General features: G+C 36.8%; 1 protein-coding gene across 1 annotated transcript; it reads left to right on the top strand.

Moving 5' to 3' along the window:
- The first annotated feature begins 31,948 nt into the window (after nt 1–31,948).
- Nucleotides 31,949–62,529, top strand: LOC145998547 (uncharacterized). The gene is made up of 3 exons (XM_083135007.1): nt 31,949–32,082; nt 34,176–35,448; nt 62,383–62,529. The coding sequence occupies exons 1-3, from the start codon at nt 31,949–31,951 to the stop codon at nt 62,527–62,529; spliced, it is 1,554 nt and encodes a 517-aa protein (XP_082991133.1).
- The last annotated feature ends 9,560 nt before the right edge of the window (nt 62,530–72,089 follow it).

The following is a 72,089-nucleotide window of genomic DNA, read 5'->3' as shown; positions in this document are numbered from 1 at the left end:
AATCAAAATAAAAACACTTTTTTTAATCTAAAGAAAGGTGTTCTTTAAAAAATACATTTGTATATATTCCTTTCATAAAAGTAACACTTGATATAGACACAATTCCATTTCTTTTGGATAAGATGGCATGGGGATCACCTGTTTCCAACGAGAGTATCCGTGATAGTTTCCGTCATGGATAAAAGTATGAATAATGTTAGCCACACCAAATGGATGGACGAAACTCCGCATATGTACACAAAACAATACGAAAATAAAATGTATTGTAATAACAGTTAATATACACTGTATAATGGGTATATAATGCAAGTGTCAGTGTGCATCAAGGTACACAGCAAAATGTTTCATAAGGAATTTTAAAATCAGAGCACATTTCTATATCAAACTATGTTTCACTTTCAACTACATCATTCTTATTTCAAAATATCTGCGATTTACATAATTTCATTATTACTCCTTGATCATTTCTAGCCATTTATTTATCTACGGTAGTGTACATCACAGTGCTTTACACAAAAAAAGTTGAGGACATTGTAGAGTGAAGCTGAGAAAAGTAACGAGGAAAGTACTTTATTTGGAAACATGTGAAGCTGAACCATTTCTCAAGGCAATACACAAAACATTGCTGAAAATCAAACATTTTACTCAACCCAAGTTAATAGAATTATACTTTACTTTCACGAAACTGGACCTTAGCAACAACACACAAGTAACCAGCCTTCCTAATCGTCACTTGTAATCAACAAATGATGTGCTTACCACTATGTTTACCCATTAACTCAAATCAATATATTCGAAATCTCTCATATCTTTACCATACACAATTTATAAGATTGGTTCTTGGTTAATACTTTTCACATAACTATTAATCTAATAATATTGCTCGTAAGTGGAACATTTTTACCTAGGTACAAGGAATGGATTTAACCATAGAAGATCAACTAATGAAGGACGTAAATGAACTTACGTCAAAATACTTTTCCAGCTAAACCTTCAACCAATTTTCGAGTAAAAAACTTCCTCCCTATCCGATTATCCACCAGTGAAGAAGCCCCATCCCATGTATGTTCAAACCACAGCGCGTCAACACATCACATCTTATTCGGTAAGTTAATGTGAACACATCTTCCAAACACTGTCTTGAGGATTGAGAAATTTCTGATCTGCGACAGATTTTTCGGTTATTTCTTGCATTTCACCGGTATACAGTTGGTTCTCTTCCTTTCTTACGTCGAGCTTATACTCAAACATATCAGCACCTACGTCTCCTGAAATAAACTGGATAGAAAAGATGGAATAGAGAGGAGCGTTACGTTGCTCGGAAAGGAATGTGTAGACACCGCTCTTCAAAATGTAGAAGAAGCTGACTTTCATTGGAGCACAACTACCTGCCATAGTATTGGATTCAAGAAGTTGTAATTCTATTGAAGGTACTGCATGCTTGTTTTGCATGTGGTCGGAAAACGCTTCTTTGAGAACAATAACTTTACATCCTTCGATCCAGCAGTTGATGGGTCTGCAGACACAACAGCTTTCGTGTTCAACCAGTTGATCCAGAAGCATGGCGCGAGTGCAGCCGAATGCCTTGTATGAACATGGTAGAGGGATAGTCTTCACAATTCGTGATTAAAATTAACCGATATGCCATCTGGTGGGATTTTCAGGAAGTACTCTAAGTAGGATACGTTGTGTTGAAGTCGTTCAAAGCATGGGGAATATGCGAGAGAGTAAGGTGTACTGTTCAGGTTGTTTTTTTTTGTTGTTTTTTTTGCTCTAAATAGTTTTATGGGTCAGAACAAATTAAAAGTTTTCATGTGTTTCCACCCCGTGGAATCAACAAAATTAAATTTGTTAATAAATCAGGGAAAACGTAATTGACAGAAGATTGGTATGGGGGATATAACACTGTAATTCGGCAAGGAAATTACGAAGAATGCACGAGTCGGCTTACTTTATTTTTCGAGAGATAAATATATATTACCATGAAAGTAAAGTTTTAAATTGTACTTAATAAATAAAGCTTTTTATTTTTCGAAAGATCATGAAGCGTCTTACCCAATGCGTCCATGTATTACCGATATTACGTATGTGTGAAATTTGGAACAGGTGCAAGTCGATTAGGAGAGTAGATGAAAATAGTTTGAGAATGAATTAATGTCAAATGTAACCAGAAAAAAAGTGGACATGCTAATGTTACTGTTTCATTCAGTACGATGTCGCTTGTCAGTGAGTATAGCCTGGTCATGAAATCGTGAATATTATTATTAAAGCAGCCTTTCTCTTTCGAGAAAGAACTGCAACGATATGTTCGCAATTTTCTCCTGTCCCAGCTTTTCAGTACAGGTCAATTGCAATTCCGTTATTTTCAAATAATTTCCGAGAACCCCAGTTACAACATGACGTGCAGATGATAGCCCTACAGCACTGCTTTGGACAACCAGTGCATTCTCCGTGTTATTTTTGCCTATCATAATTAAATGCTTCGTTCTCAGTACAGCTTCTCGTTTGTTAGAGTACCTGGAATTCACATCGCATTTGCAATATTTAAAAATAATGCGTAATTAAAATGTTTTCTACCATACCAATCATGACAACACGCTGCTATTTTGTACTACTGCTGAATATAAACAAAGATTTATCCTACTTAGAGCGGCCGTATTGGAAGCGACACTAGCGCTCAGGTGGTAATTTTAATCGCGAATACCTTCGAGAGCGATGTTCCTAGTGTTGGTCAACGTACCACGGCATAATGAACATTGTTGTAACCTCTCGTTGCATCCTTTGCAAAGATTGCGGCCTTTGTTGCACATAAAAAGTGGAGGTTTGACGATTTCCAGGCAGGCTGGGCATTCCAGATCCTTCCACAGTTTTTCTTCTCTCGAATCTGAATCTAAGTAGTCACATATGACCGATTTGTCAAGAAATTTCAATGGAGTTACAGACGATGTTTAAGGAAATGTAAAGTTTAATTTAGTATCCAAATGTTAAGGGTCTCATGATAATTTTGAGCCTTAGAGGGACGTGGATAAATGACTTGTTTCACTGCACGTTCATTTGGGTTGAAAAGCAATGTTGAAGGCAGCACGTATAGTGCCAAATTCTGAAATGTTGCAATGAAAGTTACAACTTGACCAGAGGAGAACTTTTACGATTGAATGGTATACTGTTGTATCTTAGCCTATAAATATTGGTGAATCAGAGCCGATACTTTCGTTGAAGTTAAAAGAAAAAAGTCATTGAAGGTCAAGAAAGTCTTCAATGAAAGCGTCTTGATGGCCTAATTAAAGCAGGTCACTGTAAAAATGAATTTTGCGTAGGATATATTCTGGCTAATGTACACATATGGAAATTATACCGTTATTATTATAAGCGACATTCGTCTGTCTGACCGAGAATAATGTGGTCTCCGAAGTATGTGCTGCGCATGCGCAAGAGAAAGAAAACGATCTCTATCCTGAGCATGGCTGCACCAAATGCGCATGAGTAGTAATGGCTAATAGACAAAGTGTTACAGACGTAGGCAAAAGATAAGGAGAACACATTGAAGTCCCCACCAGTGTTCTGTGAGACGGGACACCTCACACAGCAGCAACTACAAATGTCCTTCTTGAGAGATTTACTTGGAACATATGGACGATCCCTCTTTCACGCAACGAGTTCCACTTGTTCCAAACTTCAAAACAAAGCTGTCCGGACTCCGTTACACTAGCAATAATGATCTGGATCCGACATCCGAATCTCATAACAATGGCTTCCATGGCCATGTGTATACATACACAACACACACATAAAATCCAGTTTCTTATAAATAGGCTTGTTGAATTGCTTTTCTTCGTGATGAGGAAAGTTATAACGCTCTTTTCTTCAATTTCTTTAGGAATAAGTAGATAATTCCCCGCAACTTCAAATTTCTTTCCAGTAAGATTTATGTCGCCCATTTGACCGGAATAAGAATACAACTGTTTATTTTCAATTCTTACGTTGAGCTTATACTCAAACATATCAGCACCTACGTCTCCTGAAATAAACTCGATAGAAATAGTGGAGTACGGAGTGTCGCTGCTTTGATCGTAAAGGAAGGTGTAAACACCGCTTTTCAAAATGTAGAGTATATCGCTGTTTACTGAAGACCAACTACCTTCATTACTATTGGAGTCAAGATGTTTTAATTCCTTTGAAGATATCCCATGCTTGCTTTGCAGGTGTTCAGCATATGCGTCTCTGAGGACATATTCACACTCTTCAAACAAACATTTGATGGGCCTGCAGACACAAGAGGCTTCATGTTCATTCAGCTGATCCAAAAGCATGGTGCGGGCACAGCCGAATGCATTGTGTGAACAAGGCAGAGGGATAGTATTCACAACAGCTTCAAGAGTGATGTTCCTAGTGTTGGTCAACGTACCACAGCATAATGGACACTGCTGCAATCTCTCGTTGCAGCTTTTGTAAAGATTGTGGCCTCTGTTGCACAATAAAATTGGAGGTTTGACGATTTCCAAACAGGCTGGGCATTCTAGATCCTTCCACAGTTTCTCTTCTCTTGACGACATGATTATATCTGAAATCAAAAGACGAGCATCTAATTAGTCACCTTTGACCTATCGATCTACTTTTACGTAGAGATTTGTCCAGAAAGTTCAGTGGTTACAGAAGATAATGTAAGGAAATGTAAAGTTCAATTTAGCATCCAAATTTTAAAGTTCTCATGAAACGTTTGAGCATTAGAGAGATGTGGATAAATCACTTATTTCATTACACGTTCGTTTGGGTTGAAAAGCAATGTCAAAGGCAACATGTGTAGCGCCAAATTTTATCACTAGAAGCAGCAATGGTACGTAGAATGCGGGTACCACCAGAGAAGAACTTTTACGATGGAATGGTATTCTGTTGTAACTTAGACTATACATATTGGTGATGCAGAAGCGGTACTTTCGTTGAAAGTCAAGAAAAGCCATTGAAGGTCAAGAAAAGTCTTCAATGAAAGCTTCTTGATGGTCTAATTTACATGGGTCATTGTATGTGAGGAAATTATACCATCTGCATCTAAAGGACAGTCGTCTGAAAGAGAGTAATGTGGCCCCACACCCTGTGCTGAGCATGCGCAGGAGGAAGAAAGCGAGCATGGCTTCTCCAGAAGATCATGAGTCGTGATATCTAATAGAGTGTTACAGACATACGCGAAAGATGAAGAGAAACCAATGAAATCCCCAGTCGGCAAAGAGATCAATTGAGCTCACTTACAGTGTTCTGTGAGACCTCACACAACGGCAACTAAATCTGTCCCTCTGGTGAGATTTAGTTGGGAACGTACGGACGATCCCCCTAGCCCTGATCTTGCACTCAAATGGCATCCACTTGTTCCAAACTCTAAAATGGAGACGTCCGTACTCCGTTATACCAGCAACAATGATCTTGATTCAATATACGAATCCCGAATAGAGGCTGCAAGAGTTATGTGTATATACGTATACCCACGCAAATACACACAAAATCCATTTTCTTAGAAATAGGTTTGTTAAATTGTTTTATCTTTTTTCGTGATGATTAAAGTTATATCGCTGTTTTCTTCAATTTGTCCAGAAACAAGTAGATAATTCCCTGCAACTTCAAATTCAGTAAGATATATGTCGCCCATTTGACCGGAATAAGAATACAACTGTTTACTTCCTTTTCTTACGTCGAGCTTATACTCAAACATATCAGCACCTACATCTCCTGCAATAAACTCGATAGAAAAAGTGCTGTACAGAGGTTCGCTGATTTGACTGTAAATGAAGGTGCAGACACCGCATTTCAAAATGTAGAATATATTGCCGTTTACTGAAGACCAACTACCTTCCATACTATTGGAGTCAAGATGATTTAATTCCTTTGAAGATGTCCCATGCTTCTTTTGCATGTGGTCAACAAACGCGTCTCTGATGACAACATCTTCACACCCTTCATCCCAACAGTTGATGGGCTTGCAGAGACAAGAGGATTCATGTTCAGTTAGTTCATCTAGAAACATTGAGTGAGCGCAGCCTGATGCCTTGTGTGAACATGGTAGAGGGACGTTCTTCACAACAGCTTCAAGAGTGATGTTCCTGTTGTTGGTCAACGTACCACGGCATAATGGACACTGCTGCAACCTCTCGTTGCATCTTTTGCAAAGGTTGTGGCCTCCATTGCACATAAAAATTGGAGGTTTAATGATTTCCAAGCAGGCTGGACATTCGAGATCTCTCCACAGTTCTTCTTGTCTCGACGACATACCTGTAATTACATTTGAAATCAAAAGATGAGTATCAAGGTAGTTAACATGCGATCGATCCATCACTCATAGGGATTTACCCAGAATTTTCAATGAGAGTTTTAATGCTATTGTAAATCCATGTTTTACAAAGTGTTAAGGTAAATTTAGCATAAACATTTGAACAGTGTTAGGATAGTTTGAAGGTTTAGAGGTATTTGGATGAAACACAGATTTCACTACAACCCATTTGAAAAAAAATGTCGAAGCAAACATGTGTGTGCCAAACCCTATCACGAGAAGCAGGAATGGCAAAATGCAGGTTACATTCGAGAGAAGAGGAGAGGGCTCCCATAACAAATTTTGTTTCAACGATATCTAGGATTGCAGGATTGAATGGTGCATTATTTGAAAAAACTCAATATTCTGACCAAGGCAGACATTTATTTTATTATAAAACTTAAACTAAACGTAACGTTTCAACCTTGTAGCAAGGTCTTTTTCAGACTCTGCACCAAGTACAAATGTAACAAGGTACAAAAACAGGGCGATATATATACACACAAACATTACTCCCCTCCAGACTATTAGAAAGTTGTTCTGGAACATTCTAGCAGGTGGCTTTACCTTGTCAACTGTATGTACTTTCACCTAAAAGCTAAACATATTTACTTCCATCTTGAAAGTCGTTGGACTCTTTATCTTACGCTCGTATTCCTTAATTCTTCTTCTTTCTTCTCTCCTTTTTATCTCTTGTCCTTTCCACTCTTGCTAACACCTTCTTCTATTCTTTGTTTAACTTCAGTCCCCCATTCCAGTTCATTGTGTCTTCTTCACCTTTCTTCTCTATTCCTTGGCCTCCTTCCATTTTCTCACTAGTATCCTCTTCTCCCTTCCTATCTGCTTTGCCTCATCCCACTCTATGTTATGTCCTGTTTCTCTCGTGTGTTTAAATATCGCATTTCTCTCTCTCTTAAGACACATCATCCCTATGTTGTTTCAACCTGTCTCTCAGCCTCTTTTTCGTTTCTCCTATGTACACACTCTGACATTCTTTACATTTCACTTCGTAGATAATTCCTTCCTCTTCCTTTTCTCTGTTCTCCTTTTTCTTGTTTGCATTCTTCGCTATTCTTAAGATGCTTCTCCCTCCCTTCCTGTAAGTTTTAATGCCCGCTTTCCTAAGCACTTTGCATATCTTTTCTGTGGTCTTCCCCATACTTCTTATTCCAAACTTCCTCTCTTTTTCTTTCTCTTCCTCTTGTTCTTTCTCATTTGTTTATGTCCAGTCTATCCACCTTCTCATAGCCATTCTTTTCCAGCTGTTTCCATAGGCTATTTATTTTGCCTTCTTTTTCACATTCTTTCGTGCATATTTTCTTGATTCTGTTCTCCATATTCTTTATAAAATTTATTTTTTCACCTCACTTACATCACTTCTTTTGTGGCAGAATACCCCTGCTGCACACTTCTTCTGATGCCAAGCGGTTTCAATTTATTGTCCTCTCTTCCTTTTCATCAATATATCTAGGTAGTTTAACTTGTCTTCTTCTTCTATTCCGAGTTCCAATAATATCCCTCTTTCTTCATCTTGTATTTCTTTGGCAAAAATGTCGAGCTGCCTCTTCGTTCCCTTCCATATGCCAAAACAATTGTCCACATCTGCAAACAAGAAGTATTTTGTCACCTCCTTTTTCTATCACTTTCTTTTCCCATTCATTCATAACCAATTCAGCCAATGCTGGGCTTAGGCTAGATCCTATATTTAGTCCTTACACTCATTAACATTTTTTATCACCTATTATACTGTAACCGTTATTCCAAATGGTTTCCAGCGCCTTCACTACCCTTTCACGATCCAATTCTTCTATAATTTCTTGTCCCATTCTCTTTTTAACAATGTCCAAAACGTGTCCCCTCTTGATGCTCGGGAACATACTTTTCACGTCTAAGCTAAACATTGTCGTCTTCATCTCATTTAACTTAAGTCCTTTTATGAGGTCCACTACTTGTTCACTGTTCTTAACTGCTCTGCTATCTTACTGTGTTACTAACACTTCAATAACTTTCTATAATTTCTTTTCCAAGGGTTCCAAAATATTGTTTCTGCAGTTCATTACTGGTCTCAACTTCATCTCCTCTCTGTGCATCTATGGAAAGCCTTTCAAACTTGGTAGTTTTCCTGTCCCCTTTATGCACTTCTTGAATCCTCTCCTCCTACAGTCTTGTATGACCCTTTCTCTTATAGTTTGCTCTTCTTCTGTTCCTCCTACAAGACTTATGGGTTGATGGTTCAGGGTCTATAAAATTAAGAAAAAGTGAAGGGGATAGAGATATTTTTGTTCTCAAAACAATTGCAGATGTTGATAAGTTAGTATAATTTGGAATGGCTTCACAAAAGTATTTCACAATTTATTATCAAAATGTGAGGGGCCTGAACACAAAAACTCAGGAATTTTATCTAAACATTTCCATATGTAGCTATGACGTAATTGCCATTATAGAATCGTGGCTACATAGCGGTGTATATAGTACTGAATTGTTTACTGAGAACTATAAGGTATTTAGACATGATAAACAAAGTAATAATAGAGGTGGGGGAGTATTAATTGCCATTAAACAAAATATAAAAGCTGACAATGTTCTATTAAGCAATAATCAAGACATGATCTGTGTTAAAGTGACCTTAGATAATAGGATATACTATGTAATTACTGTGTATTTCACACCTTCTTCAGCAGTAGATGATTATATGTATTTCTCTAACTTATTCGAGATCAATGAAGAATTACAAGGTAACAATATTATTATTATTGGTGATTTCAATTTACCATATATTGTAGATTCAAGTTATAATTTGCAGACAGGAGGACCTTCATACAGAGCTTTAGATAATTTTTTGAGTCTCTATGACTTGCATTCTGTTAATAACTTAAAAAATAAAAACAATAGAACACTTGATCTGATTTAACTAATATGTGGGATTGCGTTACAGTCAATACGGCAAATTTCCGCCGAATGTATGAATTGTTTCGAGATACAAATTGGGAACCTATTAGTAGTATGAATAATGTAAATGACGCTGTAGAATATTTCAATGTTAAAGTTAACTTGGTTTTTAACTCTACTGTACCAACAAAGATAATCCACTCAAACAGTAAATACCCTCCTTGGTTTACACGAGATTATTAAGGATATGTTAAGACTTAAAGAATGTTACTGAAAACGAATGAATATGATAATGATAGCAGAATAAAATATAAAGATACTCGTAAAAGATACATCCAACGTGTATCTAATGGAAACTGAGGAGAGTATCAAAAATAACAGCAGACTGTTTAGGAATTATGTAAAAAAAATAAAAAGGGTAGAAATAAGATTTCAAACCAAGGTATGATGTACGGTAATGCAATATTACAAACGAATCAAGAAATAGTAAATAGCTTTGCTTCTTACTTTAAATCTGTTTATACTGATTATCAAAGTGCATATTACATAACTGAGGAAGTTGAACTACAGCTATCTAATTCACTATCAAATAATAGAATTACCGAAAAGGAATATTGAGACGCGATAAAAAAAATTAAAACCAAAAAAGGCCAGTAGGTCAGACGGAATTCCTCCCTATGTAATCAAAGCTTGCGCAGAGGTACTCAAAACACCTTTATGTTTGATATATAATTTAATAATAAAGACGCAGAATTTTCCTAAGTTATGGAAATTAACATGAGTCTATCCTATTTTAAAAACAAATGAAAATACAAGAATAGAGAATTATAGGCCAATAGCCATAATATATGCACCAGCAAAAGTTTTGGAACAAATCTTGTATTCAAGAATATTTAAACATGTTAAAAGTTACATACACAATAGTCAACATGGTTTCTATCCCCGTAGGTCTACCACAACAAATTTAGTAAAATTTGTGCAAAATGTTTTCGATGCACTTGACTGTATATCAATGGTGCATACAATTTATATCGACTTCGCATAAGCCTTTGATAAAATTAACCACGACATTCTTTTGCGTAAATTATCAAGTTTTGGTTTAACAACTAATTTCCTAAATATAATGAAATCATATCTGCAAGGATGGAAACAATATGTATCATACAAACAATCTACATCTGCTGAGTATATAGTGAATTCAGTGTTCCCCAAGGATCAAATCTTGGACTCCTGTTATTCAGTTTGTTTGTGAATGATTTACCGTCTCATGTTAAGAACTCTAAATGTCTTATGTACGCAGACGATATAAAACTATACAAACAAATTGACAACAGAGAGGATTCATTAAAACTTCAAACAGTAAATGTGTTATATTAATGGAGTTGTGTGACCGATCTTAGTTTTAATATAAAAAAAAATGTTGTTTCATGCAGTTGACTATAAGAGGTTTACTTCTCAATCTACTTACTCTCTTAATGGTCAAATACTTCCACAGGCAGATATAGTTAAAGACCTTGGTGTCCATTTAGATTCTGACCTGACTTTTAAACAACATGTCTCACATGTGATTAACAATGCGTATAAAACGCTAGGTTTTGTAATAAGAAGTACGAAGAACTTTAGAGAAATTGACTCTATTAAAACCATATATAAAAGTATAGTGAGAAGTAAACTTGAGTATGCGTCTATTATATCGTCGATGTTATCAGGAACTGGCGAATGTGTCAACTCCCCTGCATCACGAACCGGCGAATGTGCAAAATATTGATTTTGGGAAAAACGAAGTTGAAAGTAGCCAATTTTGCGTTACTTGCGAATCATTGAAAAACATGTTCGAGCTAAACTATATTTTGAGATAACAATAAATGCTGTGTGAGAAGGTAGTTCACATGAGAAAGAACACCGTAGAAAGAATTTTAATGAACAATAAATTAACAAAGGATTTCATTGAATCTATTCGTCAGTTCGTGAAAACAAAAAAGAAATGGAATATTTTTAGCTTGATTCGTCATTGTAATTTTCACTAAAACTGCGAATTTTACTCTTCAAGGCTAAAACTTTCAACTTATTTATTGGATATTTATACAGAGTTAAATATTACGCCAATCCTTAATACACTAATCATAACATACACTATAACAGTTTAATACGTAACAGTGAGAAACGGAGAAATTCACACAACACTAGACGTACCCGCAAATAAATTTCAAGAATAATAAAATTCATGAAATAAAATGTAAGGAACAAAATAGTAATACATTGACCAACACTAGTCTGTTATCAAATACAAAGTTAATAGACGCAAAATTGTTGTACAATTAGTGAGGTAATCTGACATAGAAGTCTTTATAATCAGGATGAGAAATTACTGGTATTACTCCTTGATATAATGACAGCAAGTCCTGGTATTTTTTCATAGGCAGTTTTGGCTTTGAAGTAAAAGCCCTTGATGGTAAATTGTCCTCTTTAGCACTGCGTGGATTAGGAAGTGATATACTTGAGTGTGTGTTTAGATTATGCGATGTTTTTATTAATATATTGGGACAACCCATGCGCACTTGAATTTGCATGACTTTTGTCCAGTCCACGGGTTGACCCTCATTTGTTGTTCTAACTTTTAGGATACGCAGGTACTGCGAATATTGTTTCCAATCTAAGACGTCTTTAGTATGCAACTCATGAACAGCATATGGTTGTTTCTTTTTTGCCATCCTGATTACCGGGATGAGTTGGGCAGGGATGAAGATATCTTCACTCCGTCGAAGTGCGTTTTCTATTGTACTGTGAAAAGCATCACCTTCACTTTGTCCGTGACTCGTTTCGAAGAAGAAAACATGTACGGTGTTGATGTTTTGTGCTTCATTGTTTAAGAAATAAACGAACATAGAAGGCAGGATACTGTCTTTGTTCTGAGATGCACATCCATCGGCGAAGAACGCTACCTGTTTTACACCTTGTTCATCTTTCATCAGCAGAAACTTCCTTAAGTTTGTTGCAACTTCATTCGGACCTCTTTTCGCTAATCCTTCGTGCCAAACGTAGCAATGACCGCTTTTACTAGCTAATTCATAAATTGTAAAATTGTAGGCTGATAATTTTCTTTTGTAATCCAGTTCAGTTCGTTTGCTCTGTGGTAGATTTATGACTTGCTCCATGTCAAAGCAAGCAGCCACGAACTCCTGTGGATTTTGTACAGCTGTATCTTTCATCGCACGTTTAATTTCCCTCACCTTCTGTTTTTCCTGTATGTGCCTGTTATATTTTTCAATAAAGTCAGAATGATTAGATAAACAATTAGCTGATTTCAATGAGTTGTACGTCTCACACAAACCACAAAGATCTTTTTTTTGGAGAACGAAATTTTAACTTCATACATTTAAAAACTGATCTGTATAAGGAGTAACATGCCGAGCTGTTTGGAAATTATTTTTTGAATAGTTCATACATCTTTGCAATACTCAAGTTGGACGACAAGTACTGTTGGCTAGAACTTCTGCGGCAAAAATGAGATTCCATCCTAGGAAACATATTTATGTGCTTTTTTAATATCTGTACGCATTTTTTCGTCTCTTTCTTTTAACGTTGTCTGACGTCCACCTCTCTCTTCTTCTTCTACCATGCACTGGTTCTTTAACTTCATTAGCATTGTCCTTACTTGCCTCTCAGCAATTGCCAGTGTGTTAAGAAACATTTTACGACATACTCTTTGTCTTATGTTATGGTCATCTGGTAAAAAATAATGAAGCGTTCTTTCCTTCCTCTTTTTGTCTTCTGACTTCGTTGACCTTACAGGAGCATTGGAAGCGATCAACTTACTCAACCATTCTCGTTGTCGGGAAACATTTCCTAAATTATAATACGCATTATTAACTTTCATTCTTGTGTTGTCATCAAAATCGTTGCACTTCAATCCTCTTGTTTGGCATGTCCGTGCCTCACAACGTGGACGAAGCAATCTGCGAGAAGGAATAACTTGATGACTCTTTTCACTTACATACTCATAACCCAAAGAACGACAGGCTTTTACATTTTTTCTTACTTTTTCCTTTTCGGAAACCCTTCGCTTTACTGGAGTAACATCCTCCTTTTGAGAACCATCTACTTTAAAATCTGTGTGGCTTGATCCCGAAGAGATGTTTTTCTCTTGTACACTAACACGTCTGTTGTGCTCGGCGCAATCCAATATGAAGTGATTGTAACAAACCAAATCCTGACACGTTACGCATGCAGCAAATATTTCTTCTTCACAATGCAAGGAACTACATACAGCGTGAACATTCCTCGGTGAGGGATGTACGGACCATTCATTATCACTGGAAGATATAAGAAAATCAGGATCCTTGTCCTCATCATCCGCAAACGTTTCTGAAGAACTGTCAATGTCACTAACTACTGCACTCGAGTCATTGATCACACCACCTGAGCTCTTCTTTGGCACTGACACCACAGTATCACCACTTTCAGAATCTTCTTCCATCCCGATCACAACACCTTCATAATAAATTTTCTTAGGATCCCACCACATTTTTACTTTCGCTCCATATTGCAACTTCTTCATTCCATGGGGTAGTGTAAGTTCTTGGCTTCTGACGATGTTAGTACTGCCATCAGTCCACTTCACAAGCACGTCCTTATTCATATCTTCTGAATAATTACTCAACGAGCCACACCACTAGAAGGCTATTCTTCAAAATAATATCAAAGAAAAGTGGCATTTCTTTTATAAACCATTCGAAATAATTTCGTTGCGAGAAGTAAATCAGTTGATTGCCAATTTCATTGAAAGTCTCAAAATATAGACTGTACATTGTTCCAATAGAAACACAAACAACTGTGCCTTACATGTTTTCTGATATCTTACAAATGGGTTACATTTCTTATGAAAAAAAGGAAATATAAAACGTTATATTACAGCGGCATCTGTTAGGCAAAATGTAGTCGAACTGACACATCCTGAATGGATTCTAAAATGATATCATGCTTTTCTCCACGAAGCGGCGAATTTCATATTCGTCGGTTCGTGAAATTATCAGAATACTAGCTTTCATATTCGTCAAAACGTTGTCCATCTTTATCTCCTAAGCAATATTTAATAGAAACTTGAAACTTTGTGACAGCAAAGTACAAGTTGTTCCAACATATACAGCGTCAAAAACTCAAAATGTCAAATTTTGCACATTCGCCGGTTCGTGATGCAGGGGAGTTGTTGACATATTCGCCAGTTCGTGAACACATCGACGATATGGTCCCCTATTTATAAATCTTATGAAAATAGTCTCTAAAGAATTCAAAAAAGGTTTCTAAGATATTTATATTTTAAAAAATATAATATACCACCACAAATGACAACGCCCTACAAAGACCGATTTATACCAACCACACTGAGGATGTCTCGATTCAGGATCTGTGGAAGTTCCATTGAAAATTGTCTCGATTGGGGATGTGTTCTGTGAACCGCTTTGCTAAAGATTTGAGGTTGTCCTAACTCAGGATGTCTTCTTGACTGGAGACCTAGAGTGGGAGTGGCTCATAGGGTAGACATTCCACCTCTTGAACATGCACGTGTACGTGAGGTTCGCGGAGCAATGGAACGATATGATTCCCCCCATCCTCCCCCTACCCTCCCTCAACCTGTCATGGACCTGTTTTTTGGATTTGATTTTCACTTACATGGAAATTCAGACGACTAATCACTTGTGATTGAGTCCTGCTAGAAGATGGATTACTTAAAGACTGAACGTGGTCGCCCTGCTCTAGTTCACGAAGGCCGTTTCTTCCGATTCAAAGCTAGGTATAAAAATGGCAACAAATATTGGCTTTGTAGAGGCAGATCTGGAAACATCTCTTGCAAAGGCAGTGTGGTAACTCGAGGGGAGGACGACATCATTCTAAAAAAGACCGAACATACTTGTGTTCCGGACGTAGAGAAGATTGAAGTACAAAAATGTATTCTACAGTGCAAGAAGAGAGCGCGTGAAGAACTGACGCCGGTACCATCCATTTTTAAGGAGGAGTTGTCGTCAGTCTCCGACGCTGGACTTGAATTTGTCACCCAAGTTCCAGCATTCTCGTCGGTCCGATCATCGCTGTACAAAATTCGACACGCAAGTATCGGAGCATCGAGCCTAACACACCAAAGAGAAGACATTACAATTCCAGATAAGTATAAATAATGATTTCTTAGTCTTCGATGATGGATCTACCAATAGAATTCTAGGATTTGCTACACAATGGTGATCTGGAATCTTTACGATCAAGAACAATGTTTTTCGGTGATGGGACTTTCAAAAGTTGTCTGAGACAATTTGCTCAGTTATATACAATTCACGTTGATATTGGCATCAGAAATGAGTACACTGATGTTGTCCCAGCCTTGTATGCCTTACTGCCAGAAAAAACAAAAGAAACGTACAGACGACTTCTGCAACTTGTAAAGCAAGAGGTTCTACTATGGACGCCCAAATATTGGAATACTAATTTCGAAATTACTATGATACGTGCTGGAAGAAGAACTTTCCAAGATTCCATGGAACCAAATTTACCCCCTCTGAAAATTATCCAAGTCCCATGTTAAAAAAACCTAATATTGCGAATATCTCGAAATAGGTGATATATAGAATATATAAAATATATAGAAAAATCTCCCCACTGGGCCTTGTCGATTTTGGTGATGCAGAGTACGTATACCAAATTTGGTGGACCTAGAGTTCAAGGGGGGGGGGTGGCCTAAACACCAATTGCCATTTTTTTTATTGCTCGTAACTTCCGAACAGATGATCACAGAGAGCTCAGGTTTGGTGCGTTAGCATCCTCTGTCCTCCCTGACTGAAAATTCAAAATGGCGACCGGATCTCCAAAAACGGTTACACTTGGTCAAAATCTGTTTTTTCCTCTTGAACATGCATACGTACGTTAGTTTAGTCCGTAAAAGATAGTAAAAAAAAAGTAGGTCAGCGTAAGAAGAAAAGAAGAGGAAAATTTGTAAAAGGTGAAAAAGTGTTGCCAGAGCCTCTACTGTTCATTTTTTTCTCCCTGTAGGTTAGTTTAGTCCGTAAAAGATCGTAAAATCAAAAGTAGGTCAAACGGCGCATCCAGCTCATACCGTTTCATACTACTCTACAGTTCCCACGTAGGTTAGTTTAGTGTCTAGAAGATCTAAAAAAAAAAATCCTCATGACAGGTCATAACTGGAGTGAATGTATGTTACCTAACTCGTAAAAAAGTGAATAGGTTATATCACGTGAGATCGTGGCATACCTACAAAGGATGAGGTAGGAAAAACTGAGTTGCAGTGAAAATTGTACTGGAACGTCGTCGAACACCGTCGAACGCCATAAAATCCACAAACAAATCGTCATAATATGATACAACTGAAGCTAAATCCATAGAAAATAGGGAATACCTACTTGTGATGCGTTGAAACCAGGGAGTCGTAACGTAACGAAATGGAACGGTATTTTCAATTACGGTTTCCGTTACGTTACAACCAGAAACAGAATAACTTTTTTCGTGAACAGAAACGTTACCTCAGGTATATGAACATTACGTTACAGGTGTGCATAACGGTACCGAACCATAACTGATCTTTAAAGAAGTAGGTCTTCACGTGACACTTTAACGTTACATCCATTGCCGGCAACCAGTAACGTTACAGGGTAAGAAAGAGGTTCGTCACGTATTGACTAGTAACTTTAGTGTGTGTGGAAAGTGATAGTAACGTTACAATTAACCAGTAACTTAATTGAGGTCACTACTGAAAAAACGTTACACTCCTTTTTTCAAAGCAACAACGTTATTTATAGCTGGTATCATACAGACGTTCCGATGTGCAATACCGTGTCCGATGCCGTGTTCCGGAGAGAATAACATAGGTCTCTCGTATAATTGTGCTCGTTACTTTTGTAACGTTACAGTTCTTTTCCTCCACAAAAGTCTGTTTCGAAAAAGTGATACACATATCCGTTACGAATAGCAAATACCGTTATCGAAGGCGTTTTCGAAGAAGTCTCATAATTGTTTGATTTTGATTTGCTTTATTTGACTTCGCTTTTTTTTTGCCACTTTTGGCTAATTCTCGAAGATGGAGATTGGTGATAACAATATGAAATTGATGAATGCACACTCACAAACATCCACGCCCAGGCCGGGATTCGGACCCGGGACCCGTAGCGTTCTCATAATTGTGATCGGCAGCATAGTAACATTACAATATTTTGACACCTTGAAAGTCATTAAGTTATAATACGTATTTTCGTTTTGGATGTCAGTGAAAACATTAAATTGTAAAACAAAACGTTTCATTCGGCGTGACAGAATTCTGGTTATCGGAATTTACTGACTAACTATGTATTTATCACAAATATATTTCTTTTCTGCATACTTAATCACTTTACGTGAATTTGTTCTAATTTGAATATCTATGCAAGATGAATTTTAACATGTGCGTTCACTTTATACAATAGGAAAACAAACGTTTGTTGAAGGAAAACGTTTCTATCTATCTATCTATCTCTCGCTCTCGGTTTACATGTGTTACATCAATTAAAAAAAAATACATTATGTTTTTCGATGAGAATGATTCGTTCTTAGATTAAAATGCTGAAGGACGAAACATAAAGGACCAACCATGGTCGAGCCAAAAAGTCATCCGTGCCACGCGTTCGTCCACATAAGCGAGAGGCAAGCTTTTTCCTATCGGAAGACGAAAAATAATTGCTTGCTGCGCGACCTTGAGAAGGCGAACCGAACTGATAGCAGCAGCACCACGCAAATCGGAAAATCTGAAACTTTGTACACGTGACCTTCGATCACGAAGCATCCGAGTAGACAACGCCCTGAGGCGATATGAAAGGCACTTTTAGCCAGTGGCGGCCGGCGGGTACTGTCAACGTGATCAAGAAATCGAAGAAAAAAAACCTCCGCAATGCCTTGGCCCCCCTCCTTGAGGTTGCCCCACTGGCCAAGATGTATATCCTTGTTTGGTAACGTGGAAAACAGTGTGTTTAAGTAATAACACACTAATACGATTCATCTTCACTCACTAACCTATCTTTAAACACTACAGGACACTTCACTAAAAACACAATTACAAGAGGAAGGGAAAGCAAATCTTCTCACCTTCTCCTTCCCCATGCACACGTATTCCAACTGGACGTTGAAAATATTCTACATTTGATGTAAAAAGAAATTGTCGAAATGCCAAAGGAATTTTTACTTTTATATTTTTAAAAAGTCTGGATGGCCCTCTAGGCGCATCTATCTATTATCAAAATGTTCATTTAACTTCGGAAAAATACTAGGTTCGTTTCTCCAAATGTTGGCAGAAAAGTAGATAGTACCTTTTTCACGAATTACTTCCCCAACGGGTCGTACAAATCCGTCGTATTTAGCGACTTATCTCTGAAGATGGCAACGGTGTCAACACTGAGAAAGTTCCCTCGCTGTGCTAAACGGGCACGGCTGGTGTCTTATGGGCTAACCCCATTGGCTAACACCACCCCCTGCCACCTTCTTCCCGGCTTATGGTGCAAAGGTTACTCGCTGAGACTTCACCAACCCTCTGCACGCGTTTCAACTTGGTTAGGCCAGCTCTTGGGTGGCGCCGACCGCTGCCTCGCCGAGGATACGAAACAGCTGGCGATGCAGTGAGGAGGTTGGGGCGGTTCATATCTAGTCTGTGGTTGGGGCGGTCGTCACGTCAGCTTGACCGATTGAAAGATTCGAATCTCATTGTCTGTAAACTATCAATGTATTAATTTAACAATACTTGGGCTAGGGGCTAGGTATGCATTTCTTCTGAGGGTAGTGCCATGGCACGGCGGCTCTCCCCCTTGAGCCGCCGCTGCTTTTAGCAAGTAGAAAATACGTATAAAGGATGGAATTTGTGTACGAAACAAATGAAACCGCGTTTGCGCAACTGGTCTGTAGCTAGACAGGGCCTTTGGACTCTGAAGTAGGCAACAATTGTATGGAGAGTGATTCTCAAAACTAAGCGAATAAAAGGACAGTACACGTATTTTACAAGGGCCCTCATCTGCTTACAATTTTGAAAATTACTTTCAGTAATTCGTGCCTTTTTGGACAGGAGATGAATTAAACTTTTTGGTGTAGAAACAGACAGAGCGCCTACCACGTTTGAAAGAAGAGCATAGGCAGACATTAAAGTAATTTTCAAGAATGTAAGAACGACAGTCGACATGGACATTGAGCAACGTGTGACTGAGAAATACAATCGGAACAAAGGACAAGATTCTTCAAGAAACAGTAATTTTATAAAACTTCCTATCATTAACTAAGTTCATCCTTTTATCCTCTTTTGTTTCTTCTACTTTTGTATTGTTCTTGTATCGCTTTTCTGCCACTTGTAGATAATCGCGACTATGAACATTAATGATGATCATATTAAATCTATGAAGGGATGGTTACCAAAGAAAACGCTCATGCCCAGGTGTCTACTCGAACTTGAAATGTTTGGTAGAGAGTTTATGAGTGGATCACTCAACGACTTCGGCTTCGAGGATACTGTTTCAGTTGCAACATGCAGTATAATTACGTTTCTACTACTCTCAATTGACCCAAGCATGTGGTATGTGTCCTTCATTTTACTTAAAAAGCCCCCTTGATACATGAGATACTGCAAATAATTTCAGGCATGCCGTCGAATTCACATTGCCTGGCACTTTTTTTAAACTAAGTAATGAAGTGACGTGTATATTCATATTACGACTAGCTCGAACTAAAAACTCTTGTGGAATACTGTGTATATGTTATCCTTGTTGAAGTGAGGAACTTCATATTTTGCTAAGAAAATATGTATGAAAAAATATGTTTGTAGCTACTAGAAGAATTCAAATTATTATGATGGAATTTCAACTTGCGTATACTCTTCATATAACGTGGTATATAGTTATCGCAGACGAGGTCTTGTTTCGCAGTCAATTTATTTTTAGTTGAGGAACTCGAGAGTAAGTTGCAAATATTTAATGACCCACGTTGTGGTGTGCTGTTCGATTAAGCAGAATTGGAGTGAGAGAAATCATTCAACACGTCAATTTGTAACTGTGAATGCAAGTTTTCTTTGATTTAGCGGGAAATCAGTCTGCTATTGTTGTAAGTAATAAATGGAAACATATACATTTTCTGCTCGAGTAGGAATCCACAGGTGTTATCCAATCAATCAGTTTCTGTGTTTGAAACTTCTGTCTAGGAAAGCTACATAAAATTTGCTTTTAATAACAGCAGCTTCAAAATAACCTATCCATTCTTGTCATGCCAAGTAATGTTTGATTTTGATTTGTTATATTTAACTTTGGTTTTCTGCCACTTTTGGCTAATCGCGAAGACGAGGATGGGTGATGAAATTACAAAATTGACGAAAGGACATCACAAAGAAAAATGAAAATGATGCATAGGCTGGGATACGAACTCGGGACCTGTGGCGTCGTATTGCGATGTGCTAACCGCTCCGCCACGGAGGTCTGCAAAGTTGTATTTGACCATTGTACATTGTTAATGAAATAAAAACATTACATATACAGTGGCTCACATTAGTAACCGAAACGTAGCATTTTGTTTCATTTCTTCACAATATTTCACAATTAACAACATGTACATAAATATAATCCATTGTGAAATATTTATACGCATTTATTAAAGCTATATTCCCTGTTACGTTTTTCTTTTTTTTTTAATTTTGGGTGTTTCAGCACTTAGGCTATTTTGCACCCGCCACGTTATACTGGGTCCAGCCCCTTACCACAACAAATAACATAACTGTAAGGTCGCATAACTGAAATATGAAAATATTCTGACTTAGGTTAAAAGCTGAGGCTGTAAAGGGGCACTCAGCACACATGACAAAAAGCAGGAGAACATACAGAATTATACTGGCCAGTCGCCAGAGACTTGTTAGTCAGCAAAAGGCAGCCCAGGGTGTACTACGTGGAACTGATTTTGACGATTGGGTGTATGTACTGCGTGGAAGGTCACCCCTTACACCCCTGTTACGTTTTCAAATCTGAAATTAGTTATTTATATTTGGGTGTGAAAAAAAAGATCACTTTAATATTCAGACAAATCTTGAAAGCCTTCTGTTACTGTTACATAGTTTTTTACCGGTCAACTACAATGCGGGGAAAGAACAATTCATGCTACTTCCTGACTACATCTGTTATGAGTAACTGCATTGATCCCTGACTGAAGTACGAGAAAAATGGGTAACAAAACAAAAAAACAACATTTGACGAACGACAGCTATTTATATTTGCCGTATCTAACCAAAGGGTGTCGGTACGTGCAAGGAAATTGAAAATGTTAAGTACATGTAAGCGTACCGTGGGTAACGCAATAAAACGTAATGAAAAGCAAAATGAGGTAAATTCCGTATCTCAGAAAATTCAACCAAGATAAATGGGAGAAAGAAATGAAGGAGCTTCGGTATGAAAAATCAAGACCCTTTCCTCACCCCCACCCCCTTCTCAAACCAAGGGCTCTGAAAGCAGCTGTGCAACTTGGAGCAGACATTGGGACTGCTTTACAGACGGGATAAAATGAAATGTACTTCCGTTTTCCTACCAACTCAGAAGCGAGTTGGAAACTCTTCATTGCTCCTGTATAGATAAGAAAGTGGGGGAGGGCAGTAGCAGACAAGGCCACCACGGAAACTTGTTTCCAGCAAGCTTTATGTTGGAGTCTTGGCAGTTTGTGGAAGGATTTTGTGTTCTGCCTTCCCCCCCTCCTCTCTCTCTTTGGATTGAAAAACAGGGTGCGACGATTATGCGATGAAATACGGTAATATATAACGATAAAGCTTTATTTGATTGAAGATGATGATGATAATAATAATAATAATAATAATAATAATAATAATAATAATAATAATAATAACCCGTGACGCAACGGTCCGTGAGGGCCACGTCCTACCTACCGACTGCCGGCTTCACTTCCACCTGCCGAGGTTGGAATTATGGGGTGACGCGTGGTTAACAAGACAAGTCTTCAGCTAATCTGTGGTCTTCAGTCTTTGCAGGTTTCCATGGCCGCGTCACGCTACTAATTTGTAGCTCCTCAATTTCCTCACGACGGTGGATGGCCACCAACCCCATACACAGGCCGAAATCTCAGAACCAGGGGTTCCGGGTTCGAATCCTGGCCTGGCCATGAATGTTTGATCTTCGCAAATTAGCCAAAAGTGGCACAAAAAGCGAAGTATAATAAAAGAAAATCAATCAATAAATTGTTTATTGTTGGTTGACGTGAATTGTTAATATGCCTAAACTATTAAAATACTCTAATATCAGGTTTTCTGTTGCAAATTATTATTTGAATTTTGAGGGCATCCATGACGAAGTGCTTTGCATACTGCTCTATGAAACCGGAGACCCTATGATCGATTGATTGATTGATTTGCTTTATTTTAATTCGCTTCTTGTGCCACTTTTGGCTAAACGCGACGATGAGGATGGTCGATGAAATGATGAAATTAATGAAGGGACACTCACAATGAACACCGAATGAACACAATGCCAAAGCCGGTGTTTAAGCAAGCTGTGCTAACCACTCTACCACGGAGGCCGGAATCCTTCTTAATGTATAGGAGAAATCGTTCTTTGACATCGAACTAAGAACAGTTAATATGCGTCACCTCGGAGTTATTATATTTTAAATTTCGAACAATCAATTGAGATTTATTCTTCACCATTATTTTGTCCACATCAAAACTTCCACACAATAAGATCAATTACACTAAGGACAACAGCATTAGAGTCTATGCTTTAAGGAATGATTAAGCACACAACGATGACGGAAAATAATTCACATGATTAAAGTGATGCATTACATCAGTGAAACATAAATTTTCGGTCATGAAGAAAGATTGAAAAACGCAGGGACACAATAATCGATGTGTTTATTTATTTTATTTCGCTTTTCTTCCACTTTTGGGTAATCACAAAGATAAGTATGAAAGGTGTGTTAAGATGAAATTTGTGAAAGGACAACTACAAACGTAAATGGATAGGACACAGTCCAAACCCCACAGACCATTATACTGACCTTATGTCATGACGCCAGATCCTCGTTAGTGTGCAAAATGCACTCCATGGTCACAATGACGTAAGCATTCGTAGAATTGATTTGTATATCATTCTTTCTTTTTTTCAGAAAAACGCGAGCTAAACTATTGCGCGTTCTGTGATATGTTCATTACTTCTCAGGAACACTCGCGGCCTTCAACCAGTTTTATCCTTAAACAAAATTGCGGGTTAGGATGTTAACAGATACTTCAAAGACAATATCCAAAAAATTACTTGTCACATACGCAGAATGTAAAACATTTTTATTTTCTCGTTTCTTCTACATCCTTGGGGAGTAAAGACGGCTGGAGCGTGGTGCTGGTCATATGACCTCCAAAATGTCCGAACTCGAGAATATGCGACACCCTACTGCCACAAACCCTTAAATGTGCCTTCATGGCACGGTTCTATACGCACGACGAACTTTACCTTACCTTTACTACTACTAAGTACTCATGCCCGGAATTTTTGTATTTGTGATCCCTCATTATGTCTCCATTGCTAACCTGTTTCATTTCCAGTCATGACAGCAATTAGTCGATGCAATAAAAATACGTCAAACTTAAAATGAAACAGGTGTCGGCGCGCGCGCACACACACACACACACACAAACACAAACTCAAGGAGAGAGAGAAAGGCGGGGTTGGGGTGGGGGAGGAACACAAAATCCTTCCACAAACTGCCAAGACTCCAACAAGACGCTTTGCCGGAAACAAGTTTGCGTGCTGGCCTTGTCTGCTATTGCCCTCCCCCACTTTCTTATCTATACAGGAGCAATGAAGAGTTTCCAACTCGCTTCTGAGTTGGTAGGAAAACGGAAGTACATTTCATTTGATCCCGTCTGTACATCCGAAATGGTAATCTGGCGGTTAAGAAAGCAACGATGAGTATGAGCGACGAAATGGTGAAACTGATGAAGGGACAATCACAAAGAACACTCCTGCACAGGTCGGGATTCGAAACCGGAACCCCTGGCGTCGTAGCGTGCTGTGCCACTCTACCACGTAATATTTTTTATGTACTCATTTTTAGCTACTTCCTTTGTTCCTTATTTTATTAAGTGTATCCGAATATTAATGTTGCTGCTATGTAAAGTCCAACGTTCATAATTTAATATCTGACTAAATTGTATTTTTTCAAAATTGTTCCACTTTGTATCACACATCTACGATACCGAAGATATTTTTTTAAAAAAAATTCTAACGTTCCTTCATTTAAAATGTGTCTGACATGCCTTAAAATGAAAACGTCTTATCTGGCCAAATATTCGAGAGTCTACCTATTTAGCGAAGCGTTTTTCTGTTGTTTGCGACGTGAACAACGTAACGTCTCGAAGGTAGTGAAGTATAAAGACATTTGTAGACATGTGAGCACTTTTGTTATCATATTCACTGATTGTAAATGTCAAATGATGAGGAATTGCAGAATTACGCCTGTTTATTTGATGGAATTCTAAGTGAAAAAGAAGAGAGGAAATGGAGATATTAATACTAACATTTATTGAACGTTTTATCCTGGATGCGAACCCGGCTTCTTAAAGGTAAGTGATCTCACTTTGTATTTGTTGAATATGTATTTAGTGTACACATTTGTGCCTAATAAAGAAGTCCAAGAAAAATGTATTTTTTAGCTAATACGTTTTAGAATTATTATTTTTTTAAGTATTTGTAGGTGTGTTTTACAACAAAAGAGCATTTCGGTATCAAAGCAGAGGGGGACAAGAAAGAAAATGCAAGGGCATTAAATGAAAACTCCTTAACTTCATTAGGGGTAACATCTGAAATAAATAAATCAATAAATAAATCTAAGCGTACATATGGTGAGACATGAATCCATAGGGACAAAAGTATATTTTTGGTGAAATGGATTAGAATCACTGCGTGCACCCTAGAAAGTTTGATAAAACACCTCAAGTGTTTTTCTTAAGAGAAGTGTAATACTACCAAATAGGACCTCTGGCAAGAAATCGCTAATAGGCGGTGTGTGCCAAACAAAGAAGACGACGACAACCTATCTCCAGTTCTCAAGGGCATTTAGTGGAATGAGTGATTATAAAGTTTTATTTTGGATTTGTTCAGTAATATGGTGCAGGCGATAATCGTTCAGGTGTGTATATGTATATGATTAATTGAATTAGGTTATTTTACTTACCTTTTTGTCATTTTAGTATATATATATACTAAAGCAAGATATATATATATATATATATATATATATATATATAATCTTGCTTTAACCCACGGAAATAACTATTTCTGCTTCTGCATTTTTCAGCAGTGTACAAATACGCCACAAGCTGCTTCTACATGGAGCCAATCAGATTCGCAGTGTTCGATTTAAGGGAGGGGTAGGAGGTAAGTGCAATCTTCGGGCAGGTTGAAATGTTTCAGTTCTCGCCGTAAATTCCGTTATTTAGGATTTCAGGATGGGACTTATCTTAACTTGTCGAATCTCATAGCCGTCCTAGACCGAAGCCACCTTGATCGTGTTATTACTATTTAAACATCATAAGTGTTTTCTATCTTATAAGTTACATTCTTCCTCTCAATTGTTCTGCCAGTGAGGGTCAACGTAGAGAACGTGGTCTCGAAAAAGGAAACTGAAAACAGCTCGTCTAAATGTCGGAGAGCCTTAGTTTAGAGTGCAATGGGGTTATACGTCGTATAGAGCGACCACAAGGGAAAAAAAAACGCCGAAAAGTGTACGCACAGATTTTCCTTCTTCCATTCAGCTCTGGCTATAAGAAAGCATGCTTTACTGTGCCCCTCTCCTCCACGCGAGAGTACGGTGCACGCGAGCCGCGAGTCTGCTCAGGTTTATATCCTTGTGGTCCCACAGTAGTTTCTGTTCATTTCTGCAGGAATTCAATCTTATCATAAAAAACTAACTAAACTTTTTGCTCTGATTGTCGTGGATTAAAAAAATGTTAGGATGCAGGCGAAAGGAAATGGAAAATAATTAATGTTTGTAAATTACACGTAGGATTGTGCACGAGTGCACTCTTGCTCACACATCACATTCTGCTATGAGCCAGCGTATTTAAAGGTGCTTGAAGACTATGGGCAGATCTTTTCATGTCTGCAGGTTTGCCTTGGGAAAATTCAAATGCCTAGTTTCAATACATTAATTAATTTAACTTTATTTGGGATTCTATGAAATTATTTGCATGGAGGTGCATATAGAAACGTTCATTTCATCATGTTAACGTTTGAAAGCAACTGATATAGTCTGACCGTGGGCAATAGTTGCTTCGGCATTTCAAAACTCGGCTGCATATGCATGTGTGGGGGGTAGAGGAGTATTTTATTTCCTATTTCGGCAATTTTACGTAGCTTTCCTACCTCTTCAGTTATTTACTATGTTGAGGTTGAATAGATATTGGGACAAACTCAATGGTACGTCCATACCTTAGCCAGGGTTTCAAATAGCAGCTTAGCTGATCAGTCACGGAGCAGGCAACGACTTTAGTCTTTACGGTGTTCTTCAAGCAGCAATTTTAGTATGGTGTCTTGATACTAATTTTTTCATGGCCATTATTTTGTTGGCCGTGACGATATAAGTTGTTATTGAACATGGTATCTAAAACTCAAAGTTTGCTGATTTACGTGAATGCTGAACTCTTACTCCAAATTGAAATGAATGCAATACTCCTTGACTACTAAAAAGTGATAGCGATACTTGAAGTGAAGGTCGGCTTCCCCGATGTCGCAGTGGTAGCGTCGTCGCCTTGTATTCCAGGGGTCCCGGGTTCGATACCCGGTGGAGGCACACAGTGGTTCGGATCCAATTTTATAAACTGTAGGTTCAGTTCCGATTAGCCTTACTGTGCATAAAGTCTGACTCTTAAACGTGACTCAGTCTTACAGATAAGAATTAGAAGTGGAAAAATGTCGATTTACTTCAAATACCCTTCAGAGGATTTTTTTTTTAACAAAACTGAAAACCGCATTTTTGTAGTTACGTTCGTCTGATTCCCGTAGGACGATAGGTGAAATACGTTTCCCGAGAAATATTTGAAAGGAGTTGTGTTAAGATGTCAAGCATGTAGCCCACAGCCATGCTGTATGATGAAAGCATAGAGGATAAGCCCCACACTTAATCTAGGTTCACAACAAAGATAGCGACTGAGAGGCCTAGCGTAATGAAAGGCAAGGAAAACTGTTAATCATTGGAAGAGACAATGAGTTTCATGTTTAGATCATTCTATCATATGTATAATTAATGAAATTGCTTATAAAAATAAAAAATGGTACAAAATGCTTCAAAGTAATTGAAAATATCGTCTCCAGGAAAAACCGAGAAAAGGAATACGCCCATTCAAACTGCAAACCTCGATTTGCATACTATATAGAAGGAATTTCCACCACATACTTGAAATTAGTTTGAGAAAATCTAAAATACGAGGAATCCCTATTCTCGTGTTGCTATTTCCTGTCAAATAAGAGGCTGTTGCGGTCTACTTCCGCGCTATACATTGAAGAAACAACGCTTTATACTCCGAAGTAGATACCAATGGTTCATGGACGCCCGCATTTTTTTTCAGGGAAGGGCAAGCAAGGTAGTTTTTTCCAGGGGGGTAAACAAGGCGCATGTCCTACACCATAAGTGTTGTCTTTTAAAAAAAAACATTACTTTAATTTGAAGTTATGTTCATGCAATAATTAACATATATTATTGTAGCTGAAATGACATTATATGTGTGATATATATATATATATATATATATATATATATATATATATATATATATATATATATATATATATTTTTGGTTGACTTTCATTTTCCAGGGGGGTCGTCCACCCCTTGCCCCTCTTTCGGACGTCCTTGCAAAGGTTCTATTTTTATTTCGCGTCTACCACTGTTAATCGCGATGATAAAGGATGCGATAGATGATGGAAGTGGTATAAAGACAATATCTTCTAGTCCAGGTTCTAATCAGACTTTAGACTTCGCATTGTATTACGCTAATTAATTTGCCACGGGATCGGCTACTTTGTGTTTGTCTGCTCATCAAATGATTAATTAGTTATTCAAACTCTATAGGTAGCAAAGCGATATAAAATAACGAAACTGAAAAAATCCACTTGACGTCTTGTAGTACTATCATCAACCTACAATTTCATGCTCACAAATCCACACAGGAAACTTCTTGTGGCATTAGTTTTGCGGAATGGCCTTGGGAAATAAAGATCGCCCATTTCCTTGTTCAGCTCTAGACAATTCAGGTGCCTTATCGAAGCTGCTCTTGAGCACGCAGGGTTTCTAATCTACTTCGCCGTAATTCAGTTGTTGTATCTTGATCAATATGCTGCATTGAACATTCCACTCAGAAATCCCATCCTATTCAACAGGGCGAGCTCACTACCATTCACGATTTTCGTCTGTATAAAGTGTGAAAAAAAAGAAATTTTCAGAAAACTCGTGTCTAATGTATTTCATTCTTTGATGTTTGTGTACAATTTGTAATACTATTAGTAATTGTAATACAGCGCGTCATTTTACTAGATATTCAACTAGTCTCTGTAGAAATAAGACAAAAAAGGAAGGAGGCTACTTAATGAAAAGGTGCAAACTGCTAATTTATAAATCTAAAGTCACGAAAAGAGTTCAGTCAAGGTCACGCCGCTCACCTAGTCTTGCCAGTAAGTAGACACATCCATATTTCGTTTTTGACGAAAACACGAAATGTGAAATGACATGCTGTAATGTTAATTTTTCATGTTTCTGAAAGGTGAGGTGCATTTTCCTACCCTGTTTCGTAACGAAATGATCTGCAAAATAAGAAATACTCCTAAACACAAAATTAGTTTATTTACCGATGCGATACTTTCTGAAGTTTGAAATATCCTGAGTTAGGTAATTCACGGAGAAATGATTAATTCTGCTGTAAATATTTGAGAAGCATAAATTGACCCCTTTATACAGAATAGACTTAATACTCTCGTAACTACATAAATGCGTAGCGTTCCAACAGAACTGATATGCTACGAATGTACTATAAGGGATATACTTATTTTGTGTAATAAGTGCAGTTTTTTAATCAAATTTAGGATTATATTCAATTTGTCATTTTATACACCACTTTTGATCAGATTTTTCACCGCTATAACAACGAATTTTTATTTTATTTAGCGCATTTGAACCCGAAAATTGTACCGAAATTTTGTATTATTTACCAAAAATATATGCCTCTTCTACCAATAAGCAACAATTTCAGCTGACGCAATCAACCGCATACGTACAGTGCGATGCACTAATATTGCTCGGCAAATTGTCCGACTATTTTCGTTATTTTTCTCGTACATCCTATGTGTTTTAAGCGATGGATTTTTATGTATACTGGTGCAGAAGTTGTCAACAGCTTGTTTTGAGTTTTCTTTTAATTCTTGAAGCTCTTATTGGGTCAAATAAAATGCACTAACATGGTGATGGACAATTTGCACGGTAATACTCATGGATCCCACTGTGCAACGCGCGAAGTGTCGACTGAGCAGCTAAGATGTGTGGCAACCCTGTAGGACCAGGGGTGTGGAGGAGACAAGGGGAAGCTCAGACTTTGACTGGACTGTTTTCGTGGAGAGAGCAATCGTGGGAAATTCCTACTATCCATTAGCTAGTATATCCATATAAAATTGCGGAGGATGGTTACATTCCAACATTCCAAGTAGGACCTTTATTCCATCACTTGAATTGTTTAGTAAAATTTATTATTTTAATTCGTATATGCAAAATTGGACTAAATTGATCAATTTGATGGAGTGGTAAGTTAAATTTTACATTTGGTACATACATTATATTTCGTCAGAAACCAAATGCTTTATTGATGGCGTTGCGGGCCAAAACTGAACGTATGAAAATATTTCAGATCAAATTGTGACTTTACTGGAAAGACAAAATATCAGGTTCAGGAAAGATTTCCGTGGGTTGTAGTTTATAAAACACACACCTCTGAATGGGTGTCCAATATGTCCAGGATTGAATTGCAGTAATTGGTTAATATCAAGGAAATAGCGTTTATAACAGGGCGAAGCAATTAATGACCTAAAAATAAAATTTTAAAAATATATCATTTGTTATTAATTCCTTAACAGTTGATGAGTTAATTTTTGATAAATTTAATGGATAAGTGTAAAATGTTTAAATTTACTACAACTTGTTCGGAAAATGGAGTAATACACACTGTTAGCAGCAGTGAGATTAATGCAGAATTGGCAAATACGTGAGATTTAAAATCATTTTTTTAAAAAAATAATTTTATGTTGTATTGTTACAGAAGACAAAAGTTGCAATGGCTTTTCAGAATAAAGCTGAAGTAATATGATCAATAAACACTTGACGGAGATTCTAAAATAAAAATGATTGTCTGCTAGTAAAGACGTGTACAGTACGATACACAAGTATCGTGTGGGAAATTCACAAAGATTACTTTTGTTAATTTTTTTTCTTGCATCGTGCGTGTGTTTGAGAAATAAATGCTTGTGTAGAGATTCAGTTGCTTGTCTGGCGCTTTGTTCAAATTCGCAACTCTCATTGGGTAAAACAGAACAAACGCGATGGTGGATAATTTGCTTAGTAATTAATACTTATGCATCGAAATCAGCATGGAAAAGCTCCTCTATACTCTCATTGAAAGAACTGAAAGATACTGAAAGCAGTGTGTCCTAGGTTTACTTCAGTCAGCAAGAGGACATTATCACATGACAAAATTTGAAAAATAAGGGTAAAAGATATTCAATTAATAAAATGTCAAACTCTACAAAAAATCTTCAGAAAACTACTATAAATGTTCAAAATTACCTAGAATTGACAAAAGTTACTTATCATTACTTAAGCATTACAAATTCAAAGCAAATTTGCCTGAACAAATTGGCTTTACTGAACAAAGTTTTTACGCACATTGTTCTTGCATTGGAGCAATCTTTGCATCCTTTTTTTAAAATTCAAAATCAAATTACTTGTTCTATTATTATAGTAAAAAGAGCAAAAGTGTGCCCATTCATCATATCACTCATCCCCAACTTCGCAATTAGACAAAATTGGCAGAAAAGCGAAGTAAAATATACTAAATCAACTCAAATGCATATCCCAATCATTGACTTTCAATTTTTCCCAAAATCTCAAAATCCATAAGCACAACTTTCTCCCTATAACCTGTAGAGTTTATCTAGAAGTTAGGCGAGCTTATACCGCAAATTAGTCTTGTTCTGTCACTTATCACCACGCCCCCCTCTATAGTTGCCTCCAGCTCGTTGTCCTGTAAATTCTCCACACGCATTGTAGTCTAGCTTTCCCCATGTTCAAGAATTTCGACGTATTTTATATTGGGGAAGGTCCACTATGTGTAGGGTATTCTATAGTATTTTAATCAGGCGTAAAAAGTGCTGGGATTCCAATTTGTGACTAATCTCCATACATTAAGCATATTGTTATATAATGACAGTTAGTGGTCTCCATATATTTACGTATATGGGTATATTGTACGAATACACAAACTCGCACATAGATTTTACTTTGATATTAATTCTTTCAGTATGAATAAAACTATTTTCTTTATAGGGAGATCATAGTGGTAACCTAGAGAAACATATCAAGCGGAGGCATCAAGATAAGCTGTCATTTCTGCAGAAGAAGAAAATGAGAAATGCTATCTCTAGTAATCCGAAAGCCAATATTCTCCTAAATGTAAAGATGACCGCAGACATCCTCAGGCAGTCTTGCATCCGACTCATCTCGGAGCACGGACGTCCTTTTTCACTGATGAATGACCAAGCATTTCAAGATATAGTGAATCCTCTTTTGGAAGCGATGCCAGCTTCTGACAGGTGCGTATTTTCATCAATGTCGTCAGATTGTCCTTTACATGTATTCCTTAGTATGTTCACATTGTATACGAATGAAATTATTTTCATTGTTAGTAACGGACAGTCTTAATCAGTGTTCGGAAAGTTACTCGAGTCAGTTGCTTGGTTCAAAAAGTAGGTTCGGTGCAGCTACTCAATTTAAAGAATAACTTACTTTTGCAGTTACTTTCTGTTGGATATTTTATTGCGAAAAATTGAACACACCCAATGATCATTAATTACAAGAAAATAAATATTTAAGAAATTTTATTTTGGATTTTATGTCTGTGGTATGTCATCGCATTGTAATATTATGACAACAATCAAGATTAAACCAAACACTGAAGTTTTAATGAGCAACTAGAAATGACGAATTGCAACAAAGCGTGGATGTCCTAAATTCAAAATGGAACGAAGCCCAGCTTTCTTGCCTTAGTAGGAGATTCCGAAAAAAAAAGGAAACAAAAGCGTCCAGAAAAGAAATAGTTGGAAGCTAAACTACCCCTCTAAGAGAAAGGCCCTTAAATCAATTTGACGTATACAAACAAGACTAATTATTCAAATGCCAACAACTCTAAGCTGATTTTTCAAAGGATGACGCTTGGTCCGCGGATAGTCCATCGCAGCTATTTCTGGCTTTCAAGACAGAACCCACTCCTTAACTAGCTCAACTACTGTCCTCGCGTAGCTGGGCAGGACTGAAATTTTGGAGGGCTCCCACCAGGAATTTAACCCTGGACCGCTAGCGCCAAATGTTAAATCACTAATAATTTGGCTACGCGGGAGCCCATAGTTGAAACAGTGTTGCCAAATTTAACTTTTTCCCCCAACGCTACAAATTTTAAAGTTAAAAATTTGTCTTCAAGAATAGTAAAAGTAACGTCATAAAGTTACATCTATTGCAAAAATGAAACTCTGCTACGGTTACAGCTACCTTCTTTAGTTAGAATTCCTTAGAAATTCATTTCAGGTTACTTCAAATACATTGATTTTATTAATCCAGCCTCATGTAATGAAGGTAGAGAGTTCTGTATATCCTTACAATGTTTAGAAGGAATGCAATTACGTTAAGTTAGTTTTTCACATAACTGTAAAACTAGTTACTCACTGACATAATCATGAGTAATTTCAACTGCAACAGTTACTCTTTGAATAAGTAAACTAAGTATAACTGTCTGGAAAAGTAATTTTCTGAAGACTGATATGTATGAGACACATTTTTTCATCAAATGATATTTAACACACTTTTGTACACTCAAACAAAACTAATTAATATAAAGTTTTCAAATATTATGTCAAATTTTCCTCAATTTTACAAAGTTGTTACATATACAGTGCGTTCGTTTTAAACTCTTATAACACAGGTTAGGTCGGAATATGTAATATAAATACTGTATAATTGTCTGCATGCTAGACGTTACGGGACGAAAATGCCGGCATCTGTCCCATATCACGTGCTAACTCTGCGCAGAGACAAAACAAACTCACTGTACTCCATATGCCTAGAGACAGGTTATGCTAACATTCTGTAGCTTTCCAGTGCTGGATGGAACTGAGCATGCAGTACAACTTATTTAGATATCCCCTATATACTATTGTTAATATATTTTAGAAAATAAAAAAAATATAGGTGTCACATATATCCTTTTCACAGCCTTAGGTATATCTGAATGAAGCAAAAAGACCTATTGCCAAAGCCCAGTGCTGTGACCAGGGAGGGTGGTGTTATAACTTCCTCATTAGTTCAAACTTTACTAAAGAGCGTTGATTGCATCAAATAACACTGTTTATTGCATGCAAGCTGCGTTAGTTTCTAGACACACTGATAGAGGTTAACCTATTATGGTTTTAAATAACAATCTTTTTCACTTTCACCAAAAAAGTGTTCTGCTTTCTCATATTTGTAGCATTTGCCTAGTTGATGAAAGCTTGATAATATAATTAATTCATACTATTTGAAAAATATTTTTAAGAATTTTAATTCTATTTTGGGTTTGAAACAAATGTCTTGAAAATTTCAAAAATCAAGAAACAACTTATCAATTAAGGATTAAAGCAAATTTTATTCTCTGCAGGTTTATCGTGAACAAGGAAGGTGTACGGAACATGCTATTCAGTCAGGCCCAGCAGATCAGAGAAACAATACGCGGCGAAATGGAGGGAAAATTGATACATCTAAAAGTTGATTCTACTTCGAAAAATGGACGATCATTCTTTGGTGTCAACGTCCAGTTTGTTGTAAATGGGGCTCTCCAATTGCGTACTTTGTCAGTTCAAGAGTTATTTGTGTCTCAAACAGGTAGCAATTTGCGTTACGAATTGTTGAACATTCTGGATAAGTATAATGTGCCCGTGGAGAATATATATAGTTTAACTACAGACACTGGAGCAAACATGATTAAAGCCGGGAAACTTATTGGGGAAGATCAAGAAACAAAGATGTCTAATATTTCTCAAGACACTTACGAAGATGAAGATATTGAAATGGAATTGACGAGTAAAGATTATCGTCTCCAATCCGTTCGTTGCGCGTCGCATACTCTTCATTTAGTCGTGAATGATGCTCTCAATTCCATTCCTGAAGTTAAGGATATTATTGTGACATGTCAAGCAGCATGCCGTGTCTTACGATCGCCTACAGCACGGCGTCAATTGAATGCAGAATCACTGCCGGTACCATCCCTTGATGTCCCGACAAGATGGAACAGCACAAATGATATGCTCCAGTCACTTTTTACACTTAAAAAGTTCATAGGGGATTACTATCAAGAGCAAGTTAAAATAAAGCAAGAAGACTGGATATACATTGAGGCTATTTTGACGTCACTGGAACCAGCCAAAGTAGCCACAAAGAGGCTGCAAGAAGAACAGCTTCTACTTGGCGACTTCTACGGGATATGGCTGGAGTGTCGCCTTAAAACATCAACAATCAACACAGACCTTGCACGCCACATAGTAGAGGGCATGGACAAACGAGAAAAACAAGCATTATATGTCAATAACGAAGAGAGACTTCCATCATTATTTGAGTATCCAGGATTTCTTGCTTCTATTTACATGGATCCCAGGTACTTTTCTGTTTTAAGTGAAGAAAACATCCATGTGGCGAAGGTGTATCTCCAGAAGTTGTGGTTAAGACTTGAACACATGAAATCCTTATCAGTGTGTGGAGAGGTAAAGAAACAAGAAGATTCCAGCACTGAAGATGATGACAGTGACCATGTCACAAACTACTTAAAGAAACAAGATTTATTGCGGCGGAATACCATATCTGCACCAAAGTTTAATATTGCGTCATTATTGGACACTTACTTTGTTTCAACTCGAAGACTGAAAAGGACTGAAAATGTTCTAAATTTCTGGGAAATTAGAAAATCAAGTTGTCCCCAATTGTACATTTTGGCTTGTATTGTTCTCTCTACTCCTGCAACACAAGTTAGTGTCGAGAGACTCTTTTCATCTCTGAAATTCATACTAAACCCACTCAGGTGTAATATGGCAACCGAAATTATTGATGACATACTTGTTATTAGAAATAATTATATTTTCATGAAAAAAAAATCTAACTAAATCTTCATTAAAAAGCAATCTCAGAAATAGCAGCACAGAATTGACTACAAACATTGTAGCAAACTTTGTGGAATCCAATGATACACCACAGAAAGATCTTGTACAACATGTTGAAAATGTGGGGAATATTACTGTCTAGATTAATAATGTATATAATTACTTGATTTTTTTTGTGATCTTATAGTTCATTATACATAAGTAGCTGTAACCAAAGAAAATCTTTTCAGAGGTTCCATAAGAAGTAATTTAATTAAAAGAACAATTTTGCTCGTACTTGTTTAATGTTTCCTAGTAATTAATACATTTAGTTTTGAGTAGCTGTCTTACCTGTTCACAAAATTGCACAGATATACTGATGTTATACAAGAGTATGAAATATATTTTTATTCATGTCAAATTTGTGGAATTCTGTTTAGTTTTAAATTGACACCTGAAGGAAATGACAGTGTATTTGCTTTGTTTTGAAAGATACAAAATTTCTCTAGTTTTTTAAGTAATAAGGTCTTTTTTTTCCTTGTTTTAGAATTTACCTTGGAATGATTAAGAGAATAATAAAGATATTCAACAAAATTTTAAAAACTGTTTCAATATATACTTTTCAGAACCTCCGTTCTATTCTTATGCTTATACAGTACGAATGCATACTTTAAATATATGTATATTTACATTTTTTTAACAAAATTTGAGCTTCGATGTTGTAGGGAGTTGAATATATGGCAAATATTGTTATTCCTTGGTTGGTGAACAAATCCTAATTTTTTTTTATTGTATTAATTCCCATGATATCTATTTCTTTGTGAGAGATTAGTGTAAATTTTTAGATTTTTTATGATAAATTTGACAGCCATTTTAGAATGTACCTCAAAATGTAACATTTAGAGCAAATTACTCAGGAACACCACTCAATAACAGACGTTACTGTTAGCCTCCTAATATGTAACCTAAAATCAATTCTTGTTTTTCAAACACGCTACTTCCTAAGGTTAAGTTTAGTTCTCTTGTTATAAAATTCTCTTAATAAAATATCAAAAAATGGCAACATCATTGTCATTATCTTGTCTAAGTAATTATTGCATGGAATCTGATAAATTATCAAAAGACGCACGCAAATGCAAATTAATGTACATTAATTACCTTGATGGACGCACGTGTCTGCCTGTGTGTGTATCCAAATCAGCATGTTACTTTCTAATGTTCTGGACAATGAGTTTTTGAAGAATGGAAACCGAATAGTCGATCACTCTACTACCAAATCATCCCGTGTAACAGCATGGAATGTAAATGGAGATGACAAATAGCATCCACATATCTTTTGAACTTGACTCATTTTGTTAGAATCAGTCGTTCCACATGTCTTATCGATACCTCAAAAATACTGAACCCACAATTGTAATATTAAAATGGGCTCCAATAACTATCAAAGTTTAATTTTTGCATGGCTGAGTTGGGGTCATGTAAATTCTTGTCCTCGCTAAAGTACAGTATGCGTACGTTGCACAAGACTATATAAAAACAAAGTAAATTTGTTACACACACATAAGTGCGCGCCCGCAATTGCATAGCTGAAAAGTCTACTGAACACACACACACATCAACTTTCGAGCACTAACGATGACCATTGCCATAAGCACAATCTCTGGCGTGTGTCCAAACATGCACTTCTATGTTCACTATCTAGTAGTAGCAATTTATGGTAGAAATCAATGGTCACTAAAAGTGCATGTTACAACGTCTGCCCACACCTGGGAGTTAGGAATGGAAGACATCGCCATTATGTTATTAAGTGTCCTGTTCAAAATGTCCTTACTTTTATTTTTAAGAAATTTGCCAGAGAACGAAGCGCGATAGTTTTCAATTACATAGAAAATGATGCACCCCCTCAGAGGAGTAACCACAAATTCTTGTCTACGGGGGGAGTACTTGGATAAACTATTAATAATAGTAGTAATAATGGCACTATTATTATACGTACACAATTTATATAGCCTATATTAATACATTACATAATGAATTCATTCGCCCCACAACAAACAACAAAAAATATGCCTCTGAAATGTGTGCGCTTCTTCTCCCCCAAACAATTGTTCATACATTTAAGACTCAACTGTTTGTAATAGTCTGACGTACTTACTTCTTGTTACTTCTCCCTCTGGTAATTTACAATGCATTACAGAAAATAAATTGCTAGCGAAGCGATCAAGAAAACTTTTAGATCCAAATTTTTGCAAACTGAAAACAATATTGATTTAATATGGCGCAAAAAAATCATGGAGGCCCATGACATTCTCTTTTACATTTTTTTTTCTATTTACATCGTTCGGCGTCCAGGGCTGACTGCCGCCGTCCCCTATACATCGACCACAAGGAAAAAAACCTTGGGACGAAAAGTCCCCGCGCAGCTTTCCCTTCTTCCCTCCACCTCGGGCCATAAGGAAGCATGGTCCACTCTCCCCCTCCCCTACAAGCGGGAGTATGGTGTACAGGAGTCGTGGGTCTGCGCAGGTTGTTTTGCTCATGGTTCCACTATAGCTAAGGGTTTGAAATTGACAAGACTGTAAGAAAAGCAGATATTGCGAGCGAAACGAGCTAGACAATTTTATATAACTTTATTTACATTTGTATAAAGATATAAATCGAAAGGGGGCAATTGCCCTTCTGTGCCTCCTTGCAGATGCTCTTGACCGTCTGGAAGAAATAATGCACGAAAGACGTGAAAACTAAATCCGTCTTTAGTATCGTTTTGTCCTGCAACTCTTAGATTCTGCAACCTTTCTTTCCATAGTTCAATGTTTGCAACCTTACCCCTTAGAATTGATTTCCGTCCAAGGTTGAGGCCCAATCTCCCCCCCCCCCTGTGGTTGCGCCACTGCACCTTCTTTAGCCGTAGTTGTTTTGTGAACTTTCATTGGCTTAAAAATACTTCATTTTCTTCAAGAGCATAATATAGTTTAATAACCGGCGATAAAATTCCTCTCCCCTAAATTTCTGGATTAAAGTATAATAATATAGGGGCATGGAAATCTGAAAGGGGGGTGCGGATGGCCACCTCTCTCCTTTAGAAAACGAATGTCAGCTAAAAGTATATATTTCACACGTATAATTTGATTCCAGTCATAGTAATTTACATTAATTATTATAATGGGTATGCAGGAATGCGATAATTTCGAATTCAAGTGGTGTTTCTTGAGGGGGCAACACTATTATCGGGGTAATATGCCCCATGGAAAAATACCTCGCTTCTCCCTCCGTCGAAAATATCTGCAGACGTCCATGATTAGGGCGGGGCATTAACCCCCCCTTTGGACTTCGTGCGCACGCCTATGGCTACTCATTTCTACACTACATGGAAGGTTTATTCAATTTCGAGCCAAAAATGTAATTTTCAAATCAGGGTTTTTAAACGTCCACGAACCCATCAACTAATGGGTTCTATTGGGTTCCGCAACAATACCGGAACCTGTTCTATCACAGTGTAAATTCGGTCCAAGTTGCGTATTGTTTCATTTCAAATATGGAACTTAGACCGTCTTTAAATTGATCCGGAACGAAGGACCCTGTGCCGTATTTCAATTGATCCAGAAAAAAGGTTCCTGGAACTTATTTAAATACCTTAAACATAAAAAGGCTCTTTACGGTCCAGATCCATTTATGCTTGCTAATATTCCCTGCTGAACCTGAATTGAATTGATTTAAAATTCCTGATCCTTTAACAACCCTGGTGGAAATTCATTAATTTACAAACAACCATATTTTTAACGAAACATTAATCCCACACAATATACTGAGTTATTTTTCGCAATGTTCCAATGAATGGCAAGAGATTTGGGCTATTCCTTTTTCTTCCTTGATGTTTAATAGATTATATTTGTCACGCACCTATAACGTTACTAGCAAACATTTGTGAATTGTTCTTTCCTTGTAACGTTAACATCTACCATACTGAATTTATTTACGTTCCTTATGCAGATGGTATGTACCCAACTGCATTTTGTTCCGTTCCGCTACAGTGGTTTACATTTTGTTACATTCCTATGTAACGTTAATTAACCATATTGCCTTTCACTTCGTTCCGTTACGGAGGATTGCATTCATTACGTTCCTATGTACCGTTATTTACTACCATGTTGCATTTCGTTACGTTTTTTTGTAACGCTAGTATATACCACAATGCATTTCGTTACTACGTTCCTTGTATCCTTGTAACGGTAGTATATACCATATTGCATATTACGTTATGTTCCAATGTGCTCATTTCGTTCCGTTCCTTTATAACGTTAATATCTACCATAATACATTTTGTTACGTTCTCTGTAACGTCAGTCTGTAACATATTGCATTTCGTTACGTTCCATGGGTACCAGCAGCTGAACCATACTCTTCCTCCTACAAAATGGAACGTACCGTGTAACGCAAATTGGGTACGTTACGACTCCCTGGTTGAAACTATCAATATACACTACTAAAGAGATCGTGAATGTGGACGTCACCCAAAGAGCTACTTCAGGAATTCAATTTCGAAACTCTTAGTAATGGGCGAAAATTGTTAGATCAATTGTTCCTGTACAAAACAGTAAACGACAAATTAGATAATAGTTTAATTCTTGGACAACTTCAGTTTAATATAAGGAAGAATAATTTTCGTTGTAGAAACATTTTCATCCCTAAAATTCCAAAACCCCAAAAATTTAAGAGCTGCCCGATTAATAGAATTTGTGATATGTATAATGAAATTATGATTAATAATCATTTCATAGATTTTTCAATGCCATTCTTGACTTAGAAGAAAACATTACAGTCAATTCTGAATATTAAAATATGTGATAGTTAATGCATAATAACTTTTTATATTTATACTCAAGATTATATGACTATTTATATTCTTTATTTTATTTATAAACTGTTGTGTATGTTTTATGTAATGAATACAATTTGTGACTGGATTGCATATGTATCTATTGAAATTGTAGTTGTATTGTCATTTTGTAATTACTATTCATTATTATTAGTATTTTTAATATGATGCACGCCTTCTGTAATTGGAGGATATATCTCTATTGAAGGTAATAATAAATAAATAAATAAATTACTCACCATACGTTTTAATCAAATAACATTCCAATTCCTTAAAATATGCTGAAGAGACTTTCTAGCAGTCTGTACATTTCATGAATATAGTATATCCTACAGTACGTCGTTTTAATCAAATGACATTCCAATTCCTTAAAATATGTTGAAGAGACTTTCTAGCAATCTGTACATTTCATGAATATAGTATATCCTACAGTACGTCGTTTTAATCAAATGACATTCCAATTCCTTAAAATATGTTGAAGAGACTTTCTAGCAATCTGTACATTTCATGAATATAGTATATCCTACAGTACGTATTATGATCCCCTACGTAGGAGCGGGCCATAGACATACAATATACGATGGACTTAAAACATTTTATTTCAGAGGTCTTAAAAAATCAGATTTCTGTTCTTTAGTCTGATGTACATGTGTTCTATACAGAGGCGACAACTTAAAATAAATTTCTGGGGCCAAGGTTGGCATAAAAATACTTTACATGTGAAAATACATGTAACATTTTTCCCTTTACATGAATTTTGGGTGGAAAGTATCATCCCATCTGGAGCTCCTGGTGCATTTAAAAAGGGACGCTCAGTACTATGAGCCCCCCGAAAGGGGCGCCTATGGTCTTATATGTTAACAATATAAACATGTTTACAATTAATTTAAATATTTCGTATCATAATCTAAGCAATTAGGAGAACATGTTGAAAGTTATAACCAATAATAGGAAGGAAAAAAGTAAATCCGTGTTTCTTTTCACTTCTGGTGTGCCACTAGTGCAAAGTTCATTATATTTAAGAAATAAACTGATGTGTTCAATACTAGACTATTATTTTACCTATCAAAGTGGCCATTTTTAATCTTATCCAAGAGCATTATTTATCATAACTATCTTTTGTTTACTTTTCACAGAATTTTGACGATGCAGTAAATGTAGTACATTGTTTCACATAAAATAATATTTTCACTTCCTGTTTCATTCTATAATTAAGCGAATAGTGCGTATTAACTATTTGTCCTAGATAGGTTTGAACATAGATTTTTATGTAAGTAGTACTGATTTTAGAATATGGTTTCAGTAATTTTAGTATTTTACGTAGACTATGTCAAATCAATCCACGAAGACAGGAAAAAAATCAAGACCACTTCCTTAATTGGAAGCACAAGCGTCCTATAAACTCGTAATAAACCTTGCAGAAACGAGAATTTTTATCTGGTGTAGGGTCCCTTGAAGCGCGGGTTCTACTCTCCAGTTCAATAATTTTGTTACACTGCAGTACAAATTTGACAATGATCTACATATGCTACAATCGTTTCATTTATCTGTGACCACCAGTTCTTGACTATACACCTGTAGTCATCGTGTTCAATGATTCTTTACTGAATGGCGGCTGTTCTGACACCTTGCCCCAGTTCATGCACACGCATAACTACGTACTAAAAGAAGCATAAACAAATTGAAAGAAAAAAACAAAAGCTGTTTAATATTATATTAATATTAGTTGTTACTCGTGAGGACTTGAAGAGAGAGATATTTTTGTTCAAATAGTAGATTTTTAGTTTGTTTTTGAAGTTTTTACAACTGTCAAGGGATGTTATGGAAGCAGGATGTTCATTCCATTTTAAGTACAATCCTTACTATCCTTGCAACCAGTAATTTGTTTACTTGTTTAAGATTGTTTTGAAGTCCATTTTATGGACAGAATGGCATGTCGAGACTGAACCGACATTGCAAAGTGAGATCCAAACCATTATATGCATCCAGCGGGTATCAGACCGCGGACCTCTTGATTACAAGGCGTCGACATTATCACCACGTCATCGGTGGGGACTACTATATGTCCAAAATATCTTATAATACATCTCCATTGCCTAATTCATCACTTGCTTCCATTCAGTGCTATTATTTCTTTAGTTATCTCATGTTGTCTAATTGCATAGGTCAACTGTATTTAACAAAGTTAATGAATATCGTCATGGTCTTCTCTTATCTTGTTCAAACATCAGACGTTAACGTTACTTGGTAGATACATTATTCTTGAATACTTCACGATACGTCTCTGCTAGTGGTAATCTTCACAGTAAGGCAACTTCCTCGTGTACAGTAAGGTTATCAAGGAGATGTGAGGAACAAACACAACATCTATGTGCGTGCTGACGCCAGAATATGTGCAGACATACGCATTCTAAACAATAGTTTCTCAGGTTTGGAGTCCAGATTTCAAATATTCTTCTTCGAACATCTTTCTGGACTTTCCTTTACAGTCAATGGAAATGGAATGAACAAAACTCATAATTCTTCCTTCTCGTGTATGTAAATCATGTTTGCACACTGGCAGATTTTACAGGGGACACAGGGACACACACCACCTAAGTATTATGAAAAATGATGATGATAATATTATATTGCAATGAATATGAATAAAGTTAATAATATATAATATAATATAACATACAATATAATATTTTCTAATATAAAACTTACACTGACCAGTAAATATCATCCCGAATTCTGGGGGTCAAGGAGTTTTTTTTTAAAACGAGGATAAAAATAAATAACATGTCTAGGAAAGTTTTCTAACTTCTCTTTTTTGGACCACCCTATATATATATATATATAATACTTATTTTAACTGATTCTACGTGCAATTACTGGAATTATCCAAACTCGATTTTTTTAAATACCAGTCACATTGCATATGTAGATATATACCCTACACGCATAACTAGATCAAACATGAAAACAACATATTTTCTTTAAAAAAGGGAGGAAAAGGTAATTTCATTCTACAGGTTTCCGAGGTCATTAATGATACTTGTTCTTCCATTTACACAGTGACGACGCCCGCCTGAAATAAGTGGGGGGGTACAGATTTCGGAGTCAAATTCTCGGGGTGGTAAGTAATGTCGAGTAAAAGGTATTTACTTAATAAGATTACTGCGGTATAATATTACCAGTGACATATTTTACAGTCCAATCCAAAGATAAACCACTGAGATGTTGCAAATTATCCCATCATATACAAGAGTACTTTTAGACACGATTTTTTTATGTCAACAAAATGCAATAATAATAATGTTTTCTTTTCCTACGCCATCATTGAGTTGAATAATGCCACACACTTACTATTATCATGAACAGTACAAAATATACCATAAACTACAGTCAACATCAACTCGCTGGGTATACTATAAATACTACACGTAACACTATGTCTTTGTAAAGAGTGTGAGTACTTTTTTTTGCTATAATGAGAGAATGAACCATAGCAAGAAATTATGATATGTTTTATGAGCAGCTACTACGTTGTTTAAAATTCAAAGATTTTGCATGCTCCATCTCAAAGGACAGAATAGACAGAGCTCTCAACATCTCCTTACCACTTCGATTACGAAGGTAACACTTGATCTGCCGCAAGCAGCCACGAAAGATTGTAGCTTTTCGTGCTTCAGAAAAGCGACATTAACTTAGTATAGTAGCCATCAAATAAACAATACACCCGTGAATAGATAATGTGTCAATGATACCATTTTCTCTGCCATGACTAAATATCTTATGTTTTCTTGTTCAACGACTGAAATTCAGAAGTTGGGGTTAAATGTAGGGACGATGCGAGAAATGCCACCCACTTAGGAGGTGCAACTCCAGGGGCGGAGCGAGGGAATGCTTGCGAGCCCCTTAATTTTCTTCCGCACCCCCTACGTTCAACTGGAAACACTAACGTAATAATATTCATGTCGTCATATTGAGCGCCGAATGTTAGGTACTGAAGTAAGACCGTTATTATTGTATGCAACAGGCAAGCACTGAAAGAGGTGCCGATATGCATGCTTTTCTGCACTGGCGGCAACCTCTATAAAGACCAGTGACCGTTTTCTTTCTTTTCTCAGCATTGTTGTTACGCTTTTTTTCTTCTCTTCTTTCTTCAAGTGGTCTGTCCGTGGTTTTTGATAATTGCCTATAGGTTAATATGAGTTATTTTTTCCCTTTTTTGCATTGTTGATAAACGGTTTATATTCCACCTGCTTGCTCTTTCTCGCTCTGGAGCAAGAATTGCAGCGAGTTGTAACATGAAGGGTAGTTTTCTTGCTAATTAATACGTTCTACGTATTTGTTCCACGTAACATTTCTAGTAAATGTACCATTTCAAGCTTTTTCAAAAACGTTTAGGAAGAGGCCCTATGTTCACGAAGAAATTTTAAAGTTCGTTGTTGGGGATAGTGCGGCAGAAGGGGATTTTAAAGATAACACAGTTGCTGTGTTCTTCGCGTTTTGTCCTGTGGCAGATGGAAGATATAATGTACTATGTATTTTGTACCTCCATTGGTTAATTGAAGAGGTTCAAAAATTGTGTTTTTAAGGGCAGGATGATTTTATTTTGTATTTCACTACATAGTTCAATAAGACTGCAACGTGTATCTGAATGTTTACACTGTACGACCACTTTCTTGGAGTATAAGACTTAATACATATCATCATAGACGTCCAGGGAGAGGGCAAGGGGGTCAGCATTATTGGAAAATGAATGTCAATCTAAAGTTATAAATTTCACACATATATTTTAATTTCAGTCAGTAATTTATGTTAATCAGTGGCCGCGATTAGGGATGCAGTTGCCCCCCGCTTTTTGCTATTTTTGCCCCCGCACTATGCTAAACCTTATCTACCAAGGAAAAGTAAACTGTCCTTGCACCCCCTCCGCAGCTTTGAAAGATTGCATACGCGTTTCATGTTTTCCTTATTTTCAGAATCACACCCCCTACATTTCTTTCCGCACCCCCTCAGCACCCCTAAATGAATAATCTTGGCTCCCCCGCTGTGCCACTCTCAAGGAATTACTTTACACGCCTTTTGAATTACTTGAATTTGAATTAATTACTACCAGCCACTTTTCACGTTTACCACATTATAAAGCATGGGACATTTCACAGTTTAACGTGGAAAACGGTGTTTGAATTATTTTGGCACTTACAGCGTTTACCAATGTTAGTCTTCATTGTACTTATCCTCTTCAATTCTGTCTTTCGTGTGACTGCTGGTATCGGCCAATGATGGCTATTTATTTCACGCTACGACGCCAAGATTCGAATCCTAGCCTGGGCATTGATGTTTGGGAGTGTCCATTCATCAATTGCATCACATCATCACTCATCCCATCTTCGCATATTAGCCAAAAGTGGCACATAAAGCGAAGTAAAATAAAACAAATCAATCAATCAATAATTTCCGCCGAGATTAGATTGGGAACATACGACTTTGAATGACAGTACTAAGAAAGATATGCTAATCGGGACTGGACCTACATTTTAAAGTGGGACCCGAACCACTACGTGCCTCCACTGAGTATCGAACCCGCGATCAATTGATTACGAGGCGACGGCGACACTATCGGTTAAGCCCCTGTAAAAATTTATGTACTTGTACACCACTACTTACAGTAATGTACATAAAATATTTATCAGGAACTTTACTTTTCATCAAATGAACGTACCATCATTCTTTTTCTAATTCTATAAATATTTAAATTTTTACTTATTTGACAATAATTTTCTTGCCATGACTGATGTTTTTACACAAAAATTTTAGCGGTCTTTACTACATGTAAGCTAGATGATGAATATTTGCTGTTTTATCTCTGATTTTATAACGTCTTTTTACTATTTATATAATAACAATATTTATTAGTCAAGATAGAAAGAACAAAATAGTATGTATTAACGTTGAATTTCCTCCGTTCTTTAATCTGTGTTTACATACAACAATACTCCATACGCATCAGATAAATTAAGTACTAATTAATTAATTTTCATATTATTACAAATAATTATATTAACGTTTTAAATAAAAACGATTTTATTATTATATTTCTGAGACACTTGGTTCGGACTGGCTCCCCAAATTATAAAGGTAAAGGTAAAGTGTTCCCCTGTGCATAGCACCACGCCATGAAGGCGTATAGGGGGTGTGGGGGTAACGCCCCACACTTTCTTGATCCGGTCGTGAGTGGGGTGATGTGATCAGCATCACGCCCCTGACCGCCTTTACCCCCCAGGGTTTCCCCCAGGTACCCATGTTATTCGACGCTGGGTAGGCGCCGGGGCCGCTTCCACCGTTAGAAAAGTTCCCGGATTTGAACCGGCCGGGGATCGAACCCGGGACCTTGAGCATGGTAGTCAGACGCGTTACCGACTGAGCCACCGCGGCCATATATATTTCTAAATACGTGCCTAGTGATGTGACGAGTTAGTATGACTCTGTAACTAGCCTTTGTTATTTTGTACTGTAATAATAAAAGTATCGGTATCGGCATCGGTATCAGTGGGTATCGGTCATGCTATCGATATCGGCAAATAGTGGTATCGGCTCAGCTCATTATACACACACACACACACACACACACACACACACACAAATACGCATCAGTGCAATAAAACTAAAACAGTGAGATAAAATGAGGTTTTGCTTCTCCGACGGAACTTTCAAGGCTTTTGCCCCCTAATCAGAGGATCTGCACAGGCCTATGGTTAGACTTATTCCGAAGTATAGTTATAGTTAATAATTGTACACATTTAGCTGTGATGCCAACAATCAAAGAACAATCTCACAGTCACTGCATGCGTTCACCTACCAGACAGGAAGCAGATTTTGTAGAGAGATTGGCGACGCATGCTGGCCGATTACTTATTATCAAATTATCAGTGACCACTGTTATCCAGCTGCTCCCCCTCCTCTTCATTTTAGAACACATAATAATAAAATTGCTTTGTGATCTAACTGAACTAGAAAATGCAGTTGATCATTGTATTTGACTCAATGGAAGTTTTAGAATGGAAAACGTTAAATATCTACTTTTTAAGTTTTCGGTCGAAATGCATAGCTATACCATCCTACAAAAATCTAGGGCGGCTACAGGGGGGGCTGAGACCAGCTTTGGGGGCTTCAGCCCCCCCTACCCCCCCCCCCCCCTGTAGCGCCGTCCCTGTGTTTACATCATCATTCGTCATTCACCGCATGGCGATCAATACTGCAGTAGAAACGCAAAACTTTCAATGCCACCTTTGTGTGCTCAACTGACTTGACGACAATAACATTATTATTTTGATTTCTCCATACTTAATGACAAAATAATGACTCATTTAGCTTATTTCAACGAATTAGTTGAAAATAGAATCGTAACACTAACCTGTGATTGCGAAACGAACACCGTTCCAGCTCCTCGGCATAAAATATATGCTGAGGTTAGGGGCAACCGATCCTGTTTATGTATGCGATCGATTCAGTGTTGCCACGAGGCACGTATTTAGAAATTTATTTCAGGGGGGGTCCGAACCAAGTGTCTCAAAAATAATAATAATAACAAATAATAATATAAACGATTGAATTAAAACAATTATATTATAAATGTATTAATAATTAATAAATATCAAATTAATATTTTATTGTTATTATTACATTCATAGGTAAAAACGGTGTAAGAATAGATATAAAAGTATGTATTCATTATCTAGCGTGTAGTTAAGTAGTTAAGATTGCTAAAATTTGTATTAAATCAACTGCCCTGGCAAGAAAATCAGTGCCAAATGGATAAAGAATTGAATATTTATTAAATAACAAGAAAGAATGTTAGATCCAGTTCAGGAAAATTAGTTTCAGATTAATATCTTTGGTACTGTCATTCAAAGTTCGGCTGAAATAAATAACCCTCAATTATACAGCAAATACTATACAAGTATGTTTTCATTGTTTAATATTAGTACCTGGTAAGTCTTTCGGGGGGGACCTTGTGCTTCGTCCCTAAATACGTCCTTGACAGTGCGGTAGGATAGTTTAGTGTCAAGCGTCTCCCAAAAAAATAATTATGTTATTGTTATGCAGTCATTGTACTACGTCAGCTTTTGTTTAGACACATACACATGTATATGAAATTAATGTTAGATAAAGGACTTTAAAAAAACTAAAAAATTACTGCCTTCAAATAAATTGACACAAACAACCGTCGATTATACAACAAATATTAAACAACGCATATTTTCATTATTTAATTATTGTACTTGGTAAGTCTTTCGGTGGGGGGGGGGGGGGCGGACCCCTAAGTCCGTCCTTGGTTGCCAGCAACTAAATTCTATTATTTTTCGGGATAATAAACTGGTCTGCAGGTTCGGTGGCTGAGCGCGTTGAATGGTGGACTTTCTATCTCGGCACCTAAGTTCCCGGGTTCGAGTCCCGGTCTGGCGGTAAGTGTTCTTTGCGTCTCTTCTTCACATTCATCCCTCATCGTCGTGATTGCACAAAAGTTGCAGAGAAGCAATGGTAAGTAACGAAAATACAATAACAACAAATAAACTACTCTAGAAACTAAAATAATACCGTGTGGCAACAATACTTTTTAAGAACCAAACACAATGAAGAGGGGAAAGGGGGGGTCAGGTGGAGTTCAAATATGAAGCAGGGTTATTCAATATGACGTCAACAACTCTAAACGTTTACCGAAATAGAAGCTTACAATTATTTAATTGACTGATTGACTGATTTGGTTTATACTTCGCTCTTCTGCCTATTTTGGCTAATCGCGAAGATGGTAGATTAATAAAGTTTGAAAAATTACTAAAAAATGTTAAGAGAAAAGATAAAGCTATTGGCTTAGGTACATGGGGAAGTGGTTAGAAGCTGACTCAATTGTTTAAAGATCACAGGTTCTAATCTCGCGCGAATCGCAGATTTCATTTTGGGGGGGAAGGTAGTCACTTCGAGCATCCGGAGTGACACACGGACACGTGGTTATTCATTCTTCCACGCCACGTTTTATTGTATAATAATAATAACTCTGATAAAGTAACGTATTGCCAACACTGACGGTGCTGCAAGGCGGGGAAGTCCCTCCTAAATTGCGTGCGCCTGCGTTCTTCTACCGGTATTGATCGAGCGATTGTGCCATTTGTAGTGGTGCTACCGGCAATATTGATATTTCGGGAAAAAAGTATGATGTCGTACAAGGAAATGCTTCGGTGAGATTCCTTAGTTGAATGACTATGCACTTGCCAAGCTAGTAATTGCAGTAAAAATCGCAGAATTATGTATAATTGCCTACAATAGAATATGTTTCCTAACACTGTCAAGTTTCTTCTTTACAAGAATCCACACAGAAATTCAGATAAATTACAATAGACAGTAGCAGCGATTACGGTGGGGGATTGTGGGAGCCAGTTACCCCCTCCCCATCTACGAAGAGCGAAAGGTGGAGATCTAATCGGAGATCTAATCGGTAATTTTCCATTACTAACAACGTAGTATCAAATGCTTCATTAAAATCATTCAAATTAATAATCCAATTCATTTGTTAGAAATATAATGTACTGTCAGGGACGGACTGGAGGATAAATATTGTTCGGGCATATTTATTAATCCGGTTCATATCAGAATATGGAATTAATTGATTGATTTTATGTATTTCGCTTCACTCGGAGGATTATCCTGGCTGCAAGTCTAGGCGCCAGAACGTCACCTGCCGCGGCGATGGAGATGAGATCCTAGGAACACGTTACCTTGTCCAAACGATGATCCTTGCCTGTAGGTGTGCACCTTCACTAGTCTGCTAACTGCAGTCCAGAATGTACACTTCTCAACTTCTTATTTGACCGCCCCGAAAGAATTCTAAGTCCGAAAATCGTAAACTTAGCAACATTGCACTTCAGCGCCAGCTGAGAGTAGCCAACTTTGAGTTCGTCATTCAACTAGACGAAAAACGCTGCGGTGAAAGGATTCCAATTTCGCACATTCCATGAACTTATAAACTATCAATCGCTAATATAATACACACTGAAACTGAAATAGTAAATTGAAATAAGAATAAGAATGAGAATCGTGCGAAATTGTAACAATTCTGCGTGCTCGACTTGATATCACATAGGTTTGAAACACTGAACAGGGGTTTTCTCCACCTGGAGTAAATCGCCATCAAGTTTGAGTAGAAAGAGGCAAATTTCTGAGGAGTTTATGCGACATTTTATTTACAATGCCCTGCACAATATCGAACAGATCTAAAAGAAATCATTTATTTCACGACTTGTGGAGAAAACATGCTGGAACACAGGAAGATCGATTTTATCATAAACATCTACGTGTTTGTAAGGGAATGTTGTCATTAAGTTAACGTAGAGCAGTTGGTTAGACGCTGGTATCCATATTTTTCAACATACTTGAAAGGTCGCGGGTTCAAATCCCACCCTCTAATTTTTTTTTTTTTTTTTTTTTTTTTTTTTTTTTTTTTTTTTTTTTTTGTGTGTGTGTGTGTGTGTGTGTGTGTGTGTGTGTGTGTGTGTGTGTGTGTGTGTGTGTGCTAAACAGAGACAATTGATATTTCAACACTGTAAAATATCCGATGCACACTTCAAGGGATGTCTCTTCTGCACATTTTCTCCCTAAGAAGGTTAATGCTTATTCAGTTGCTTGCCAGGATTTAAGGTTAAAACTTTTTGTATTTTAGATATTCGTCATAAGCTGAGTTAACACACATTATGACTAATTTACATATAATATATATGCATTCAGGATGCTGTAGGTAATGGTATTTAATCCTGGGTTCGAATCCTGGTCAGGCATGGGTGTTCTTTGTAAGTGTTCCTTCATCAATTTCATCATCCCATCACCCATTCTCATCTTCGCGATGAACCAAAAACGTCACAAAGGCGAAGTAAATTAAACCAAATCATCAATCAAGTAATGGAATTTAAGATAAGTATTGTGTACGCTCTTCACTCCACAACTAAAATATTAATTATTTCAAAATACTAACACACAAACACACACAATTATAATAGGAAATAATCCACTACATTGATGTATTGAATTTTTGTAACGAACGGGAGAGTTTAATGTATTCAATTCGCTAAGATTGGTTATGTGATGTCGTTTATTTAGTAATGACTGTTCTTGTTCCCCTCACTTCGATCTTCCAATGCATCTAAATCTAATAATAAATCCCCAATAAACGTAAGTAAATACCTTTTGCGACCGAGGCCGATGCGATAAAAATCTACTAATAACTATTTATATATTACGTGACATCTAATAAATGCAAAACTTGAGAATGATCATTAATTCGGCACTGCTTTATATCCAAAATACTTGTCTAATTTCAACAAAATAATACTGTTATTTCAACAGAAAGTATATCTAACGAACTTTCCACCAAATTCGCAATATTCAAAACAGCCACCCTCAGACTTGCTTATACGTTACTTGATTCTGCCATTCCACGTGGCACGTGATTCAGTAATATAATTGAAATGGTTTCCGAAAATTCTAAACGCTTCATCATTCCTGCCACCTCCTGATATACACAGAGAGATCATCCAAGAACAGTATATATATATTTTACGTCCGATGCCATACTCCTTCCGAAAATAAAATTCGGCAGCATGAGGAATCGCAGTTACGACCACGCTCGCCAGTAACAAGCACGTTATCCGTCATCCCTTCAATCCCTGAAGATAAAAGAGCTCTCGAAACCTCGGAAGCCTATCCAGAAATAACCTCGTTGATATCCCGGTAAATCCTCTTCATCAAAGTTCGCATGAGTTTAGGCAAAATTTGAGCTAAAATACACTGCAAAATACAGGGCATTTGTGTAGAGAGGAACTTATCCACAATCTGTGGCAAAGAAATGTTTGGAGCACTGGCAGGTGGTTGTTGCCGCAACCATGTTAGGAAACTTTTTGTCTATTTCCTTGTAGAACAGTTGGTAAGACGTGTATTTTTTTTATCTAAAATGAAAGATCACAGGTTCAAATCCTAGCCGCTCAATTTCTTTTCTGTTGAAGTGAACACAGAAGTACGATATTTACTGAATACAAAAAATTTGAAATAATTAACCTTGAATATAACAGATTACTCTATGAAAAACAAATCGCATGATTACAACTCTAGAGTTTCAAGAGTATTCCTTACGCATACTTTCATTCGACGTCTTGTGTATATTTCTATAATAACATGAGGTTTTATATAAAGCAATGTGTCCCCAAAACTGTTTATTGTTCAATTTCCAACATGAACATTGAAACTTGAATGTTTCGGTGATGTTGCATTAAGACCCGAAGGAATCAATTTTATGAGTGGAATAGATTTATTATGTGAATAAATATGATGTTGCAATTATTGTTTTGGGGAGAAGATCGTTTAATTATTGTTTTTATTGTTTTCTTTGTGGACTAAAAAATTGTGACAAAAACTTTACTAAGTATTACATAAAAAAAAAACGTGAAAGCTGAACCGGGTTTGAACCAATACCTCAAAGAGAAAAGATGAACGTAAGAAGATGTATGCTTGTCTGAAACGTTACAACTACGCTACAGATGTTCCGAACGTGTGTGCGTGTTTAGTAATACCAAATACTTTTACACATGGATGTAAAGAGCACTCGTTGTAGCACATTTGTCATAATTATTCTTTATTTATTTGTTAAATGAAAGTAATGTAATTGTAAATAATGGTTAAATTTATTTTATTATTCTTGACATCCTTTTCTGGTATGAATTCGTACGAAACTTTTCATGGCTGAATGTAATTGGAAGTCGTCTTTGAACCAACTGCAGCATCACGTGATTAACAATACCAATAGAAGACCTTATTTCCTTTGAACTACGCTCTAAACAGAGGCATGCAACATTTCTTTCTTCAACCTCGCGAAGAATGGAGCACTACAACAAATCCACAAGAGAAAGAGTGATCGGTTTGATCGAGGGAGCTGGATTGTCACCTGGTTTAGCTGGCGAGCAGTATGGCGTTCCAGCACGGACAGCAAGGAGGTGGTGGGCTCGATACGAAGAAACTGGTGAGGCATCACGGAAAAGACGCGAGAGCTGGGGCCGTGTTTCGACACCAGTGCAAGACGATCGGCTGATAGCGGAGTGTGAAGCCAATCCATTCCAGTCAGCCACTCAACTCAAGGCAAGGGCCGATTTTCCTGGTTGCCCACAGACAGTTCGGCGGAGGCTGGCTGCTTCTGGTTTACGGGCACGAAGGGCAGCAAAGAAGGAGGTCTTGACGGATGCACACAGAACTGATAGGCTAGCATTTGCTGAAGAAAATATTGATAGGATTTGGGATAGAGTAATCTTCTCAGACGAGAAAGTATTTTCTACTGCAAATGATGGTCCGGTTCTGGTCTACCGGCGTCAAGGACAACGATTTGATCCCCATTTTTTTGCTAACTCACGTCGGCGTGGACGCGTGAGCGTGCCTGTCTGGGGTTGGATATCTCTCGGTGGCGGAGGTGACCTACACCGCATAGAAGGACGTCTCAACGGGATACAGTATGTGCACATTTTGGAGCATGTTATGGTTCCTGGCGTGCGAGCTTTGTATCCCGAGGGAAATATTGACTTCCAGCAAGACCACTCCTCCATCCATGATTCAGCCATCGTTCAGCGTTTGTTTTCTGAACGAAACGACATACATCTAATTGACTGGCCACCCATGGGATGCGACATCAACCCAATTGAAAATATGTGGGCCGAGGTCGTTCGATGTTTGAAAGAAAGCTGGCCCGATCCACCACCTTGCAGAAGTGATGAACTATTTGACCACGTCAACAATGCCTGGAATGAAGTGTGCACTTCGCACAGGTATATTCGACATCTTGTGCAATCCGTTCCTCGACGCCTGAGACATGTCATAGATGCAGGTGGCTACTGGACAAGATATTAAATAAATGTTCAATTTTCCCAAACAGTCCTTTTCAGGACTAACAAATTAAAAAAAAAATACACTCGTGTAAGAAATAATTTGGAACCTTTCATATATTATTGTCTTACAGGCCTCAATATAAATAAAAATATCCAGATGAAGTGAGGCTCGAACCCTAATCAAAGACACAAGTGGAACTGGAAATGGGTGCCTTTACCGGATGTGCCACAAAGCTACAACAGAATGAACTCCACAGCTAATACAATATCTTAATTTTTGTTTTCTATTCATGCATACACCTATTCTATCTGGAAAACGGTTTTCTTTTAAAGATTTAGATCACATATTTTTAACCCTAAAGATCGTAAAGCATAACCATTCATTAGTTATTTCCTTGCTTTGTTGGGGATTTTCCTGTAACGAAGGCACTGATTTGCAGCTAAAATCGAGCTTCCCTTACCTGCTGATCTTACCGAATTTAACACATGTTCGTTTATCGTTTGTGCAACAATGGCCTTCTTAAATTATGTTACATTGCACCTCTGAGTGAGAGAGAGAGAGAGAGAGAGAGAGAGAGAGAGAGAGAGAGAGAGAGAGAGAGAGAGGAAGAAGTTGTGTAGCTTGTGGAAAGCAGGCTAGAATTATATTCAACACTTCATAGAAAAAGATATTGAGAAACTGGAAACTATGGAACGATGTTTTCGCGAAAGGAAAACTTATGTAAGAGGAAAGTGAACATGCAGATAGAGTAATTTTAATCACAATGCCGAGCTGGACACAGTAACGACGTTACAAGAAAACAACCTCTAGTTACCTTCAGTACAGAAACGTCTTGTCAATTTCTTAACTTATTATTATTGACTCATAATGTGTGTTAACACAACTTATGACGCACAGCTGAATGAATTTGATTGAATTTCTGACGAGTATTGACGAGCATATAGGGCCTTGGCCTATCTCCCGACTGCCAGTCTCCTTCCCACAATTCTACCTAGAGGTGTGAGTTCTTCAACTGGTATGAGGTGACGTGGGGTGAGCACGTCGAGCCCTCAGCCATTATAGAAGATTTTTATGACCGGGTTACGCTACTCACTCGTAACTTCCAAGCAAAGAACATTCTATTTGTATCAGTGGTGTATGCTGGTTCTAACGAGTGGGTAATCTCCGACCTTTTGATCCTCAAACTCCAAAAGTTTCCGTGCAATTTATGTCAAGCTCCATATTGGATTTAGGAATATTGTGTCGGAATATTTGTCTTATTGCTACGATCACAATCAATTAATTCTCGTTATTGCAGTTTACTATACGTGTAGAATTTCAAATAATAAAACAAGACAGTATTATAAAGCTATAAAAAACAGCCTGTGAAATATAAAATGAAAGACGTGCACTAGTGAAATAAAAACCCGCAATATTAATTTAAGTGCAAAATTCAACTTACTCCAGGACCCGATCACTTGTGCCGTACCACATCCAAAGCACGCTGTTTGTCCAGTTCACGTCAATACGTGTCTTTGCGAAAGATTGCAGCTTAACAAAGGAAGTTATGTGACTTTTGGATTTTTCATGTTTGACACAAGTGTTGCAAACATTACAGTATCAGCCACGCGTCCATACATTCTTTTCAGCCCCGAAAAGTAAGCACGGCCAACAAAAATGCAAAGCTTATTAACACTTATACTTCCTGTCAACCATGGTGTTTTGTCATAATTTGCTTGCGAATATGCCTCACATATTCCCGATTTTTGTCTTTGTGTGTAGAAATAAGTTCAAGCGATGACACTGGCCTACCTGTATTAACAATTTGCAACTTCTCCTGAAAAGATCTTGTTCCAAAAGGTTTCACCAGCAAATCTTGTATCACATCCATTACCCTTTAACACAGCACTATCACGACAAACACTAACACCTTAATAAATAATAAACACGAAGACAACGACTACACGCATTCAGTTTCACGCTCCAAACTTCTGTTGTTGTGCTCCTGGCTCAGAAATAAATTCCCTATGAATGATAAAAAAAATCCCTTTCCGAGCTCGAAATGACAGGTTTTTAAAAGTTCGAATCATTGCAGGTCAGAGCCAGAATTTTATTTCGGGATGGGGATCATCCCTTATTAGCAGCCGCCACATAAAGTTGAAACAGTGGGGTTAGAAGTCCTGAAGATGAATCTCAGATTATTACAACGTATTATGCAAAGTGTTTAATCCTGCTAATGAAGTAAAATTAATTATCACTATACACTTTTTAAATTAGATATTTGTAGGATTTCGGGGAGGGGGGGTTTCAGCCCCCCCGAGTCCTCCACCTGGTTACGTGCCTGATGTGTTTTTTTCGTTTATGTTTAATTCGTTCATCTTCATCACTATTAATCTAAACAGGCGGAATATAGCAACTTAAATTAACTAATATATATAATTTATTTTTCATATCTTTCCCTTTAAAAAATATTCAGTTCCGTGAAAGAAGTATTCTCGCTGCTTTTGAAGATTAGAGAGGAGAAACAATCACTATTTTTGTAAATACAAGGATTGGGGGGAGTCAGCAAATAGGTGCTTTAATTTCTTAAGCTTTGAATTTTAATTCAGTTTGCTTCATCTTCAATATTTAAGTTTTTCCCTTTTGATAAATTTATGTTCAAGTAACAGAAATCAGCAAGACAGAAGCAAATGTAAAGTGAAAATTAGCGTAGAATTGGTTTGCCAATGTTATTCAGTTTTCCTGTTCTTCGCACTCTACCGGGTATGTTTTCCCTATTCAGCGGAGGGAATGGAGAGGCTCTGAAGGTTGAGAGTGCGACCGGTGGACTCTCACAAGAAGGAGCTTACCCTGGGCACGGAATCACCGCGCCTGAAAAGCAATGTTTCCTCCCCCTCTTTCCTTTCTCCTCCCTCCTCGCCAAGGGTTGCAAGGGAAGCGGGAGGAATGACGTCAGGGTGAGATTCCCTGTAGACATTCCACCGGCTGGAGAAAGGTTCCCGGACATTCGGCGGCAAACGATTGGAAGTATTCGCGCGCTGGAAGCAAGGAAATGTATGCATCGAAATTGGTTTGGAAGAAAATTGGGAAGAAATGTGTATATATATACATTTTTTTAAAAAAAAAAAAAAAGAAATACAGCCGGGTCATCTGCTATTACCTAGATGACCCAGAGTATACGCCGCTGATTTGTATATGTTTCTCTATTGTTGTTTTAAGTCTACTTGCTGCACAGACAGACTATTCGGTACTGGATCTATATTTTAAACTAGAATCCGAAGCAACGTGCCTCCACCGGGTGTTCAGCCCGGGACCCCTTGATTACAACATCCTGTTTAAGAACAGATATTAATGACATATAAGTTCTTAAATACGCGTATGTGTTAACATAACTTATGACAGCTGAATGAAAGGATAAGTTTTTCCTACATCCTGCCAATCACTGAAAGTTTAAGAACATTAGTAGAAATATTACTTGAGGCATGCACAGTGGCAACGATTAGACGGGGGGGGGGGGGGTAGAGGAACAGTTGCCCTCCCACTATGCTAAACCTTATCTCCCAAGGGAAACCCCCAGTTTTGACACCTTGCCCCATCAGTTTTGGAACTCAATCGCCGCCACTGAGTATGCATCGCATAAATATTTACAGTAATATCATATAATCTTATATTACGTTATTACAACACTTCGTATTCGGTAAATAAAAAAGAAAACATAATCAGGAAGGGGTGGGATTTGAACCTACGATGTTTCGATCTTGACGAAAACAGTAAAAAATGAAAAGTGTTGTCATCTAACCAACTACTCCAGGAGATTTCTAACGAAAACCTCAGTAAAGCACGTTGATCTCAGTTGAAGAAACCTTGTGCCGGAGTTTCGAACCATTTTTCGCCAATAACCAAGGAAAAGACACACTTTGCAGAATCGTTTGGTGTTGTGCAAGGTATCTTTCATAAAAATTTCGTATAAAATCATCATGAATTTGCCTCCTTGCATTCAAATGTGACGGCAATTCTTTCCAAGTGGATGAGAACTTGTTCAGTGTTTCAAAATGCACATAAATTTACCTCTTTTCAAATTCAGAGCGAGGAATCTTGAAATATTTTCAACATTCGTATTTCTACTTAACATTTTTTTGTCTACTCATGTATTTTATTAGTGCTTTAGGGTATCTTTACTTTATGGAATGTGAAAGAATGAAAAAAAAATTCACGAGCGTTTTCATTCAGGAAGAAGAAATGTTGCAAAGTTGGCTACTCTTAGTTGGCTCTGAAGCGCTATGCTGCCAAATTTACGAATTCCGGACTTTGAAATTTTTCAGGGCGGTCAAATAAGAAGTTGCGAAGTGTACTACGTGGAAGAGAGATTGGAATTTGGGCGTCTTTCGAAATCGTCATTCCTTGAACCCCAGCTTGGGGTGGGGGATGATTGGTCGAGTTTGGAGAGAGATGGGAGAGTACTTTAGAGGGGGAGGTGCTATTGCAAATTTCCCTAGCTGAGGGTATGATTTCTGAACGTTTTCTTATTAACTGGGTGAATAGTATCTCTCCCCCCCCCTACGAGTTGAGGTCTTGCAAGGGATAGGTCTGGCTTAGTAGTCTGCCAAGGGATATAATAATAATAATAATAATAATAAGCAATAAAAATAACTTTATTTTTGTTAGTTTTTTTTAAATAATTGTTGTTTGTTTTTATTATACTATTCAATTCTTATATTAACGTCATGAAACCCCTAAACAAAGGCGAAAGAAACGGTAGAGCCAGACAGGGAGCGGGGAAAGGGTGTGGGAGAGACAGATAAAGAAAGAGAGACACATACCACACAGAGAGAGGGCTGGGGAAAGGGATAAATAAGTGAATACAGAGGCGAGACGAACATATAGAGAGAGGGAAGAGAAATAAAGGCACAGAAGACAGTGAGAGAGATAAACACGAACGCAATGGAAAGAGAAATAAAGATAGAACGAAAGAAAGAAAAGAGAGAGAGAGACAGAAAGAGATAAAGAAGCAAGAGACAAAGAGAGGGAAAGTAAAGTAGAAAGAAATAGAAATGTATTAGAAAGAGAAGGAGACAGAAGAATAGAGAAGGTCAATAGACAGAAACAATAAAGAAGAAAGAGAAAATGTGTCACAAACAGAGATAAAGAAATGTAAGTAAACACGAGGAAGTAAACACGAACACAAATGTAGACTTACTAAGACTAAGAAAATAAAATCGAAACAAGAAAGAAGATAAAAGGAAAGAAATACACAAAATGGAGGGAACACGGAGAAGTATGAAATTTTTCCTTATTCCAAGGAGGTTAGGTGAACTCCCTTGATCCTCCCTGTGAACGTCCATGTCTACCACTTAATCCAAAGTATTGTAAAAATGAGTTCTTGGGTATTCAAAATTCCAAAATTTAGTTTCTAAAAGAAAACAAACACAAGGTATACTTCATGAATAACTCCTGCCCTAATTTTCAAAGATTTTTCATGAACGATGTATGTAATAGTAACAACGAAATGGAGTAACAATAAATTTCATTATATTTGCGGTAGGCTGTAAAATGCGAAAAATTAATGAATAAAAATGTGTGTCGGATATTCATCCATCTGGTCTAGTAACATATTTGCCACAACATATGGTAAAAGGAAAGCAAAATAATATTAGTTTTGACCTTTCGGAAACCTTAAATTTATTATTTTTAATTTGATGATAATCGTACACAGCTAAAAGAGCTGCGTAAGATTTGATAGAAATATTACCTGACTGCGATCCATTATTTGAGACTATAAATATGTAAGTCTAGTCTGACAAAGGATGCAATTAGAATGCATATCGCAATAAAAGAAAGTTTATTTTTATTAGTATTAATAGTAATTGTTGTTTGCTTTTAATTATACTATTCAATTATTATATTAACAACATGAAAGTCACTGAGGTCCACGCAATCTTCAATTGCTTCGTATATCATTTCATCAGTACCAATCCATTCAAGAATTAAATGTAAACATAACAGACTTTTACATAAACGATCTAATTGCTAGCAAAACGAGCACGGAAATTGTTTCTATATCTACTTCCTTGAAAATATACAATATTAATTTAATAAGGTGCCAATACTTTCTCGGCCTGCCGTGTTATGTAACTCTTGTCAAACTTTCTCTTTTTACCAATTTGTGTTACGAATGGCAGATTACTAATGGCACTAGACAAAATAACTTGTCCATACTTCTAATCTCAGAAATTTCAACTAATTTTTATGTTGAAAACTCGGATATTTTTAAATACCGCACACTTATGGTTAGTATTTTCCAAACAGGATTTTGTAAAAAAAAAATATATTAGAAAACAGTTTGTGAAACCAATTTATTAATGCAACACACTAAAAGTAGGTATAACATACATAATTTACTTTTGAAAAGAAAATCAGGAATATTTTCCAATTACATTTCCATTTTTTTTTAAAAAATAGCGATTAAACTAAAATTATATTATTGTAATAAGCATTTGCTCTTTCGCACTCTTCTATTTTCTAAAATGTCCTGATTATCATTGTGTTTGTAATCTTGTTAACATGATCATTTTTAGCAAGAATCAAAACTAAAATTTTTAGTGTATTCTTTCAATTTTGCATACAAGTATATCCAATCAGCATTGGTTAGTTTTTTTCCTCGTTTGCATTTCTGAATGCAGGGTAATCGTAAATAACGTTAATTAGAAATCTTCATATCTACTATCAAGCTTTGAGATAAGACTTGTTTAAAGAAAACAAAACGTGAAACTATAAATTTGAGAGTTATATTATTTCAAAGTTACCTTTGCACCAGAATTTTGTTACTTGTTGCTATAAACTACACACATTTTCACACTTTGGTTCTATACACGAAAATGCATTTTTTCTTGACCACAATATCATTTTTGAGAGGCCAGCAAACAGTTGATGGCATATGCATACATTTAACTCATCATTTTTGATATCAAGAGATATAAAGGCTAGACAAGAACAGACAGAATAAATACTCCTCCGGTATTCCGTCTTTTTACAAACAACCATGAAATATACGTAACGTATAAAACCTAAGAATACATGTTATTCGCCATCAGCTTAAAATTTTGTGACAATCGCCACCAGCCCATTAGCTGCGCGTGACCCACTGTCCTCTCCCCTGAAGCAATGACCTCAGAACCTTCCCCTCCGCCCGCTAGTCCCGCTTTCTCTCAATATTCATCTCAAGAAGTTGTTCTGGAAATGGGAATGCTTACCATGACAGATGGAAGTAGTTTTCTTCTGAAAGCCGACTTATTATTTTTAATGGAGCATTAGGAAAAGAAGCTTTGAGAAGTAAGCAAGATTTTTTTATGGATGGCACTTTTAAGAGTTGCAGTAAACAATTTTCGCAAATTTATACCATTCATGCAGACTTTGGAAACTCAAAAAACAAAACAAATATATATCCAGTTATATTTGCTCTCTTGCCAAACAAAAGGAAGGAATCATACCTACGTAAATTCGACTTTTCCGCCTTGTTATTGAGGCCATACCAGAGTGGAATCCAGAGAAGGTGACAGCCGATTTTGAATCGGCAGCAATTTCTGCCTTAAAGTTGTATTTCCCGCAGTAGAAGTAAAAGCTTGCTACTTCCACATGAGAAAGCGCATCTGGAGAAAAGTTCAAGATTTGGGACTTGCTTGTGAGTATATGAGGAACGAAGAAGTGAGGATGATCATCCGCATGTGTGCTGCTTTGGTGTTTCTTCGGCCTGAGGATGTTCCCGACGGCTGGCTGGAAATACATTCCAGAGTGCCTGACAATGAGAAACTTTCTGGATTTTTGGACTATTTCGTGGAGAGATGGATGGAAAACGAAGAAGTTCCAGTCGAGCTTTGGAGTTGTTACAACAGGCGTCATTGAACCACCAACTCTGTCTGGCACAATAAAATTAATAAGTATGATGGGAATCAGTAAAATTCACTTTACTGTTCAAGGCAGAGCAGGCCTGCGAGAGCAATAATGAGAGAAAGCAGGAGGAGGGGAGGTCCTGCGGTCATTGCCTCAGAGGAGGGAGAGAAGGAGGGGACAGTGGGTCACGCGCAGCTAATGGACTGGTGGCGACTGTCACTAGCGGTGATTGACAGGACACCAGAACCTAACTGACACAACTGACTGCAAATATCACATTCAAAATGCGAAGATTTTGTTTTCATGTGCTGTAAACATTATAACGGTGTATATAATTATTTTAATTTTATGTGTTCTGTTATGTTATTTTTATATATAAGATGCTGCATTTGTTTTTCTTTGAAAATTGCATACCATTAAGAGTTTGCTATTTCAGTACGACTTTCAATATTATTTTCATAATAAGGTAGGTGAGCCAAAGGTGGCCATAGTTCCCAAGGCCACTTCAGGAAAACCATATTAATATTTAACAAAGTTACAAAATGGCACTACATCAATGTACCCAATCCCCCTCTGGTTCACTGTGCAGAAAACGAACTGTCTCGGTCTGCTAACGGCCATTTTTTGTAAATTATTGTGTCAAGGATCGCGAAGATTAGTTGTCGTTGTTATTTTAAGGTAAATAAGAAATGTCTGTGTGTACGTCCTTGAAATCAACGAATGTAAATATTTTATACATATTTTGAAAGCTCGTTTAATTACCTTTTTGATCACATAGTTACATTGTAAAATTGTTTTTTGTGTCAAATGAACGGTATCAATTTTTGTTAAAAAACGTAGTCCAGAGGCGAGTTCCTAAGATGGCCCACACAAAGCGGCCTGAACAATTGACTAACATAACTCAGTTTCACTTCAAAAGTAAATAACTTTTCTAGATTCTCCACTAGGTTGGTTTCCTTTCATTAACGTGCGAAAAATGATTACGTGCGCCAAAATAATGAAACTAAACTTTTAAAGCATGTCAAAACAATGAGTAAACCTACCAAACTAGGAAAGATTTATTGAATAAATTTGTTCAAAATGGTTATCCCAGAATTCTTTATAGTATTGCGGCAACTGTGACTAAATGAGATAAATCTTTTTTTTTTCTTTTTATGTTACCAGTTGAATATAATTTTTCCATTATTACGTTTACAAGCTTTGTTTGTCTTGTAAAAGCATAGAGAAAAGTTTCTTTAATCGATGAAAGTTTATTTCGCTTCATTTTTAAAATATTCATATTTTTTCAAAATACAGGAAATTTATATGCCGGATTTTTAACACAAATAACAATTGCATATAAAATATTTGTAATACTTGCATTATAAGTATGCATTTGAGCCGTGAAAAAGAATGCTCCAGTACAGCACAACGTTCATGAACGTCGCTCCACCTTGAAAAATTCCAAGCGCCGACCCTGGCCATGATCACCGAACCAGAGCCCACCTAATGATATTTTATCCACCCTTGAGCCCACCCCAAGGAAAAATTCTGCCGACGCCACTGAGAACAGGTTACACTTGCCTCTGGAATTTACACTTTTTTTTAGTCTTGTTGGATTATTCAAGAGCGTTCGACTCGATCAATCATGAATTGCTATTGGCCAAACTGTATCACTATGGCGTTACCGGAAACGCGTTAAATTGGTTTCGATCATATCTCGGCAACAGGAAACAACGTGTGAAATATCGGGAACCGGAAGTCACATACTCTAAATGGTTAGTTGTTCAACAAGGCGTCCCTCAAGGAAGTATATTGGGTCCACTACTATACATGATTTACGTAGCTGATTTCGACCGCGCTGTCCAATATTGCCACTACCATCAGTATGCTGACGATTCGCAAATCTATATTCAGTGTAATACAGAAAACTACGATAATGCGATGACCAAACTTCAATTCGACCTTGATGCTATAACAAATTGGTCACGGAGGAACTTCCTTCAATTAAATCCAACAAAATCTTGCTTCATGACCATAGGAACTCATGGTATCCTTAAGAAACTTTACAAAAACGCACCTTCTCCTCCAACTCTTGGCAGTATACCGCTAAGCGAAGTGGATACAAGCAAAAACTTGGGGATTGTGTTCGATAGACACTTAAATTGGGAGCCACAAGTCGAATTTATTGTGAAAAACTGTATGGGGAAACTTAAATCTCTGTATCATCTAAAACATGCTCTGGACGCTAATGTTAAAGATCGTCTTATGCAATCACTCGTCCTATCCACGTTAGACTATTGCGCTCCAGTGTACAGTAATATATCCCAGGGCTTAAACTATAAACTTCAAAAAATTCAGAATTGTTGTATACGTTTCATATTTAACCTAAACAGAAAGGAACATGTATCCCCCTATTTAAAGAAACTTTCTTGGCTAAACATTAACAATAGAAGAAAATACTTAACACTCACCTTGATGCACAAAATACTTAAGAGTGGCTCCCCAAAATACTTATCCGATAAGATCTGTTCTCGTAGAACATCAGCCGAACATAATATCCGCAACAAGCACAATCTAAAAATCCCCAAACATAAAACCGCCACATATAACAAGTCATTCATTGTTACAGGGATCAGGGAATGGAACAAACTGCCTGCACCATTGACTAACATTATTTGCCATCAAAGTTTTAAGAAAAATCTGAAGAACTTACTATTGTCCCAACAACTTAATTAACCTTCATATGTTAACAATTGCACCTGCACTTATATATCATATAATGCATACCTAACCTACCCCCCCCCCCCCGCATACACATTGAACTACCGAAGACTTATTACTTATCTTTACTCAACAGTATATATACTAATCTATTCAATGTATTATTTTATCATTGTATAATCTTTATATTATCTTTATTGTATTATCATGATCATTATGTGTTTTTTTTCTTTCTTTTTGTTTTTATTCATTTATTGTATCTTTGACAAGGGTTGGTTGTAAGAACGGCCCATGAGGCCGAAACACGCCTGCTTAAATAAAGACCATTCTATTCTATTCTATTCTATTAAAATACATTTTATTATTAAAGATTACCTAATAATGCTAAGTTTGCACAGATTTTCATGAATCATTGAATGTTACTAATATGTTGGGTTTATATGTTAAATACTTCAGTGATTTTTTTTTTTTTTTGCGGAAGTGTTTCTTTTATTTATTTCGTTATTCGTCGTTACTGTACATAATGTATGTCACCAATAAAAAGTTTGAGACTAACAATTTCTCTAATAAAATATAAAAAAATGAATAAATATGTTTTGTTAAGCACGAGCAACATTTTCTACGAAGCTATAAGCAGTGGGCCACATTTGGTACCCCTGCCTTTGGTTCACCTACCTTACTTGTTTTCAAGTATAAGTAAAATAAAAGAGCTTGACATACAAGAAATCCAACATATTTCTTCTTTCCTTTTTTTAAATGTTCAAATATAATTTCGAATCTATTTTTATTACTTCAAATTTTAAGAGGAGATTTTCATCAATTCGTAATTTTTTAAGGATTCTAGTATATCTGCTTCCGATCTTTAATTTATAGGCACACACAAATACAGTGCTTACATTACTAACGGTTCGTCCGTTTCGCAATCTAAATAAATATTAGGGGTTGTCTTCGCTTCCAATGCGGACTGGGAGAACTATAAACTTCAACCTACTATCTATGCATTGTGCGACAATTTCTTGTCTTACAACAAAGTTTTATTTTAAATTAAATCAATATTTTCTCAAGATTCATTGCAAGAAGTTACTTCCCCCCAGAAAATAACCCACCCTTTAACCACACTTTTTTTTAACGCATCTTTGAGTTTCACACATTCAACGATTCAATAATTAAATTATGAAACAAAGCACTTCACACAAAACACATACTGTAACACCCCCCCCCCCTCCCCGACCCACTTCTGCGCCACTGCTAACTATATTGTATTTAAACTTCACGAATGAATTAGATTTAACATAATTCATGTGATGTGAAATATTCAAGCTATATTTCCATTACGTTTAGATTGATTCACTTTTCCCAATTACATAAAATAAAGTACTTGGTCTGCTTTCAAGTACACTACATTTTGTTTCAGATTTTGCACTCAAAGTTTACTTTTACTTCAATTATATTTTTCGCTATTGCTTTACAATGATGTGCTTAAATCTACGTTCAACTATAAAACGATATTTTCTGCAATTTCATCCAATTCTGTATTAATTTTCTTCATTTATATTCAACTAAATTGAAGCCAATTATAAAAATGAGTGTTAAATCAGGTAATTAAGTTTAATTACGATACGAAATCATTTCATATATCTAAATGTCGATGTACAACTTTATTCTTCATTGGGAAAAGTGAGAATCCACAATATATTCACATATCACACATATCTATGAACAAAACTTCCCCCATTATTATTTTACGTACACATATTTTATATATATATAAAAACATGGAATTTCTATAATATTTTAATTTTGGAGAAGAATAAATAGGGTATATATTTTGCTTACTTATAATAAATTCTAACGTACTTTAGTATAATTGAATAAGGAGGGCAATATAACATATTTTAAGTATCTCCTTGTAACAAAGAGTTTCATGATGGCACAAATTTTAGTGCGTGCAACTTTAAACCATAAATCTAGCAATGTCTATCCTATTTGGATATCAAGACAACTTTACAAAGAGAAAAATTTAAAGAGACATGAATGTTGTTTAAATATTCATAAAAAATATAATTTTTGCAAGATTATCGCCATCTTGATGTTAAGATGAATGTGTTCTTCTACATCAAAAATAATTCTAGATAACGATTTTATGTAATAACTTGTAATGTATTTAAACAATTTCTAATAAAGATTCATTCGTTCTGCCTAACGTTTCTTATAATTTGACCGTCTAGCTTGTAATGTGATTTGATAGGCCCAGGAATAGGCAGATAGTTTCCAAAACGTCGCAATAAGTCGGGATCTAGTGTTACAGAGTTCATTTCTTCCGAAAAAGATAAAGATCTACTAAAGGAATCCGTTATGCTTAGGTGATACTTAAACATCCTTGCCTGCTCTTCTTCACCAATCAACTGAATTTGGAATGTCGAAACATCTGTCGAATATCGCTGCGTATATAAAAATTTGCCGAATGTAGAATTTCCAAAAATTAAATAGGTACTATTGCTAGTTAAATTTTCACTCTGAAAGAGAATTTTCAAGTTATCAGTCGGTGTTTCTTGCGAAAAGATTCCATGGTTATTTTCGAGATGGTCTATGAAAAATTCGATCGCCATCATATCCTTACATAATTCTACTGGACAATTCAGACGTTTTTTAGATCCGAATATGCATCTTAAGACATGGTTATCATTTTCCTGCAGAAAGAAGGTCTCAGAGCAACCAGACGATCTATATGGACAAGGTAGTGGAATGGTCCGTAGTACCGCTTCAAGTGTTGTATTTCTGGTGTTCATCATAGGACCGCGACATGTTGGACAACACAAAAAGTCGTTGCCCGAATAAAGCAAACTTTTTGCTCTGCAGCTGTTGCAAAGAAGATGACCTGCTACATTGCAAGTATATATAGGTGGAATTACTACCTCATAGCAGACAGGGCACTTAAATATCTCCCACAGTTGGATCGGCGTCCACATTTCCCCAGCAGATGTTAATGCTAGGGGGAAAAAGTAAGAAATTATCCATCAATGTGTTGCAATAATACCCATTTTTTTTGTTTTCTGTATCAATTAATATTAACCACAGTCACACTCTCATCTCTGCATATTCTAGCAAATGGAAATAATTTATAATTACTGCATATCAAAACGAAAGTTACAAAATTGTCAGTAATTATAAACTTCGTGGGGAGAGTTGGTATGGTTGTAACACTTTTTGTTCCCGAGCATATTACCGATGTATACATGGCAGTAGATAAATGAAATTTTACACACAAGAAAATATATATTTCTAGTTTTAAAATATACAATAATTGCATACACAAAGAGCCGTTTGTGAGAAATTAAAGAACAAACTTAACGTTGCAAATTGTTACAACCTGCCCCACCAAGGGGGTTAGTTGTAGCACCGAGTGGGTAGGTTGTAATATTCTCCTTTGTAGATGAACACGCAGAGATATCTGAATGTAGATGATAAAACACAAAATATGTAAACTTTTAGTTATGTCTGATTGTACGTGAAAGTAGAGTGAAACAGCAGAAAGAAAAGTGGCATATTAGAGCAACGTGTCAGAATTCAATACCTGACAAAAATTCACAGTAATCAGTGGCGGCGATTAGGGGGCGAAGGGGGAGAGTTGCCCCCAGATTTTGTCACTTTTGCCCCCGCACTATGCTAAACCTTATCTACGAGGGAAAGTAAACTGTCTTTTCCCCCAGTTTTGGAACTTTGTCCCCCTAGTTTTGGAACCCAAGCGGTGCCACTGGCAGTAACTATTAAAATGGATCACGGGCTCATCACACCTCCACACAATTAAGTTTACGATGGAAATTAAGATTTTTGCTGAATATTAAAAAGTTACAAGCCTCAAAATGAGCTAATATGATTCAACTGCAACGTTACAACCAGACCCACGCATTTTGCTACAACCTACCCCATGCATCGTCGATGGAAATGGAAATGAGTATCAATTCTTCCCTCAGTATTAGAAATTGCATTCAAATCACATATCCAGCCTATCTGCTACATTATTTTTCTCAGTAGGCAAATTTTTCCTTCCTTCTCAAAAAACAGAAAAAAGTGACACTAACATTCAGAAACTTATAAGAAAAACTAAGAAAATAAATTTGCTTTCAGTCTAAATATTATTTTTCTGTATGAGATTTCATAGTATTGTAGAGATATGGTGATTACAAATACGAGGAAACCTTGTCAAGAGAATATTTACGCTTGTTTATTCACTGGAATTGTCCGACCAGCGAGCGATTCCAAAAATGCGCGAACTTTGTAACTTCCATGAAGCAATGACTGAAAGGCAAATGCGTGGATCTAACATGATCCAGCGTGTTCGAAAGGTGTAATAACCTTTCGAAGCCAAAGATTATAAAAGGAAGCTCGCCCAGAGTTCGCTCTCATTGAACTCTCATTAGTCTCTCAGTACTCTTGGATTACTCTACCACACATTACAACTTACTGAACTACGACGACGGTACACGAAGTTACGGCTGCATAAGCATGCAGCCAGTCGCGCGGGATTGCTCGGAAAAGTGAGTCAAGGGTCATAGGATCGAACCTTGACATCAGTCACAATTCGGTCTGCAAGAAGCATCTCGACAAGAACATCATTCGCCTACCAGGTATGAACAAGTGTAAATAACCTTTAAATTCAACCTTCCATATCTCATTCCTCTTAGTCGGAGCAGGTTCAACTCACAAGTATATTTAAGCTCTACCTAAAATGTATTATTGAAGCATCCCTGTGACCTCAGATCCCAGGTAAGACGGGATTACAACAGTATATTAAATGTATCTACCACAGAAATTATTCCCCCCCTCTTGTTTATAGCGCCGTCACTGTTGCAATAAAGTATAAGTATTGTAACAAACTAAAGTATGTTAATTGTAACGAAAGAGCAACTTAACAGTTATGAAAAAGGCATACCGTTGCGTACAGTTAAAAATAAAACGTTGCATATACATATACTACATATAAACAGGGTGGTAGAGGGATGGGGATGAAACGCTTCTGGTTTCTGGATATCACCCTGTGGTTGGCTGGTTTCTACTTTCTAGCACTTTGGTGGAAATTCTCTCACTGCCTCCCTCTCTCTAATATGTATGTATGTATCTATGTATATGTATATATATACATATATGTATGTATATACATAATGTACCTACAGTCACGGACACTTCTGGGTTGTAACGATTTCATGAAAAGTAAAGGGGATCATTACAACCCATAAGTACCCGTGACTGGACATATACAGGGGTAGAAGGACTTATAATAATTCAGGCTCCAACCCCTTTTGCTCAGTAGCCAGCTTTTTCTTGTTTTGGCATGATCTTAAAACATTTAATTTATTAAGGAACACAATATTGGATTAAAAGTAATTCATTCTTGCGCAGCAGATTTTAAAATTTGGTTAGCAATATTGCAGAAATTTATAATAGGATGTTTATGATTCTGACTTAATGATACACGTGATACAGAAAACACATATTGTACTTCTTATTTTTTTAATGGAAATTTTCAAAAGCGAACTCGAAATATTCAAAAATATATATATTCTATAGAACTTAATTTGAAAATTCTGGCACCAGGTGAAAATTTCAACCTCCATGACGACTATGTATTTTTTTACCCCTGTATATAAATTAATATACTTGTATATTTTTTTCAAATATTACACTTCATATACACACACATATATACGCATAATTAGATAATACATAATAAACAACATATCCTATAGAAAAGGGTAAAATGCAATCTACAGTAAGTATTCCCGAGAATACTTTTTCTTTCAATTACATCATCCTTCATCATTCATTCCATACTGCAAGAAACTCAAACCTTGCAATGTCACCTTCGAATTGCATTATCCACAGACTTGGCCATAATAATCAATATTTACTTTTATTTACTGTCTTTCCTGGTAAATTATTACACTTTTTTATTGCAAATTTGCACGGTAAACATTGTTCGTGATAAAGGAAAGCGAGATAAATGCAACAATATATATATATATATATATATATATATATATATATATATATATATATATATATATATATATATATATATATATATATATTGAAAATATAATCATAACACTAACCTGTAGATGCGAAACGAACTGTGCGTAGGGGAAATTTTGAACTCCCAAGGCACAAAGTAAGTGCTTAAGTATATGATCGATTCAGTGTTGCCAGCATATTTCATTTTATTATATTGATATTTTTAGAAAAAAATACTGGTCTGCCAGTTCGGTTGCCGAGCGTGTTAATGGGTAGACTTTCGATCTTCCCAGCGAAGTTATCGGGTTAGAGTCTTGGTCTGAGCGTAGTGTTCTTTGTTAGTGTCCCTTCAATAATTTAATGTAACTAACCATCACCCAACCTCATCGTCGCGATTAATCAAAAGTGGAAGAAAAGCAGCGTAAAGTAACAAAAATACAAAGGCTGAGAGAACAAATAAACTTCATCTAAAAACTAAAAATTAATGGCACAATAACCCTTTTTCAGGAACAAAACAGATTATCAGCTTATGTGAGTGAAATTTAAACATAATATAGGGTTGTTCAACATGAATTCGACAACTCTAAAAGTTTACGGCAATAGAAGCTCGTAATTATTGAAATGGAAAGAGATGTCAAATGAGAGGCTATACAAGTGTCAGAGAATTTATTTACAAGAGATTTGTGCTCCACGTTTACCCCTTTACACATCAAAGCTGGTTAACAGATTCGGGTATATCTGACCGCACACTTTATCCAACACATGTCCAGCCATCCGTCTTGTGACGTCAGGGTGAAATGTATTCGTCACAAATCGAATGGGCGGAGCTCAATAGAGTGTGCTGAGAGTGAGACCAAACAGATTCAGCACATTCTCTCTCCAGCATCACTCGAACAACTTGTGTGATGCCTAGTGGCGTATCCTGAAAATGTGACCCGGTTTGCCACAACCGCACAAGAAGGAGAGGCAGCATGGCAGTGAGGATTCAATAATTTAGATTTTTTGTATACCTGATTAACAACCTGCTTATTCTTTTAAATTACTACATAATATGTAACTTTAATTCTATTTAGCCTAT

The sequence above is a fragment of the Lepisma saccharinum genome, chromosome 1 (genome assembly GCF_977018435.1).
Source record: "Lepisma saccharinum chromosome 1, izLepSacc3.1, whole genome shotgun sequence".
NCBI lineage: Eukaryota > Metazoa > Arthropoda > Insecta > Zygentoma > Lepismatidae > Lepisma > Lepisma saccharinum.
The sequence above is the reverse complement of the archived record's forward strand: the minus strand, read 5'-3'. Positions and strand labels throughout refer to the sequence as shown.

Excerpts from the sequence above, each read along its gene's own strand:
- LOC145998547 (XM_083135007.1), top strand. The coding sequence starts at position 31,949 with ATGACCGCAGACATCCTCAGGCAGTCTTGCATCCGACTCATCTCGGAG. Across the intron at positions 32,083-34,175 it reads GCGATGCCAGCTTCTGACAG|GTTTATCGTGAACAAGGAAG; the intron begins GTGCGTATTTTC and ends TATTCTCTGCAG. Across the intron at positions 35,449-62,382 it reads GACTGAAAAGGACTGAAAAT|GCAGAGCAGGCCTGCGAGAG; the intron begins GTTCTAAATTTC and ends TTACTGTTCAAG.